Raw genomic sequence first — 62,551 nt, forward strand, 5'->3', positions numbered from 1 at the left:
AGTGTTTGCTAATTTTATGAAGTCTTTGCATGAGGAAGTCAACTTGAGGTTGGAACAACATAATCATAAGGAGAATGCAAATAAGTCTACAAGACATCATGTTTTTGAAGTTGGTAACAAGGTGATGGTTCATTTGACAAGCAGTAGAAAGAGATGAAAAAAGAAACTGGAAATGACAGGGGAATGGGCAGGAAGAAAAGAAGTAAAAGAAGAGTTGGAGATTTAAAAGAAATTCATCAACAGGAGGAATACAAAATTCACATCCTACCTAAAAAGAATTCAAGAGAAGCGCACTGAGAAAAAAGAAGCCCAAATCAAACTAAACGTATACATTATAGATGTTAATAGAGACAAGTCAACAATCAAGCACCAAAATAAAGCAGCGCAAAGATAAATAGCAAAAAAGAATGGTAGATCCAAACCAAATAAAAAAGAGTGTAAAGTGCACTAAGAAGAATGAATATTTACTGGCAAGCTAAAATTGACTATAGAATTAGTATGTGCAACACAAATATAGATTTGTGGTATAAAAGAAAAGACAAAATGGTAGATCACTATCAAATAAAAAATTTGATATATCTTGTAATATAAATTGAAAAAAAAATGCAAAATACAATTATTTTTATTGAGATTACAAAGATAAAGATATATGAAATTTTAGACTTGTTTTAATCTAAAAACATAGAATATAAAATATTGAAGGCTTGCAACAAAAAATTGAAAATGTAGATTAGATTTAATCAAGAGGCTACGAGCACTATCAACTGAATAATGTTAGAAAATTACTTGAAAAAGATATGAATATAAGATTTAGATTGGATTTAATCTTTAAAAAACTATATAAGGCACCAAATAAAATGAATAACTTGCAAGGAAAAAGTTAGAGAAAAGTTTTCACTCTTGTTTTGGTGGTAGGCTTCCCAAACGAGAGGGGAAAAAAGATTGAAAAAAAATAAAGAACTCTTTGGCGATAAGCCTATCAAAGAGGGTTAGAACAAAAATATATATAAAGAAACCTGCAACACAAAGGATTAGAAATGAAGTTTTGTTCTTCCTCTCCTCTTAGCAAAAATCTCCAAGATGGTAGCATTCACACAAACTCAAAAACAAGGATCATCAAGCTTTGATACAATGAATTTATTATAATTTTGATGATTGTTATTGATAGGTTGCGTATCATTTTGCTTTTTAAAACAATCTCTTAAGCTTCAAAAGTTTATGGTGAATATATTTTCATTTCAAACTCTCTTGAATTAGTCCATTATATATCATATTTACTAATTCCTTTCAAAGTGCAACCTTTCATGCCATGCTCTAAGTGCCTATTTCAATCCACACAAAGCCTTTGTTGGAAATGATTGAAAAGAATGATGGAACTAGTAAAGAATGTTTTCAATCATTGTTTTGTCATTGATGTCAAACTTGCTACTTGAAGGAATGACAATTGCTCAAGTGATCCAAATACTATCAATTGTTTGATTGACAAGGAGGAGGCAATCAATAAGATGTAACTAGAGTACCTAGAGAAAGGTTGAAGTTATGATGTTGTAATGAAGTATAAGGATCAGCTAAGCCATTGATGAAATAGTGTATTGATGACATACTCTAAGACATAGAGAATGGACACACTAAGACACATCAAATATGTAAGGTTTAACTAAGTCATTTGTAGAACCTAATTAAGTTCATTTGTGAGTGTTGAGAAAACTAGTTAAAGCTGAGCAAGTTCAACTTTAGTGTGTGTCGAGCAATCCTTCAGGTGCCGAGCATCAGAAAAAGGTAGTGGATGCCGAGAAAATCAAGAATCATTCAAGTACCGAGTGATCCAAAAAATTGTGTAAGTCGAGTAACAGAGATGTTCATATGTCGAGCTATATAGAAGTCAACATGTGCCGAGTAAAGAAAAAACTATAGAAGGTGTCGAGCATCAGTAAACGTAGTAGAAGCCAAGTAACACAGAAGGTGTCGAGCATTAGTAAACCAATGATGTCGAGTTGCTACATTATTAATAAGACAAAAAGATTTGCTAGATCAATAACGATAAGTTTGTTACATTGAATTTTGTGAATTAGTTGGATGATAAGGATGATGAGTAGATGTCACAAAATTTTATTTAAACCATGCAAACCAATTCAAGGCGAATATTGATGGACTTATCATGAAGTTTCTCGAAGAAACAATTTGGAGGGAAAACAATATCGTTCTCTCAAATCAAATCAAATTGATGAGCGGGAAGATTTGAGCGGGAAATGAAGAACAAAACTTCTTTATAAGGAGTTACAGGTTAGAGATAAAAAGTGTGTGTGAGGAAGTTGGTCATAAGTGTGGTCCTGTGAAGAAGCCAAGGGAAGGCTAGTGTGAAGTGTCAAGAAGAGGACACAGTGAGGAGTAAGCACAGAGCATCAAGACTCTGAGTTGATCAAGTGACCATAGAGTGCATTAGCATAACGAGTGGAAGAACTCAAGGAGATAGATCTTGAAGGGTGAACAAGCTGTTAGCATTGCAAGGAAGAAAAGCCAAGCAAAGAAAAGAACTGAAGAGTGATCTAAAAACTGCAAGGTTAGAGTTGCAATCTTTATCAGGTCAAAACCTTTCTAATACTTTCTTACCATTGTATTAGACATTGAAATCCTACATTACTAGGTTAACTTAACAGCTAGGTGGATAAGCCTCAGAAAAAGGATAGATGATCCCCAGGAGAAGGATAAGAGATCCTCAAGAGAAGGATAGGAGATCCTTAGAGAGGGATAAAAGATTCTTTTGAGAAGGTGACTATAAATCCCATGGACTTGGGTGGGCCTAATAGCTCTATGTCAATCCTTTAATAGGGTGACATTCTAAGTTCAATGTTCTTAAGTCCTCTAACAGGGCACACTCCTAACATGGTGTAGAAATCCTTTAACAGGGTCACATCTGACAGTGTGTAAAGCCTTTAACAAGGCAAACCATCAGAAGTGGTTGAAATCTATTGCTCAGTAATTTTGTGGGTGTCATCCCCACCCCAATTTTACCTTCTTATTCCTAGAGGGTTTCTGGGTCAACAAAATCGTTAGTGTTATGTGGTGGTGCATGTTTACTTTTCATGATTGTTTAATGTTTAATTGCATGCATGATAATTTCAATTATATGCCATCAAGAATTTGAAATTTTGTATTGGACATTATTAGACCTTGAATAACTAATTCACCCCCCCTCTCATTTATTGTAAAAGAATTCTAACAATTGGTATTAGAGCCCACTGCTGATTTGTTTCAAGGTACTAGCAGCAGGAAGATCAAGATGTCCAAGAGAGAAGTTCCCAAGCTAAACAAAGACAACTTTGTTGCATGGAAAAGTTTGATGAAGTTGCACCTTGGATCAGTAGGTGACTATGCACAAACCTCAATCACAGTTGATCATGTAGACCCTACAGGACCCCTCACTGTAGAAGACCTGAACAAGAAGAAGGAGCACAATCAAGCGATGTTAGATATTGCTTCAGCACTAAGCTATGCTGAGTATGATGACATCAAAGAATGTGATATTGCACATCATATGTGGAAAACATTATCAAACATCTATAGAGGAGATGATAATGTCAAGATAGCCAAAAGAGAGAGCCTAAGAGGAAAGTTTGATGACATGACAACGGAAGAAGGAGAGAATGTTGCTCAATATGGTGCAAGAATGAAAGAAGTGGTAAGTGCCATAAGAAGCCTAGGAGGATAGTTATCAAAAGAAACAGTATGTAGCAAATACTTGAGAAATTTTCTTCCTATCTATGCTATAAGAGTATCAACCATCCAAAAGCTAAGGTGTGTACTAGGCAACACATTGTCATTTGAAGGAATAATTGGAAGACTCACTACCTTTGAGCTATCCAACTTTGACAACTACAAACCAAAAAACTTTGAATCTACATTCAAAGCCAAGATGATAGTAAAAGAGAACAAGGAGGTGCAAACAAAGAAAAAGAGTGGAAAAGGAAAGTATGTATCTAGTGATCGTAGCACTGATGAAGATGATGTAGACCAATTGGAGGCATTACTAGCAAGAAGATTTCACAGAGGAAGAGGCAAATTCAAAGGTAAGCTGCCAATCATTTGTTTCAACTATAATGAAGTTGGTCACATTGCAGTTAGATGCACACAAAAGAAAAATTACAAGGATGGAGGCAACCTCAAGAACAAGAAAGAGGACAACAAGGACTACAAAGGTAAAGGCAAAAGATGCTACATTGTTGAAGAATACTTTGACGAGAATGATGATGAAGTAGTCTATGTGGCTATGAAAGATGAATTAGATGAAGATGAAGCAACTGCCCTAGTAACCTGCATGAACAAGAATAATAAATGGATTATTGACAGTGGATGCTCTCATCACATGACTGGAGATAAAAGTAAGTTCATTACCTTTATTCAATATGAAGAAAAAAGTGTTAGATTTGGTAACAATGCACCATGTCAGATCAAAGGGAAAGGTAGTATCAAGCTTACTAAAAAGATATCATGTGATAATGCATACTATGTTGAAGGCCTGAATTATAACTTGTTAAGTGTCTCACAGTTAGGCAACATAGGATGCAAGGTTGAATTTGAAAATGGAGTTGCCAAGATCTATGATTCTCAAGGAAGCCTAACAGGAAAAGGTGACCAAATTAGGAGTAATTTGTTCTACCTAGACATGGATGATGCTTCTTGTCTCATTGTTCAAACCGATGATGTATGGTTATGGCACAAGAGGCTATGCCATATAAATTTCGACAATCTAATAAGCATCAGCAAAATGAAGAAAGTCAGAGGTCTACCAAAGTTGAAGAAGTCTGATAACACCATGTGCAAACAATGCCAACTAGGGAAAATGACCAAGTCAACTTTCAAAAGCAAGGCTTATACTTCTAATGAAGTATTAGAGCTAGTCCATACTGACTTGTGTGGTCCTATTGAAGTGCAAAGCTACAAAGGTGACAGATACATAATGTTATTTGTGGATGACTATTTAAGGATGATGGCAGTCATGTTCTTGAAACAAAAATTAGATGCATTCCAAATGTTCAAATGGTACTTGGCTAGAGTTGAGAAAGAGATTGGGAAGAGCCTAAAATGTCTCAGATCTAATAGAGGAGGTGAATTCACATTAAGAGAATTCTACAATGAAAGAGGAATCAAAAGACAAACATCAACACCTAGGACTCCACCTCATAATGGTATAGCAAAAAGAAGGAATAGATCAGTTATTGATTGTGCCAGAACCTTAATGATGGAGAAAAATGTTGCACTCAAGTACTGGAGAGAAGCTGTAAGTACTGTAGTCTACACATTCAATAGAGTTCAAGTCAAGAAAGGTACAAATGTAACACCTTTTGAATTATGGTATGGGCATTCTCCTAATGTAAAACATTTCAAAATATTTGGATGCAAATGTTATATATATAAAGAGTCTAGAAATGGAAAGCTTGATGCAAAGAGTGAGGAAGGCACATTTCTTGGTTATTCTACTAGAAGCAAAGCTTATAAGTGCTTGAATGTTAACAGTAACAAAGTAGTAGAAAGCACAAATGTGAAATTTGAGGAGCTTGCAAAAGTTCAAAGTGTTGAGAACACCAAGAAAGTAGAAGAATATAAGACCTTTGTATATTTTTATGAAGGTATACCTAATGATGGTGAAGTTGCAACTCAGAATGACAATCAGCAACAAAATCCAGTATCTGTCGAGTCACAAACAGTGAATGCCAAGCAGCAAACACCTTAAGAAGCCGAGTTGCAGAATACAGAGAATGTTCATTCAGATTTTGAGAATTGTCAACATGAAGGAAATGAAGAAATATCTGATGAGAATACACATGAAGATTTAGATTCTGAAAGAGACAACATGCAAACAAGGAAAGAACCAGTATTGGCAAAGTATGTAAGAAGACATCATCCTGCAGATCAAATTATTGGAAACAAAGAGGCAGGACCAATGACAAGAAATAGATGTAGAAGTGAGGCATGTCTGCTCAGCAAAACAAAACCAAAAATAGTAAGTGAAGCCATAAAAGATGATGATTGGTACAATGCTATGAAAGAAGAAATAGAACAAATTGAAAAGAACAAGACATGGACCTTAGTCTCAAGATCAACAGACAAGAATGTAATTGGAACCAAGTGGGTGTTTAGAAACAAGTTAGATGAGAATGGTGAAATCACAAGGAACAAGGCAAGACTAGTCTGTAAAGGGTATGCACAAGAAGAAGGACTAGACTATGGAGAAACTTTTGCTCCAGTTGCCAGAATGGAAGGAGTAAGGACCTTACTAGCATATGCAGCCTTCAAAGGATTTAAAGTCTATCAAATGGATGTTAAGTCCATATTTCTGAATGGTATACTTGAAGAGGAAGTCTACATAGAGCAACCAAAAGGATTTGTTGATGAAAATAACAAAATCAAGGTATGCAAATTACATAAGGCTCTATATGGATTAAAGCAGGCCCCTAGAGCTTGGTATGAGAGACTTCACAAGTATCTAGTGCAAATAGGATTTGAAAGAACTGATGATAACAGCAACATGTACATCAAATTAGAAGAAGGTAAGGATATCCTTGTATCTAAAATCTTTATGGATGACATAATTTTTGGAGGAAAGGAAGTGCCTTGCAAAAGTTTTGCTAACAAAATGAAACATGAGTTTGAGATGTCTATGTTTGGAGAAATCAAGCTCTTTGTTGGATTGCAAGTACATCAACTAAAACATGGTATATTCATGACACAATCAAAGTACATCAAAGAGATACTCAAGACATTTGGATTGGAAGACTCCAAACCTGTCAGCACACCAATGGCAACTGGACATAAGCTATCCAAAAATGATGAATTAGCTGAAGTCAATCAAACAATGTACAGATCCATGATTGGAAAACTACAATATGTTGTATATAGCAGACCAGACATAGCATTAGTAGTTGGAATAGTGGCTAGATTAATCCTAGAGAAAATCATCTCATGGCAATAAAAAGGATAATGAGGTATCTCAAAGGAACTGATGATTTTGGCCTATACTACAAAAAGAATGAGAAGTTTGAGCTCAATGCATACATAGACGCAGATTGGGGAGGCAACATTGATGACAGGAAAAGCACAAGTGGAGGAGCATTATTCTTAGGTAAAAGGCTAGTTACTTGGACTAGCAAGAAACAAACATGCACATCTTAGTCCACTGAAGAAGCAGAATATGTGGCAGTAGCAATCAACTGCACAAACATTGTGTGCTCAAACATCTATTGAAAGGAATGAAAGAAGGGGTAACCAAACCTATGATACTATATTGTGATAATACAAGTGCTATAAACATATCCAAGAATCCAGTAATGCATGCAAAAACCAAGAATATTGAAATCAAGTATCACTATGTCAGAGAATTGGGGGAAGACAAACAAGTGAAGATGGAGTACATTCACACAAAGGAACAAATTGCAGATATCTTCACCAAACCATTGCCCAAGGATGCTTATGAATATCTTAGAGGCAAGTTGGTGGTAATGCCCCTAACTCAAGCAGTTTAAAGCAACATAGAAGCTGCCCTGCATCAATAGGAGTAGATCATTGAAATATCAGAATAATGATGCAGAGGATGACTACAAGAGCAGAAACTCCAGATTAGTCACAAGCATGGTGACAGAGGGAGAAAAACATTAAGATGTAAAGCCTCTATTTTGCATGTTAAAGATGCTACATCTTTGGCATTTATGTCAAAGAGGGAGATATATGAGAAATTGATCAATACAAAGTAAGAGGGAGATTGTTGGAAATGATTGAAAAGAATGATGGAACTGGTAAAGAATGTTTTCAATCATTGTTTTGTCATTGATGTCAAACTTGCTACTTGCAAGAATAACAATTTCTTAAGTGATCCAAATACTATCAATTGGTTGATTGACGAGGAGGAGGCAATCAATAAGATGTAACTAGAGCACCTAGATAAAGGTTGAAGTTATGATGTTGTAATGAAGTATAAGGATCAACTAAGCCATTGATAAAATAATGTATTGATGACATAGTCTAAGACACAGGGAATGAACACACTAAGACACATCAAAGATGTAAGGTTTAACTAAGTCATTTGTAGAACCTGACTAAGTTTATTTGTGAGTACCGAGAAAACTAGTTAAAGTCAAGCAAGTTCAACTTTAGTGTGTGCCGAGCAATCCTTCAGGTGCCGAGCATCAGAAAAAGGTAGTGGATGCCGAGCAAATCAAGAATCATTCAGGTACCAAATGATCCAAAAAACTATGTAAGCCGAGTAACATAGATGTTCATATGCCAAGCTATACAAAAGTCAACATGTGCTGAGTAAAGAAGAAACTACAGAAGGTGTCGAGCATCAATAAACGTAGTAGAAGCTGAGTAACACATAAGGTATCGAGCATCAGTGAATTAATGATGCCAAGTTGTTGCATTATTGATAAGACAAAAAGATTCGCCAGATCAATAACGATAAGTTTGTTACATTGAATTTTGTGAATTAGTTGGATGATAAGGATGATGAGTAGATGTCATAGAATTTTATGTAAACCATGCAAACCAATTCAAGGTGAATACTAATGGACTTATCATGAAGTTTCTCGAAGAAATAATTTGGAGGGAAAACAATATCGTTCTCTCAAATCAAATCAAATTGATGAGCGGGAAGATTTGAGTAGGAAATGAAGAACAAAACTTCTTTATAAGGAGTTATAGGTCAAAGATAAAAAGTGTGTGTGAGAAATTTGGTCATAAGTGTGGTCGTGTGAAGAAGCCAAGAGAAGGCTAGTGTGAAGTGTCAAGAAGAGGACACAGTGAGGAGTAAGCATAGAGCATCAAGACTCTAAGTTGATCAAGTGACCATAGAGTGCATTGGCATAACGAGTGGAAGAACTCAAGGAGATAGATCTTGAAGGGTGAACAAGCTGTCAGCACTGCAAGGAAGAAAAGCCAAGCAAAGAAAAGAACTGAAGAGTGATCTGAAATCTGCAAGGTTAGAGTTGCAATCTTTATCAGGTCAAAACCTTTCTAATACTTTCTTACCATTGTATTAGACATTGAAATCCTACATTGCTAGGTTAACTTAATAGCTAGGTGGATAAGCCTCAGGAAAAGGATAGAAGATCCCTAGGAGAAGGATAAGAGATCCTCAGGAGAAGGATAGGAGATCCTTAGAGAGGGATAAAAGATTCTTTTGAGAAGGTGACTATAAATCCCATGGACTTGGGTGGGCCTAAAAGCTCTATGTAAATCCTTTAATAGGGTGACGTTCTAAGTTGAATGTTCTTAAGTCCTCTAGCAGGGCACACTCCTAACAGGGTGTAGAAATCCTTTAACAGGATCACATCTGATGGTGTGTAAAGCCTTTAACAGGGCAAACCATCAGAAGTGGTTGAAATCTATTGCGCAGTAATTTTGTGGGTGTCATTCCCACCCTAGTTTTATCTTCTTATTCCTAGAGGGTTTCTGAGTCACCAAAATCCTTAGTGTTATGTGGTGGTGCATGTTTACTTTTCATGATTGTTTAATGTTTAATTGCATGCATGATAATTTCAATTATATGCCATTAAGGATTTGAAAATTTGTATTGGACATTATTGGACCTTGAATAACTGATTCACCACCCCCCCCCCCCCCCCCCCTCTCAGTTATTCTAAAAGAATTCTAATAGCCTTATGTAATTTTCACACCATGTTATTTCCTTCTAGATTGGCAAACCCTCTAGGTTGTTCAATAAAGGTGTCTTCTTCTAAGATACCATTTAGAAATGTTAACTTGACATCCATCTGATAAACTTCAAAACCTTTGTAAGTAGAAAATGCAAGAAGTATCCTCATCCCTTCAAGTCTAGCCACAAGTGAAAAAAAATTATCCACAGACTAGGCATTATTCTTGTGCATTACCTTTGCAAATTATTCTTACCTTGTTTACGAATACACATAGGTGTTTCATCCATCTTGTTTCTGAAAACCCATTTGGTTCCAATTACACTTATCAATTGGTCTAACACTAATGTCTTGGTTTGGTTTTTTCAATTTATTCCAATTCCTCCTTCATGGCCTTCACCCTATCTTCTTCCTTCAATGCATCTTTTATTATCTTTGGCTCAAATTGAGACAACAAACAAGTCTAGCCTTTCTTATTGTCACTACACCAACATTCTTATCACCAATTACTTGATTTGGGGAGTGATTTAACTTAATATACCTTGAAGTAGTTGTTTTTTATGAGCTTGATTATACAAAAGAAAGAATATGTTTAGTGGTTGTGATTTTAATTGACTATTTGGTTATTTGAATATTACCAATTTTGACTTGGATAACATTGTATTGAGCTCTCTTTTAAAGAGCATGTGTATAAAGCATGAAATGGAATGTGTGAGTACATGCTTGGACACATAAAGGATACATTGGAGTAACTTGATATTTCAAAAATATTCATGGAGGCTCAATAAGGATATTGTAATATTTTCATTATTGAATAATAGATTGGATGTTGATGCTTTTAGAGGTTAGGTTTTTCCCTCTTGAGGTTTTTTTAGGAAATATAATATTTCATTTTGTGTTGTGTCTTTGATCTTTGCATATGGTTATTCTATAAGATTGTGTTCATGATTTCATCTTGTGAGACTACATAGGAAATGTTATGATGAACATGTATGATTTATTAACAAATGCCCTAAGAGTTATACTTTAGTTGTATCAAAGAGTGTGCTAATTTGCATGTGAACAAACATCATACATTATAACTCTTGTTAATTATATTTCTTTGGATAAAATGATTGCACTCACTTCTTTTTTAGATGCGCGTGGAGTTATTTCTAATAACATCTATATGTTTGACACAAGAGTTATCTATTATTGAATGAAAATAAGTACCACCCAACCAAAGGTGGTAAAAGCTTTGTGTTGTTTATTCATAGAGAAAGAAGGATAAATTTGAGGAGTTAAATATTCATGGAGGAAATATGTTGAGTAGAGGCATTGAGATCATTAATTTATAGGAAATAACATATTTTTTATTAAACTCACTTATGTTAAGATCTTTGGTATTAACAAATGATACAAACTATTGGATCCACAAGTTTTCTAGGTCTTGGTTAGATTGATTTAAGGTGAAATGGTAATTTTGCATCTAAGTTCAAGAGGGACATCCCTCTTATTTTGTCTTTATACATTTTGAGGACCAATACCTTTAGTATGAGAGAGGTACAACTCGTAGGTGAGTCTAATTTTATTAGGTTTCATGAAAAAGGTGATGACATTTCTATTATAGGTTTAAGAGAAAGTCTTTAATGATATTAAATTTAGATTAGTGTTTCATAGTCAAGTGCCACAAATAATTTATGCAATTTCAAAAAAAAATTACCTTGTTTAGATAATTAACACAAAATTTGTGGCTTTCATAACAAGGGTAAAAGTTATTGGAAAATAGGCATGTGCCTTGGGTGAAATGGTGGGGCTTCTTTCTTGTAGTGCCTACAACCAAGGTTCAAGTCTCCAGATGGTCACTCTCTATTGTGGTTCTTAATTGAGAGTTATCAACTTTGGCCGTTGGTGAAATAGTGGGCCTTCTTAACCGTAGTGCTTACAACCAAGGGTTAAAATCAAGTTATTGGCTTTGACCTATTACCCCAAATTTTATGGGCCTTGTGCCTTAGGTGAAATAGTGACGGTTCTTTCTTGTAGTGCCTACAACCAAGGTTCAAGTCTCCACAGGGTTACTCTCTACTATGGTTCTTATTTGAGAGTTTTTGACTTTGACTCTTAGTGAAATAATGAGGCTTATTGCCTATAGTGCTTATAACCAAGGGTTAAAGAACATAATTGGTTTCGGCCTATTACCCCAAAAAAAAATTAAAAAATTTGCAAAAATGTGAAATAGGGAAAGAAGATGAGTAGATGGATGGTCTACTATGAAGTGACAAGTTAAATAGTTGGATAATGACATGAACCTTCGCACCTTTTCAATTGCTCAGGGTGATGATGATTCCCATTCTCTCTCAGTGGATAAATATGCAACTCTAAAGGCTACAATTTCCACCTAAAACTCTTTTTCTATGTTGGAATCAGATCATCTTGCTTCAATGAAAGGGGTAAGGGTTCTAGTTGCTATATGGCCAAATGTCATGCTAATCAAATTCAAGATCAATATCCTTCTAAGCAATACAAATTAGGAAATTTCATGAATTCTAACCAGAAAAACACCTCAAATATAAGGCAAGGGTTAGCAAGAAAGAACCTCTAGGTGATTCCCACTTTTATCCCTTTACTAGCTACTGATGCTAACTCCATACTGCTTGGCTATGGGGTTAGTAAGCAATCACCCCCAACTATTCAACATAAGTAGGAGATCATAATCCCTAGGGTGTCAAACCTAAAGAAATATCAAGTGGAACCACATCAAAAATGCCCACAATAGGAAGTTACAAGGACTCCCCCATATGATCTTCAAACCCTGACTATCAACAATGCTCATTTGGATGAGATGTGGGAACTCTATAATTCTCAAGGCATCTTTGTGAAATAGAGTGAAGGTAGTCCTCTCTTGACAAAATTCTTTGTTTGAATGATTTTAGGGTTGGGGAAATCAAGTAAGTATCACTAATTTACTCAATAACATGCTTTTTATTAAATGTAAAAGTGTTGATCTACAAAATAATCTACTACATGGTAATCCATTCTTTTTAGAAGGCCAACATGTTAAGTTCTTTGAATGGAAACCATAATTAACCCTCAAACCTTAAATGATCAAACTATTCTGAAATGGGTATCCTTTAAAAAAAATCATGTTGAGCTTAACAATGAAAAAATACTCCCATAGATTGGGGATCCCCTCTAAGGATTTAGGGATTTAATGGAAAATTGTGTTGCTTCTATAGAGGTCAGTCAAAATATTGGTTGATCTCAAGATTGGAGAGACATCCCTTAAACATATGAGAATTATTACTAATTATTCCATCTGCTACCTCTGTCCTAAAATTTTCTTGGACATTTGTGAAGGATGCCTTCTATGGCTTCCTTATGAGGATCCTAATGCAGTGTTTTAAAAAATTATTTTGTCTGAAACCTACTAAGAAAACATTGGCCACTCAACCCCTATGGAGGAACCCCTTAATAACCATTCCCCCCATCTTAATTTGCAATCTAAACATGTAATTACTAAGGCTCACTTGCTTGGCTCTAAGATCCATGATAAGCCCATGACTGATCAAGAAGTCCCTATTCCTATTTCATTAGTAAAAATTTCTTTCAATTCTAATGTAGGAGGCTTCATTATTTTAGATATTCCATCTTCATCTATAGAGGATATGGTTGCAGGCCTTACACGGGTCATTTCAAAGAACAGGGGTCTAAGTGAGAATCTAGAAACATGAGATATTACTCACTCCATCCCATTTGCAAATAATGGTAGGGATTTAAGGAAATATATCCTCTCTTTTGACATGAGAGGAAATAATCTTTCTGATCTTGCCTCGGACAACCCTTCTATTCTTCTTAATCCTAGCTTGAGCCCTGGAGTCATCTCTTCTCCAAAAATAGAAAAGGAGGATGTTCAATCCTTATATAGTTTAAAGGCTCCTACAGTTCTAGGATGAGTGAGGAGGCAAAAGAACCTTTATGTGCCAAACTTACTGAACAACTTATCAAAACGTATATAGAGGAGGTAGTTCAAGAAGGTCTAACAACTAAGAAAGAAAAATCATCAACTAACTTTTGAAACTTGAGGGTTAAGGCTACACCCATGAAGACTTTCGAAATGATTTAATTAGTCTAGAAAATCAGGATAATATTCATGGTCTGGAACAATCTTTGGATCCAAGGATATCTCCAAATTTGAGTAGGATTCCAAAAAAAAGAGAGAGGGGGGAAATCTTTGAATGAACTTAGGCTTCAAGATGTTGAGGCCTATGATCAAACCAAACTTTTACTACACTATTTGATGCAGGGAAGGGAAAGTACCTTCCCGTGAGAAAATGAATATCATTACATGGAATGTTATGGGATTAAATGCCCCTAACAAGAAACGTGTATTAAAGTGTTGCCTTACTCAATACAAACCAAATATTATTATGATACAAGAGACTAAAATGAATCAAGATGAGCTCAATATCCTTGGCAAGAAACTTGGTTTCAAGAAAATCTTTGGAAGCCCCACCATAGGGGACCCGAGAGGGTTGGTTATAATTTGGAACCCTCAATCTACTATTCTTACACCTCTTAGAGAGGAAATGCATTGGATGTCAGACCATATCAGGATTCAGGATCTTCAGTTTACTCTTCTCAATGTTTATAGCTTAGCTCCTTCAGCTGATAAGAGATCCCTATGGTTAGAGCTTGACCTTTTCTTGCAATCCTCATTTTCCCCATGTATTTTGGGGGGAGATTTCAATGCTATTACATCTTCCTCAAAAAAAAAGAGTGTTAAGTTGTGATGATTGATCAGGAAAGTATTGCACATCATAAATTTAAAAAAAAGATTGGGCCCTATTTTATCAGGATTTTGGGCTGGCATGTAATTATTATATAACCCTAAAGTGGTCAAAATGCTTGTATAGAAGGGCTTAGGGTTAGGGATTTTTTTAATAGGTGATGCAAAAATTGGTTCTTGCTATGGTATTGAGTTGTAAGGGATTACAGATTGTAATCAAGTTGTTATCATAGGATCGTAATAATATTGGATTTGTTATTTGGTGGACGTAGCCCAGGGATTGGGTGAACCACGTTAAATCTTGGTGTCTTGTGTTCTTTTTTGTGTGATCTATTATTTTTTGATATTGTTAGATTTGAATGTAATTGTTATTTTTGTCCATGGTTTAATCTCGAGAAGTGGTATTAGAGCAAGGTTTTTCTTTCAGTTATCCTCTGTAGGAAAGTCTCATGGTTGAGTGGGAGTGATGGCAGACAAGGGTAGGCTAAGAGTTGATAGGTTTAATGGGCAGAACTTTCAATTATACAAGATGCAAATGGAAGACTATCTTTATCAAAAGGATTTATGGAAGCTGTTGGAAGGCAAAACCAAGAATCAAGGGTCTGTCAAATGATGACTGGGATCTTTTGGAAAAAAAGGCACTTAGAAGCATTCGATTATGCCTAGCACCATTGGTGGCATTTAATATTACAAAAGCAAAGACAACAAAAGAGTTGATGCAAACCCTAGCAAAACTGTATGACAAACCCTTCGCTTCAAACAAGGTATTTCTCATGAAGCATTTATTTGATATGAAAATAACAAGTGGATTTAGTGCAGATCATTTAAATGAGTTTAATACTATTACTAGTCAATTATCTTATGTGAGTATCAATTTTGATGAAGAAATTAGGGCTCTCTTGATTTTGTGTTCTTTGCCTGAAAGTTGGAATGGCTATGAGTAATTTTGTTCTTGGATCTAGTACCTTAAAATATGATGATGTGATTGGTGTTATTTTGAGTGAGGAAACTCATAGGAAAAGCTCAAGTGGATCTACATCAGGAAGCACTTTGAATACACAAAGTAGAGGCAAAACAACTAAGAGAGGAAGTAATTCTGGAAATCGTGGGAAATCTAGAGGAAAGTTAAAGGGGAGGAGGTCTCAATCGAGAGGACCAAATGACCATTGGTACTATGGGAAACCAAGGCCTAAAAAGAAAGATTGTTGGACTCAAAAGAAAAATGAAGGAGATAAACCAGATGGAGACAAGGAGGCAAATGTGGTAAGTAACAAATCTGAAGAGGATGCTTTGCTTCTATCTTTAGAAAGTGTTGACGATTCATGGGTTTTAGATTTTGGTGCTTCATTTCATACTACACCTCATAGAGGTTATCTCATTGATTATGTCCAAGGGGATTTTGGACTTGTTTATTTGTGGGATAATGAACCCTGTCAGATTGTTGGAAAAAGAAAAGTTAAGATTAAGTTGTAGAATGAGAATCATTGGCTACTACATGAGGTAAGACATGTTCCAAGGCTGAGTAGGAATTTAATTTTAGTAGGGCAACTCAGTAGTGAGGGTTGTGTAGTTATGTTTAACGATAAAAATTGGAAGGTTTCAAAAGGTTCCCTTGTAATAGAAAAAGGTGTGAAAGTAGGCACCTTATATTTTTGTACAAGTCATATTTTTTCTTCTACTTTAATTGTTTTAGAGAAAAATGAATGTTCAGGAACAGTTGTTGTAATTGAGTAGGGAGAACAAATAGCTACTATAGATTCTGATACATCAATGTGGCACAATAGGCTTGGGCATATGAGTGAGAAAGGTATGAAAGTACTTCATTCAAAGAAAGTTTTACTGGATCTAAAATGTGTTAATATGGATTTCTATGAAAGTTATGTGTATGGAAAACAAACGAGAGTAATTTTTGTGAAGATTGGGAAGAAAAATAAAAAGGAGAAATTAGAGTTTGTGCATACAAATGTATGGGGATCAGCTCAGGTATCTTCCTTTGGTGGCTCTCATTATTATGTTACATTCATTGATGATGCAACTAGAAAAGTATGGGTTTATTTCCTTAGACAGAAATTTAATATATTTCAAACTTTTAAGAAATGGAAATGCTTGGTTGAAAATGAGACTGGTAAGAAATTAAAATGTCTCAGATTTGATAATGGTGGTAAGTATTGCAGTCATGAATTTGAAGATTATTACTCCACTAATGGTATTCATAAACATAAAACTATTCTAAGGACTGCATAGGAAAATGGAGTGGCTGAACGTATGAACAAGACTATAATGGAGCATGCAAGGAGCGTGAGGTTGCATGTTGGGTTTCCCTTATACATGTGGGAAAAGGCTATCAATACTGTTGTATATTTGATTAATAGAGATCCCTCTACTCTTTTGGGTTGTGGTATTCCAAAGGAAGCATGGACTGGTAAGAAGGTGAGTTATTCTTTTCTCAAAACCTTCCATTGTGAAGCATTTGCTCACATAGATTCTAAAAATAGAACCAAGCTGGAAGTTAAGTCAAAGAAATGTGTATTTTTTGGATATGGCATTAATGAATTTCATTATAGGCTTTGGAATTTTGAAAATCACAAATCTGTAAGAAGCAAGGATGTCATATTCAATGAGAAATTGTTGTAGAAAGCTCTGTTGCAACAATATGAAAAGAAAGAAGATGATTATGTAGTGCTGGATGATACTCCAAAAGATGATGTTCCAGCCATTCCTCATGATGTGCAACAACCGCAACAATAAATACCACACACACTAGTGAATGTTAAATGGTCAACTAGGAAAATTAGATCTCTAGAAATATTTTCTCCCTCTTGTATTCTATTTTATTAATCGATGCTGGTGAACCTGAATGTTATGATGAAGCTGTGTAGATGGATACTAAGATTCAGTGGGAGTCTACAAGGAAAGTTGAAATAGAATCTTTGCTAAAAAAATAAGACATGAAACTTATGCAAGTTGTTAAAAGAAGAGGATGGAGGTAAGAAAAGTTTTAAAGCTAGGTTAGTTGTAAAAGGATTTGCATAGAAAAGGGGCATTAATTTTGATGAGATATTTTCTCTTGTTGTTAAGATGACTTCTATTTAGACTGTTTTAAGTATTGTGACTACAAAAGATTTGCATTTAGAGCTTCTTGATGTTAAAATAGCCTTCCTTCATGGGGATTTGGATGAAGAGATATATATGGCTCAGCCATAGGGATTTGAGGTCAAAGGTAAGGAGAACTTAGTGTGCAAATTGAAGAAAAGTTTATATGGCTTGAAGCAAGCACCTCGGTAATGTTATCTAAAATTTGACAGTTTTATGCATGAGCATAGATATAGTAGGTGTCATTCAAATCATTGTGTTTACTTTAAGAGGTTCGATGATGATAGCTACATTATTTTATGTTTATATGTTGATGATATGCTTATAGTTAGGTCTAACATGGATTAGATTAAAGGGTTGAAGCACCAGTTAGCACATGCATTTGCTATGAAGGATTTGGGGGCAACAAAACAAATCCTTGGTATGAAGATTTGCAGATGTAGGAAGAACAGGAAATTGACGCTATCTCAAGTTGATTATGTTGAGAAGGTGTTGCAATGTTTCTCTACGGAGAATGCTAAAGCTGTCAGCACACCTTTACCTAGTCATTTGAAGTTAACTAAGGAGATGTGTCCCAAGACACAAGAAGAGGAGGAGAAAATGTCAAAGGTACCCTATGCTTCAGTTGTAGGAAGCTTGATGTATGATATGGTATGTACAAGGCCAAATATTGCACGTGTAGTAGGAGTTGTTAGTAGGTATATGAGTCATCCAGGAGTTGAGCAGTGGAATGCAGTCAAATGGATTCAGATATTTGAGAGGAACATCTAATAAGTGTTTACACTTTGGGGGCTCTACTATTGATTTACAGGGCTATGTTGACTTAGATTTGGCAGGGAATATTGATACCAGACAGAGTACTGCAAGTTATGTCTTTATTGTTGGTGGGGCATTCGTGAGTTGGGTTTCTAGGTTATAGAAGGTTGATGCTTTATCCACTACAAAGGCAGAGTATGTTGCTACTACAGAGGGAGTGAAGGAGATGATATGGCTTTAGTTCTTCTTGGAAGAATTGGGATGCCCTCAAAAGGATAATTATTTGTTTACAAATAGTCAAAGTGCCATTCATCTTGCAAAGAATTTAGTTCTGCATTCAAAGACCAAACACATACAATTGTGGTATCATTTCATCCAGTTAGTTTTGGATGATGGATAGTTAAAGTTGGACAAGATACATACAAATGATAATCTAGCAGATATGTTTGCAAAGGTAGTAACAAGGGAGAAGTTGAACTCCTCTTCAGCTTCGGTTGATCTTCTAGACTAAACATGAATAAACGAACAACAAAGTCCAGGGTGGTTTGATCCAGTGGGAGCCCCATGTGGTAGTAGTATTGCTATAGGATCAGTCTGCAAGTGGAAGATTGTTGTCGAGTGTGGAGTTTGATTAGTCCCCAAGTGGGAGATTGTTAAGTTGTGGTGACTGATCAGGAAAGTACTGTGCATACTTCATAAATTTAAAAAAAAATTGGGCCCTATTTTATCAGGATTTTGGGTTGACATGTAATTATTATTTATAACCCTAATATGGTAAATATACTTGTAAAAGGGCTTAGGGTTAAGGATTGTTTCATTAGGTGATGAGAAAATTGGTTCTTGCGGCGGTATTGAGTTGTAAGGGATTATTGATTGTAATCAGGTTGTTATCACTGGATCGTAATAATATTAGACTTGTTGTTTGGTGGACATAGCCCAGGGATTTGGTGAACCATGTTAAATATTGGTGTCTTATGTTCTTTTCTGTGTGATCTATTATTTTTTGATATTGTTTAGATTTGCATGTAATTGTTATTTCTATCTGTGGTTTAATCCTAACAAAGAGGGGGCCTCTTAAAATTGTCCCAATCATCACTTGATTTTAACAATTGGTTGCGTAGATCTGCATTGTTAGAAATTAAATCCAATGATAGCTCCTTCACTTAGAATAATAGAAAATAAGGCTTTAGCTAGATAGCAAAAAAACTTGATGGATTCTTGGTCTCGGGAAACTTGCCTAGAGAACCATTTGTCATGATATCAGAAACCTTACCTTTCTTAGGATTGGACCATTACCTGGTCCTCCTTTCAGTAGAAACCAAAGATAACCCAGCTAGAAACCCATTTAAATTTGAATTAATGTGGCTCAAGGATGACACTCTAATTCCAACTCTGGAACATTGGTGGATTAATACCAAAGTTGTAGGGTCAAGATTGTATAAGGTTGTCTAGAAATTAAAAATAATAAAGCAAAACCTTATTTACGGGAACAAAACCAACTTTAGTAAAATCTTTGAAATCAAAAGGGAAATAGAAGCAGACCTAGCCAACACTAACTTAGAAGTTATGAAAAGAGGTATGGATGAGGCTTTATATGTTAAAGAAAGAAACCTAAGGATGAAACAAGATGATATATGGCCAAAGAAGAGATGTACTAGAAACATAAATATCATGAAACATGGTTAAGTGAGGGTGATAGGAACACCAAATTCTTTTAGAATAGTACTAAACAAAGAAGAGTTGTCGACAGAATAACTAAAATTAATAATAAAGACAATAACCCTGTTGATATTGCTAGTGAGGCAATTTCTTACTTTAAAGATATGTTAAATAATTTGGAAGGATCCCCCTTGAATTCTTAAGATGTGCTACTTAATAATAATCCCTAAAATTATCACTAAAGAACATAATACACTATTACTACATAAAATATCAAAGGAGAGGGTAACAAAAGCTCTTTTTAAAATGGTTCTGGATAAATCACCAAGGTCGAATGGTTTCCCTGTATGTTTTTTTCCAAAGATGCTAGCACTTTATGGGTGATGAAATTACCCCTAAAAAGTTTTAGAAACTCTGTTGGCTTCCTTAAAGGGGTTAATCTCACTTATCTTGCTCTGATTCCAAAAAAAGACTCTGTAGAAAACTTCAAGGATTTTCAACCTATTACCCTATGTAATACTTTATATAAGTTACTATCTAAAACTTTAGCCAATCGCTTATCTAAACTCCTACCATGGCTTATTAGTGAAGAACAAATTGGCTTCGTCCTAGGTAGATCTATCTATGATGGAATTGTAATTGCACAAGAAGAAATCCATTCATTTTGCATCGATAAGGCTCCTAGCATGATTATCAAACTTGGCATTAGCAAAGCTTATGATAAAGTTGATTGGAGGTTCCTTTGTAGATGTCTTTAGGCCTTTGGGTTTTCTAAACAATGGGTTAACTTGATTTATGAATGTATATCAACTCCTAAATTTTCAGTCTTGGTGAATGGTTCCCCTAAAGGCTTCTCCCCATCCCATGGATTATGAAAAGGGGACTCTATTTCCCCATCCCTTTTCATTATTATGTCTAAATCTCTGGATAGAGCCTGGAGCAACTTCAAAAATAACCATGTCGTTAAAGATATCCAGATATCCCAAGAGGAAGAGGTTACTACCCATCAACAATTTGTTGATGATACCATGCTTTATGGGGAAGCTGGCACTAAAGAAGCATATGCCTTAAAAAGTGTCATTCATTCTTATATAACAGCCTTAGGCTAGGAAATTAACTTATCCAAGACTAAGATCTTCTTTTTCAACACTTATGTTATCTAGGATCAAGATGTTAGCAAGATCCTAGATATTAAGAAGGGTACCTACCATGCAAGTACCTTGGTGTTTACCTTGAATAGGGCAAGAAAAAGGCATCTAGCTGGGATGCCCTTACTAGAAAGATTAAGACAAGAATTCAGTCATGGAAAGGAAAGTGTTTGTTCTTGGCTGGTAGAATCACTATACTTAAGTCAGTTTTGTCTAGTATGCCAATCTACCAGTTATCGATGCTAGAGTTATAAGCAAAAATAAGAGATGGCCTCAATAAATTTTTAAAAGATATATATGCAAAGGATAAAAAGATAAAAATAAAATTACTCTCCTAGCTTGGGATAAGGTTTTTCGCTCCAAGCAAGAAGGGGGGTTTATTTGAAAGATAAAACTATGGCTTTAGGGGCTAAGCTGATCTGGAGAATGATCTGATGTCCTCACCTAAAATGGGCTAGAATGTTATTCAACAAATATCTACAACCTAATGATACCTTAAGTATCCTTAGAAAAAAATCCCCAAGGGGCTCTAACTTATGGAACTTTATGATAACCTATAGACCAACCATCTCAAATAGGGTCACTTGGAAAACTGGGAAAGGAGATCAAATAAGATTCTGGACAGACTCTTGGGTGGCTATCCAACTATTAGTAAACTTATAGCCATTCATTCTACTATATCTATACTATAAGATAGATTAGGGCCTTTCTGAATCATTTACATAGAGGAGGACAAGGATTCCTCAATTGGATGGAAGTGGAAATCATTCTCTTTCTTTCATATTCCCCCAAAAGAGGAATTAGTTCTTATTAATATTTTAAAAGATAAAAATATTACCTTTATAAGAGTAAAAGATATACTTATTTTGGGACAATTCTAAAAATAGAGAATATAACACTAAGGATGGTTACAACTATTTAACCAATATAAAACACCACCCTAAGGTAGAGCTGCCTTACTCCTTGTGTTGGGACCCCCTATGTTTACCAAAAGTTGGGGCCTTCTCGTGGATGACCCTTTAAAAAAGAATCTTGACTACAGATAGAATTAAAAGGATTGGTTTTGAGGGTCCTTAAAGTTGGCTTCTGTGTAATTCCTCTGAAAAAGATGTGGATCACATCCTTCTTAATTGCCCCTACTCATCTAAAGTCTGGTACTCACTCTGCGGTAAATTAAACTATAAGCTCACTTTTCCTAATTTGATTTTGGCCCTCGTGCTTTCTTGGCCAAAATTATATTTGGAAGCATATTCTATGGTTTGTGAACTATTTCCCCTTCCATAATTCTCTTAGAATTATGGAAGGAACTTAATAGAAGGATCTTTAAAAACACCACTATGTCTTGGGAGTAGCTTACCCTAAAAATAGAGGCTCTTATCATAGAAACCCTCAATAGAAAACTATTAAACCTTAATGGTACATCAAAATCCATGTTGATTTGGGATTACAAAATGAGAAAAAATGGCCAAGTCTAAAACTACCTACTTTTTATGGTAAAGGTGGTGGGGAAAGTAAAATTAGGAGAGCTATTTGCATGTGGAATCCTTCAGCTGAATCTTGGATTAAACGAACTTTGATGGGGTCTCAAGGGGCAACTCGAGAATAGATGGGATAGGATGTATCCATAATCATGATGGTAAAATTCTAGCTCAATGCATGAAACCTATAGGTAAGGCCATCAATAATGAAGCTCAATTTAAGGCCCTCATTGAAGGGTTATGGTTGTGCATTAAAGTGAATATGAACTAGGTTGAAATTGAAGGGGACTCTGCAATTATGGTCAATGCATTTAGGAGTCAGTCTTTACTGATTGGAGATTAAATTCCCTTTTAACTAAGGCTTTATATTTAGCCAAAAAATCCTAAACTTAACTATTAATCACATATATCGAGAGGGCAATGATATGGCTGATGAACTTACCATTGAGGGAGCTTATGGAAAAGAGGAAACTATCCTTTATCTTCATCCTTTTCCACCTTGAGATTTGGTCCCAATTCTTTTATTTAATTTTATTTGGGTTGTTTAGGAAGGTGGTAGGTAATCCCTCTTCCTCCCAAACTTTCTTCCTTCTAGTTATTTTGGCATGCTTTTCCTTTTGGCAGCATGCTTTTGTTATTACTTCCCTAGACATGTACTAGTTTGATTATTTTCAATTTTGTCTTCTTTGGGTGGCGTCACTCCCTAGATTATAGACATGTGATTTGTATTTAATTCTTGGAGTGAATTGTACTTCTCACTCATTGTTTTTCCTCTACCCAAAACATGAACCTTTAATGCATTTATGATGATAGGGTGGCATGTTAGAGTAATAAAGTACTTTCTTATTAATTAAATCATATTGATTTAATTATTAAGTCAATTATTATCTCTAGTTTACTTAAGATGAACTTTGGCCATATAATAATTAATTCTTTTATTAATTATTATCATGCAACCTAGGTTAGTTACCTGTTAGGGTTTTGATCTCCTTTTATAAGGATCGATCTCTTTATAATTTATTCATTCAATTTTGATAATAGCAATTTATCTTTTTGCTCATCAAGAATGTCTTATCTCTAGATCTAGCAATTCTAGCCTCCATAGCCTTTTGCTTCTCTCTTTTAGTGACAGGTGTTTGCATGCAAGTGATTCTTGGGAGCTGTGGGGTTGATCTTTCATCAACTCCGACATGGTATCAGAGCTCCAGATCTTCATGCCCCTATTCTGTTCATGAGAGGCTTGACTTGGCTTTTAGATCTGTGCTTTTTCTTTTAGAGGGTTTCATTTTATAGAATTATTTTGTATTGAATTTGGGGGTCACCATTTTTTAGAGCACTTTGAGCCCAAATAGACATCACCTTTGAGCTCAGAGAGCCCAAAAACCCCTATTTTCATATAAAAATTGTCCAATTTGGACACAATTGGAATTTGAGGCTAAATAATGTTGCTACCAGATTGGGCATGTTTCTCGAGATGATATTTTTTACATTTTACACATTTCTCGAGGCTGTGACTTTTTATTTTTTAATGCAAATCGAGATTTTTTGCTCGAAAATCAAGATTTTGGCATGTTTCTCGAGGCTATACTTTTTTTTGCCTTTTGGCATGTAAACTAAACTTTTTTTTAAATCAAGAATTTAGGCACATTTCTCAATGAGTGATTTTGTGATTTTTGGTGCATGAATTGAGTTTCTTATGTGCAAATCAAGATTTTTGGGCGCATAAATCGAGATAATTTTGATGTTGAATTAACACTCTTCCTGAGGTAATTTTTGGTACTATTGGGCATGCTTTTCAAGACATTTTGGCATGGATCTGAAGGCAATACACAAATTGTTTTGCCCTTCTAGCACTTTTTTGACCTACATGTAATTTTTTCGCCATAACTTGCTCATCCGAACTCTTTTTTTTATTCAAAAGAAGTGTTAGAAAGTTGATTCTGAGCCCATCATGATGGTGTAGTTTAGTTCGATTTTTTATGTTGTCTGGTGGCCTATTTTGGCTATCAAAGTTAGAAGTTATATTTTGCACTCTAAGAGACATATTTTGAGACATTTTATTTTCCAGATTTTTCTCCAAGCACATCTCATTCAGTTTTTTTGCTTTTTTGCATTCTAATGGATATCTTGGTTATTTTAGGTCTAGAGATCAATTTTTTTGTTTCAAATGATTTTTCATGGGTTGTATTATCTATTGTATCGGTCTTATGTCTCTTTTGATCTTTGTTGACATCCTTTTGTAGTATTTTTGCAAACGCACTGAGATAAAGTGTCACTCTATTGCATTTTGGAATCTTGCACATCTTTGTATTTTGTTGTACTAGCACTATATTATAAAGTGCCTTAGGGGGTTTCATGTTGGCCATATTCACCATCTTCCTTTGTCAAGTGAGTGATCCTTCCATGACATTAGCCTCATGATGTGTTGATGACACGTACCATTATAGGTGTTTGTACTTCTTTTACACTCTTGATGTTCCTAATTCTTCTTTCTATAGGAGATATTGCATTCAATTTCAATGTTCATGTCTTACCTCTTAAAATTATAGGGGGTTATGTTGGTTCCATTACTTTCTTGGTTTGATGGAGTGAGCTATGTATTCAATATTTGATCCTATGTATTAGGCGATTCAAGTGGCTGAATACTTATGCATTTCGGTGAGATGGATCATTTACCATATAAACATTCTTTCTTTCCCATTTTTGGAGGCCATGAAGATACCTTTCATCTTTGATTGATCAACTCTTCGGACTTAGTCTTCTCTACCTAGTCATATTCTATACAATGGAGGTTCTTCAGATCAATAGTTTGGTAGTGTTTGCAACTTCATGCTTTAGTGGTGTTCTTCATGATCATCTAGTTGGAATTCTTTAGAATAACTGAGAGGGGGGGTGAATCAATTATCCAAGGTCTAGATACACAAATAAAACTTTTCACAACTTAGTGAACCCATATCCATAAAACATTTTCATCATGCATGCATCCATTGGATCATACAATCACTTAAACTTGTAGGTTATTGTCAAAACAACTTTGTAGAAATGTAAGCATGAACCATAACACATTTGACACAATGATTTAACATGGAAATCCAATTTGGGAAAAACTGCTAGCAACATGCTACTTATTCTCACTCTTTTGAAGTAATGCCTTGTGGAAGGCCAACCTTGTTAAAGGTTACAATGCACATTGTTAAATGTGACCTGGTTAGAGGATTTCAATCACCCTATTAGGAGTGAGCCTTGTTAGAGGACTTTAGATCATTCACTTGGAATGTCACCCAGTTAAAGGATTTACAAATGACTGTTAGGTCAACCTTAATCCAAAGGATTTACCCTAGACTAGTACAATGATTAGAAAGTAACAATAAGGCTTGATTTGATAACAACTTACAACATACTTTGCAAATTATAGATCTCTATTTCAGTCCTCCATTCTGCTTGGCTTTCAAACACTTCAACTTTGATAGCTTGTTCACCCTTCAAGCATCCATATCCTTAAGCCTTCTTGCTTTGCTTGCCAATAGCAGTCTCTTATCTTAGGTCACTGAATGAAGCAATACCTTAGACTCCTTGTCTTCCTTAGGTTCTCGTACATGACAATATTTGCTTATGACTAGCCATCTCTATAAATAGAAAATTAAGATCTTTTGTCGTTCATCCTCCATCGTCCATTTTGGAGTTAGGTTGGACTAGGTAGGATTCAACGAATCTACCCATCATTTCATTTTATTCCCTTCTAGAAACTTCTCCTTCGATCCTCTTTGAATTTGCCTCAAAATGGTTCATCTTGAATTTTGTACCACCAGCTCATCAAGCTTATCTTCCACACGGTTCACACAATCTAAGAAATCAAACTTGTTGGCTCAAATTCATCGAATTCACAATCTTTCTCATAATGCTAACATTTGGCATTAACTTGCTTCTAATGCTCAACACATACTGTGTTGCTCAACATCCACTATCAAAACACTTGGCATGAACTAAAGTTTGCTGGTGGTTGACATCAACTAAACTTTACTTGGCTTACACCGTATCACTCCGCATACATTGAACTTTGACTTTGCTCGACTCCAACTAATTTTCTACTCATCTTACACTAACATTGTATGGCACCTACTATGCAGATTGTTAAGGTTGATAGACATTTTTTGTTTAACTTATTCTTCTAAACTTAATCAATGTATCCATCCTTTGCAACTTTTGTTCCTATCTTCTGGGACATTCCCTAGTTTGGATGCTTCTTTAGTCCTTCACTAGTTCTTTTCAGCATTATTTCCATGTATTTTTGGAGTAGGGTTTTTCCCATGTGGTTTTCTCTATTTCTCCTCTTTACAGAGATTTGGTTGTGCTTGGGTACCTCATCAAGCCTTGTTGTCGGGACCCAATTTCCTTTCAGCAGTAGTTTCTAGGTTTTTAGCTACTCCCTAAGTTTATCTTAAATGGGGGTGTTAGAGTAATAAAGTATTTTCTTATTAATTAAATCATATTGATTTAATTATTATGTCACCTATTATCTCTAGTTTACTTAAGCTAAACTTTGGACATATAATAATTAATTCTTTTACTAATTATTATCATGCAAACTAGGTTATTTACTTGTTAGGGTTTTGATCTCCTTTTATAAGGATTGATCTCTTTGTAATTTTTTCATTCACTTTTGATAATAGAAATTTATCTTTTTGCTCATTAAGAATGTCTCATCTTTGGATCTGGCAATTCCAGCCTCCATAGCCTTTTACTTCTCTCTTTCTGTGACATGTGTTTGCATGCAAGTGATTATTGGGAGTTGTGGAGTTGACATGTCATCAACTTCAACACGGCATTCTTTCCCATCCTTATTTACTTTGGGTGGCTATTGTTTTGGTCATACATCTCACCATGGATACTTTGATTAAGCTCTCATGCCCTTCTCGACTTATGGCTTTTGACAAGCCTATCCAAATTGAGAGAATTATGTAGATAGTCAAAGTTAAGAATAGGGTTATATGGAGAGTCATCTTCCAATGTCTTGGAACGAAATACATAAACTACCCTAACAGATTTTGGTACAACTCGGACATTGTTTCCATGTTTATCACAATGGCTCGTCACTTCTATGTTGATCATGATCTTATTGCTACTCTTTGCCAAGAGTTATTCAATGATGTTTTACTGGGTAACATGGATACCATTCATCAAAATATTAGGGATGACCTTACAATCCCATTAGCATAGAACTATGATATGTTTTATGTAAGAGGGAGCCCATCATCGCATGCCTAGTCATCTTCGTGGAGAACTTGACTAGATTTTAGGTAAAGAGTGTTATTTTCAAGAGAGATTTGTGCTTTCTCATTCATCTCTGTTCTATCTTGGACTCTCTGGAAGAAGATTGCCTAGACTGATATTTCAGTGAAGAAGACATCTTGCAAGATAGGTCCCTTAGGACTGCTATTAAATATCTTTGAGAGGCCTTAAGGGTCAACTAGCGACACTCTCTCTGTTCCTTTCTTTGATTGTCTTTATCTCTAGTGTTTTTTGATGGGTGTCTTCAAAGACTTTTAATGTCATTTTTATCTCCATCTCCCATAAACTTTTTTTTTAACAATTTACAGCTCTAATGATCCTTTAATATTATCACTTGTCTTTATCTCTAAGACTAGCTTCAGTCTTGTTCTTCTTTTTCTTTCTTGCATCATAGATTATAGTTGATGATGAATGTCTTCTCACTCTGGCTGGATTATGATTGCAATTTTTTATTATTCTGGTTCAATTCATTCTTGAATTATTTTCTCTTTTAGGAACTTTATCTCATGATTCTTGGAATTTGTCTTTGCTTCTAGCAAATTTTGAGTTATTAAGTTAATATTGCATCTATCTCCAAGTTATGGCTTCTTGGTGAGTAATTTTTCAGAATGAGTAAATTTGTGCTTACATTTCATTATGTGAGACTACAAGCTCAACTCTGATCTCTTTAATGGGATTTTTCAACCTATGGAAGTAAGTTTGATGGAATATTTCAACATATTTGATTTAGCCTCCTTGTCAATTGTGAATTCAACTCCTGTTTTGTTGAGGCTGGTACTCTTAGTTTAGATAAGTGAGATCTTGCATTGTAATTGTTTTCACCTATTAACAAATTCTTCTTTTTTTAATTGCTCACTCAAAGCTAGGATAGCTTAATTAAACTTTTCATAACAAATGGGCTAAAATGCCACTAGGACAGTAAACAAGGGTGGTTGGAACTATATTTATATGTGTTATTTCTCCTTTAATGAGATATTGATTTAAGTTAGCACCACCATACTACTAGAGGTCTTTGATTCTTAATTTATCAAGAGGTAATCTGTTATAAGATTCTACTTTTTCTGTCAATATATGGATGTTGTGATTTCCTTTCGATTTTGCAAGGGATCTTTTACAAGCTACTCTTTCTATTGCCTAGGTTATCTCTTCAAATCTTCTTCACGACAGAAATGGGATCTATCCATCTTAATGTAAATTAACTCACCAAGTGAGCTCTGGGATTTTATTTTTCATTACTGTAACGTATTCCCTAAACTTTTATAATTGAGGGAATGCCCTCTTAAAATGTTGTAAAAGAGGGAATGACCTCTTCAAGTCTCTCTAAGGTCATTTGTACTATTTAGGACTTCGGTCTTGGGCTATACCTGGGGTTTTCTTAACCCTATTCATTTTTCCCCTGGTGCCTGCACTTGAACGAGGTTTGTAAATATCTTTGATATTAATAAAAATGGGCACTTGCCTCTTATTGATAAAAATAAAATTGTTGGAAGATAAAGACAAGAGCCTACAATGCAACGGTAAATTGTGAGCCTCTCATTAGGGAGATTTTAAGTTCAAATCTGATGCAGGAGCATCTTGCATGGGAAAATTATTGGGGAAAAAAAAAAAATTGTGGAGGAGAGAGAAAGTGACGAAAATTGGAGGAGAAATAATAAAAAAATAAAAAAAGGGGAAAAAGGAGAAAAAAAAAGAAAAGAGGATTTTTATTTTCGAGGTGCATAGGTGGCATAATAGAAAAAAATAAAAATAAATGGTTGTCATTCCATTTATCGAGGTGTGTGGGAAGAATTCTAGAAAGTTATGAATATTGTAGAAAGTTTTGGAAGTTGTAGAAGGTTATGGAAGATGTAGAAGGTTGTGGAAGCTGTAGAAGGTTGTGGAGGAATTCTAGAAGGTTGTGGATAAGTCATGGTAAGTGCCTATTTAAGCAAGGCATATGAGCATTTCTAAATCAAGCTCAAGGAGAAGCTCAAGGGGAAGTTTGAGAAGTAGAAGCTAGAAGGCGTGAAGACTTCAAGGTGTGAAAGCTTTAAAGGTGTAACTCTTCAAGTAAAAATTCTTGGTGGAGCTTGGTGTGAAGACTCTTATTTGGGATTTCTCTTATGTTGAAGAATTTGTAAACTTCTTTTGAAGAAGTCATATCTATGATATCATCTTATGGGTGTTGTAAGAATTTTCAAGTACAATAAAATTGCTTGTGAAGCATTTTTTTTATTTATCTTCGTCTCCATATTGTTGCACTCTTGGTTATGAGTTGGTAGGATGGTGTGGCCCTTTGTCAGTGGTATCAGAGCGTACCTTCATCAAGTGGTATCAGAGCAGGAGATCCTGAGTGTACAAGTAGATCGCCAAAGTGTGAGGCAGTTTGTACCAGGATCTTGGTTGGGCAAAGTTTATCAGAGCTTGTGGATTGCAAATCCGTTGTCCTAGACTTGTGATGTGGTTCCTAATTGTTTGTGCGAGGTGGCAGGTTGCGATCTGACTTGCAAACAATTTGGTTGTCACAAGGAGTGTGGGAAGGATTTGTTACAGAGGGTTTATGAAGATCTTGGAAGATGGCTCCAAGAGGATTGGAACCTAAGATGATTGTGAAAATCCATGATATAGTGGAGAGGAATTTTTCTAAGATGTTTGCTCGGTTGGATGGTAGATTGGCTAATCAAGCTAAGAAGGTCAAGGTGGAAGAGGTTGGTTTTCATGATCAAATGGTTCAGACTAACATGGAGATTGTGGAACACTTGGTCGTGGATGATCCGGTTGTTGGAGGTGAGTTATGTATTGCAGAGCATCTTCTTGTGAGCAATGAGGTTGCTGGTGTTGAGAGTTTGGCATGTGTTGATGGAGATCTACATGTGGTTGTTGATGTGGGGTTTGTTGCTATGGGTATGAATTCACTAGTTGCTGATGTGGATGAGGGTTTGAAGAATTATGTTCAGTTTGTTCCTGGGGGTGAGCATGCTGATTGGATGGTTGAGATTTTGGTGTTTGATAGAGTGATGCAGATGTGGAAGATTTGTATGGTGGTTTTGTTGTCCTTGTTGAGGTGGAAACCTTTGGTGAAGATGAAGATGGTGGTAGATCTTTCTTTCTTTTGGCGTCAAAGTGTGGGACACACTTTTCTATCGACCAGGGGAGTCTGATGTAGGAGCATCTTGCATGGGAAAATTATTGGGGAAAAAAAAATTGTGGAGGAGAGAGAAAGTGACGAAAATTAGAGGAGAAATAATTTTTTAAAAAAGGGGGGGAAAAGGAGAAAAGAAAAGAAAAGAGGATTTTTATTTTCAAGGTGCATAGGTGGCATAATAGAAAAAAATAAAAATAAATGGTTGTCATTCCATTTATCGAGGTGTGTGGGAAGAATTCTAGAAAGTTATGAATACTGTAGAAAGTTTTGGAAGTTGTAGAAGGTTATGGAAGATGTAGAAGGTTGTGGAAGCTGTAGAAGGTTGTGGAGGAATTCTAGAAGGTTGTGGATAAGTCATGGTAAGTGCCTATTTAAGCAAGGCATATGAGCATTTCTAAATCAAGCTCAAGGAGAAGCTCAAGGGGAAGCTTGAGGAGTAGAAGCTCAAGGAGAAGCTTGAGGAGTAGAAGCTCGAGAAGGAGAAACTTGAGAAGTGGAAGCTTTGTAAGGAAAAGCTTGAATGTGTGAAAGTTGGAAGGTGTGAAAGAGAAGGAGAAAGTGAAGAGTGAGTTTTCCTAAGTCTGTGGACAGAGTGCCGAATGTGAGGCAGTTTACAACAGGATTGTGATGAAGTTGTGAATGTGTGAACAAAGTGCCGAATGTGAGGCAGTTTACACTTGGATCTTGGATTAAGTTTGTGAGAAGAGCTAGTGACTGCGGTTTAGAAACAAGGAGGTTGCTTGGTGGCTTGCGAGCACGAGTTGAGATCTCAGAGGTTTCTACTAGAGTGTGGATCTGGACTAGCTTAGGCTTGGATTAGATCTTGAGAGATCTTGGAGAAATGTTATTGTAATTACTATTGGATTTTCAAGTATAATAAAATTGTCTTCATATTGTTGCATTATTGGTTGTGAGTTGGTAAGGGTGGTGTGGCCCTTTGTCAGTGGTATCAGCGCGTATCTTCATCAAAATCTACTCGGGATTAACACATAATAATAATTAATCTTAACAATAAAATTAAATAATATAGGCTTCGACTGATTACTTATATAAAAAAATGATGGAAAACAATCAATTTGCAACTAGTAGGTGGTTGATTTAAAATATTACAAGTTGAAAAGTGATAATATTTACTATACGTGAGAGAAGCATTTTTTGATGTTCCAAAATCTTCATTCCTTTGTCTTTTAGAAACTTCAAGACTCTTCTTAGTGCATGTTAAGCTTATAAACCATTTTAAACATAGATAAAAATTAATTAAAAGGGATTAGAACTAGTTCATGAAGGGACTTGAAGAAATTCCACATAATTTGATAATTCCTTGGTGAACATTTGGTCATTGTTACTTGATATGACTTGTAAGATAGTTGTATTAGAGGCCCTGGGATATGAATTCATTGAGATTCAAGCAAATTTTATGACCAAGTGGCTTAGAACATTTTCTCTATTTCATTTGTAGATTTTAAGCAAGTTGTAACTCATGTTTTATCTGAATGTTTTCCCACACATACATTCCTTCATGAAAAATCTTGTTTTATCTCAATTTTAGGGGAGAGGGCCCTATGGTGGAGTGAGGTCACACAGTAGGTGTATGGTTATTCAAAGTGGACCTTATTCAACATATCTCCAAAAAAGTGCTTAGATTATATCTAAAAATCAACAAATTGTGTGATGTCACATCAACATAATAAAGAAGCACAACCCAGTACATAATTATTTGTTTGACTTTAGCTTTGGACCATTTTGACAACCTCAATGAAAAGCATGTTGCATGGCATCTAAATTTAAGCATGTGGACTAGAGACCAAATTTTATGAACATGTTATATGAAAAGTAAGTTGCTAAACAAATCTGGAAATTTGAAATATCCACATAAAACTTTGAAATATACAAAGTCAAAATATTCCAATATAAGAATTTCTCTCGTATATAATATTCATGATTCAGTTCACTAATTAACTAAACCCAAAACAATTGGTTTCTTTCATCAAATTCATAAACAACTAGATATAATATAAAACACCCAACCCCACATAACAACAAGACATTGATGATCCAAAACATAAACAATGCTAAGTTCATTCTTTCATGCATGCAATTAGATTAGAATAATATATGAAGGATTAATTGGTGAAGTAAGATAAAGATTTTATTGGTTCCTAATTCACCCCTCCCCTCTTAGTAACCTAGCATACCTTATATTTCCAACAACACCATCATACTGCTAGAGGTCTTTGATTCTTAATTTATCAAGAGGTACTATATTATAAGATTCAAAGTTTTTTGTCAATATATGGATGTTGTGATTTCCTTTCGGTTTTGCAGGGGATCTTTTACAAGCCACTCTTTCAATGTCCAGGTTCTCTCTTCAAATCTTCTTCATGATAGAAATGAGATCTATCCATCTCACTGTAAAATAACTCACCAAGTGAGTTCTGGGATTTTATTTTTCATTACTGTAACATATTCCCTAAATTTTTGTAATTGAGGGAATGCCCTCTTAAAATTTTGTAAAAGAGGGAATTCCCTCATCAAGTCTCTCTAAGGGCATTTGTACTCTTTGGTCTTGGGCTATACCGGGGGTTTTCTTAAACCCATTTTTTTTCCCCCTCAGTGCCTGCACTTGAATGAGGTTTGTAAATGTTTTTGATATTAATAAAAATGGGCACTTGCCTCGTATTGATAAAAATAAAATTGTTGGAAAACTAAGGCAAGAGCCTACAATGCAATAGTAAATTGTGAGCCTCTTAGCAAGGAGGTTTTGGGTTTGAATTTACTCGGGATTAACACGTAATAATAATTAATCTTAACAATAAAATTAAATAATATATTCTTCGATTGATTACCTATATAAAAAAAAAGTTGGAAAACAATAAATTTGCAACTAGTAGGTGGTTGATTTGCAATATTACATGTTGAAAATAGATTATATTTACCATACGTGAGAGACATTTTTTGATGTTCCAAATTCTTCATTCCTTTGTCTTTTAGAAACTTCACAACTCTTCTTAGTGCTTGTTAAGCTTATACACCATTTTAAACGCAGATAAACATTAATTGAAAGGGATTGGAACTAGTTCATGAAGGAATTTTAAGAAAGTCCACATAATTTGATAATCCCTCGGTGAACATTTGGTCATTGTTACTTGATTTGACTTGTAAGATAGTTGTATTAGAGGCCTTGAGATATGAATTCACTGAGACTCAAGCAAGTTTTATGACCAGGAGGCATAGGAACATTTTCTCAATTTCATTTGTAGATTTTAAGCAAGTTGTAACTCATATTTTATCCGAATGTCTTCTCACACATGCATTCCTTCATGGCAAATATTGTTTTCTCTCAATTTTAGGGGAGAGGGTCCTATGGTGTTGTGAGGTCATATAATAGGTGTATGGTTATTCAAAGTGGGCCCTTTAGTGAGCTATTCGACGTATCTCCCAAAAAGTGCTTCTTAGATCTAAAAAGCAACTAATTATGCGATGTCGCATCAACATAATAAAAAAGTACGACCTAGTACATAATTATTTGTGTCACTCTATCTTTAGACCATTTTGACAACCTCGACGAAAAGCACGATGTGTGGCATCTAATATAAGCATGTGGACTAGAGACCAAATTTTAAGAACATGTTATATGACAAGTAAGTTGCTAAACAAATTTGGAAATTTGAAATATCTATATACAAAGTCAAAATATTCCAATATAAGAACTTCTCTAATATATAATATTCCTAATTCATTTCACTAATTAACTAAACCCAAACATTTGGTTTCTTTCATCAACTTCATACACAACTAGATATAATATTAAACACCCAACCAAGAAGATATTGATGATCAAGAAACATAAACAATGCTAACTTGAGCACCATGATAGCTAACAAGCCAATGATTACAAAGTAGCTAGGGCAATAACCAACTCAACCCATAAAGCAAGGGGCTGCTTTAAAAAAATGCCTACCTACAAACCTTTAAAAAAAACACCTTCCTTTGATCTATAGCTAGCCTAGGCATCCATTCCCAACACATTTCCCTTATTTGAAAATGAAAAAACAATGACGCCATTCTAACCTCATAGTGTACGCAATCATTCCATACGGTATACGTATTTATCACGCCAAAGGCATCCATACATAATACATGATATTTCGCATGGGCATGATCACGTGTGTCCTGAGGAGAACCAACGTACACAATTTCTCGTACTGGGCCCCACCTCTCCGCTCCATTCATTCCTTTGTCTTTAGCGGCAGGCCGGTTCAAAATCAAACCATGGACATCACCAGCGAGAATAGGAGAAACATACATGCATAATATGATGCCATCCATCATAACTATTGTAAGAGATAATGAATTATGAATTATTATTATTATTAATTAATTACAGCCTAAAAGTGAGGAAAGGGAGCCTGCTGTTTTGTCTGAACGTCTGGTTAAAGTCCAGCAGAATGATAATTGAAAAAATCTAAGGTTAGGTGGGGTTATTATATCAATAGCAATCAAAATTAATTAAATAAGAATTTATAATTAAAAGAAAATGGTAATTACAGTGCTACAACATTTTTTTACACGCTTTTACAAGAATACATTTTTCAATGATAATAATATCATGGCATTTGGGTATGTGTTATGAGTATATTATTTATGTAATTTTTTAATAATATATGTCAAGCAAAGGGCTTCAATCTTAGTGTGTGCATTCAATAGGGGAGACTTTTAAGTCTTGGGTATGCTTTCCAAGGCCTTGGGGTTTGAATTTGAGGTCTAGATTTAAGAAGTGCATTTATATTGTAATTGTGTCCATATCCTTAAGAGGGATTAGTCTCGCCTTGGGTACTCAAGATACGAGTTGTTGGGCGCTCGCCACAAGATACACCGCAGGGAACAAACAAAGTGAACATTAATTAATAAGATAGAAACGGGCCCTATAGATGGAGTTAGTTTCTATTTAAGTCAATTTATGATTTTTTCTGCCTTAAAATCTCTTACATTTCTATAGGAAGTGATGGGTGTATTTTCATTGGGGTGGTGCTATAGATGTGGAAGTTGATTTTGTTGAAATTCAGTATTTATTTAGATAAAAAAATTAGATGCTTTGATTTGTCTTGTTTTTACTTAAATTTGTTGTATGAGTCTAGATTTGATAGTCACCGGTATATATCTAAATTTATGTATAGATTTGTATTATAATTCGTATACTTAATTTAATGGAGTGTGGATCATTAAAATTTGTTTCACCTTTATTTCTATTGCTTGGACATGTATGGGGATCAGTGGTGTTCAAGGATATCTTTGAGGAATTTGTTTTACATCAAGGTCGAAGTTTTCCTTGGTCAGACCCTTTACATACCATTTTTATGGTTATGAGCAAATATTGATAAAATAAAGCAAGTGAACCATGGCACTAATATGGTGTCACAAGCAAATAGATGTGTGCTAAATTACCTTTTTTACGCTTTATGATTCAGATGTTCCATGTGGTCATCCAGGCTAAACATGCATGAGGATTAGTGGTGTTCAAGGATATTTTTGAGAAATTTGCTTGACCTTTGCGTAATAATTTTACTATTATGAGCAAAAGATTAAAAAAATAAAGCAAGTGCACCATGGCTCTAAGATGGTGTCACAATCAAATAGATGTCTATTGGATTACTTTTTAATGTTATATGACTCATATGTTCCATGTAGTCATCAAGGCTAAGGGTTGTATCTTAGGGAAGCTCTACCAAGGATTCCTTCTCTACTCCACTTGCTACTTCCTTTTTCAAAAGCCCATTGTCATTTACTACCTCTCTCTGCTTGCACTATCGATCTTGTTCAAAATTCTCATTTTATGCTTGTTTGACACACAACACTTCCACTGTCAACTCAACTAGAGGCTTAAAATAATCACTTCAAAGCAAAACAATTTGAGGTGTTAAGGATCAGGCTCTTCAAGAAGATTGCAAACCTTCTTGTTATGATTTGAAATCTTTCACTCTTCTCTTTGTGCTCTCTTATTCATCTCGATGATGGATCACAGAGTGTGACATGAAATACTGATGCTAAAAAAATCTCACACAGTTGAAACCAGAAGCAATATCTATAACCACTTAATTGTTGTGCATGGTTTGATATAGTTATCAATTCTGCTATTGTAATCATCCTCTTTTGACATCATGCTCCCAAATGTATTTAATCCTTACAACTAGTAGTTCATTTGATTGGTGCGTAATATAAGTTTGTCAATAATTTACATTTACCACTTTGTTTTCTGTCACTACCATCAAATTGATATTATACTTTTGTGAGTATTGTGTCTAACTACACTCTTGTGCACCAAAAATCACACATCTTCTCTCGTTTTTGCCACTTCAAACTTGTAATGTGCACCCATCCTTACATTGTAATTTCCATTGTCCATGTACACATTCCTCTCTTTGTAATAGACTTCCTTTGCACACCCTCTTCAAGGGCCTTGACTTCAAACACCTATAAATACATGTTCGAGTTTTTGGTAGCTACAAAAATTTAGGTTAATTTTGAGATCACCCTTGCATCATTCTTCTAACATTACAACATGATAGCAAAAGTGTGAATGGATGCTTTCAAATAAAACAACAAAACACATAAATCAATACTGGTGTGGATTAAGTTAATCACACACATTAACACAGGGAAATCAACACTTGATAATATTTAAATTTTAAATTTTAAAAGTTTAGATTTTAAATCTGTAATTACAAAAATGCTTTTGGTCATGTTTGTACTTTTATATTTGATTTAGCACGATGAAAAATAAATCTATTGCTCATGAATGAATTCCAATAATAGTAACGCAGTAAGATACAAAAGTCCTATAATGTGAATTTATATACCATGTGGTGTGTATGTATATTTAATATTACATTTTAAAAATATTATAATTAAATGAATCTAGATAAATGTTACAAAGGAGATTATTCTCCTTACAAATATTAGTGTACGTTGAATGAAATCAACCTTAAACTTTATATTAAACATTATTTTAAATTAATAAAAGTTTAGATTTTAAATTAATTTTCTTAAATTTAAATTTTTTTTAACATAATAGATATATATATATATATATATATATATATATATATATATATATATATATATATATATATATATATATATATATATATATATATATATATATATATATATATATATATATATATATATATATTTGGTACATATATTATTTTGATTGTTAAAAGGTTTATATATTTGTATTAAACATTCAAAGCGCTAGGTCATGGATAGTGGCTTGATCACGTATGGATACAAAATTTAGACCTTATAACACCTTAATGAAAAAAATGATCTCCATTGTCAATTTTCTTCATAAATAGTGCACTTCACAACTATTTATGAAAAAAGATTTATATCCCTTTAATTTTTTTAATGTACTAGCTACAATACGTCCCAAACTATAACCATTAATGACTAGTTTTGCTAGTGCTACGCAATATTTAAAAAAAATCTACGAATCACTCTTGTCTATTCTCATTCTCCTCCCCTTGTTGTTGTTGTTACTCCCAATAATAGACTTTGGTAAATTTATATTATTTATTGTGTTGGTTTTCCCTATCAGAGGCTCTAGCTTGATAAGCTTCTTCCCATTCCTACACATACATTTTTTATGAATTGCCAACCTTGCAGGGCTTGAGCTCCTTTATACCCCTCTCCCTCTGCAACACTGTAAATGAAGAATGTATGTATAGGAAGAGTGAATTAGACCACAAGCAACCACATCCTGTTGTAAGTTTTGAAGCCTTGACCAAGAATGACCACAACTATACATGTATTCATCGTCCAACACCATTCTTCTTCCATATAGAACACAACTTTCCTTGCATCTTCTTTCTCTCCCAATTCAATACATCATGTCAAAATATATTTAAGCCACATATACATTAGCATGTTATTTGAACTTTACATGTATGTAATCCTCCTTAGACAACATCTTGACCATTTAGAGAAATATTGGGTCATCAATTTTGAAAATTTTCTTCAAATGATTGTTAGGAATTTGCTCCCAAAAAGCCAATTTGTTTCTTTGTTCTAAGACTATAATTTTCCTCCATCCTACCTCCATTGTATCTATTGGTTTGCACTGGTTGCCTTGCAACTTCTTCAAACCCCTTGTTACTTTTTGTTGCCTTTAGGAAATGAGTGTCAATTTAACATGATTCCATTATGTCACAACGAAGAGGAATTAAATAACAAATGATTTCCCATATCCTTGCACACTCATCATACCATTAAAACTCCTACCAATTACCTCAAACATCATCGAGGTACATTTCCTCTACACTTTGTAATGCTTTGGATGTCCAATTCACCACTTTGTCTATTGTTGAATCACCCTCCCATATGGTGTAGTTAATTTTAATGTTTTCAAAACTTGACAATCCTTGCCTTATGATTTTATTGATCTCGTTAGTTTTTAATCCTGTGTTACACTATTAATGGTTACATTGATAATGATTTGGGAGTCACAGTCCAAATGCAAATTTTCATTCTTCATTTTGCTTGCCAAGTTTATAGTGAGCAAAGCCACCATTGCCTTGGCCAAATTACTTGATCATTTCCTAGTTTTATACTCCCAATGCCAATACGCCACCATTTTATCTCTCACAACATATCCTACTCCTGATGGGCCCGAATTCCCTATAGAAGCCTCGTCAAAATTTAGTTTTATCCACCTTTTTCTTGATTTGATCTATGTTATATTGTCCCAATGAGAAGAGGAAGGATAAACCCTAAAGGTCCATTAATGTGCAATTATTATTATTATTATATATTTTATCAATTATTAATAGTTTTGTTTATTCAATTTCTAGATCTAACAATGATTTTAGCGACAAGGTTTATGTACGTAGGTTAAATTAAATAGGATCCATGACAAGATGGCTACAAAGCAAGAAGAAAACATATGTAAAGGGAAACATCAATATAGACCAAAGAGAAGGATAGTTACAAATCTAAATAATGTAAAGTGAGGATTAAATACCCACAATCTTTTAAATTTGTAAATAGGGGAATGCCCCTATACTATTTTTCTATAGATTTGTGGACAAGTGTTCCTGGGCAAGACTAGAAGTTTTCTTGACTCTGTTCTTTCACACCAGTGCTTGTTTGAACAGAGGAATGATGCAAAACTTTATTAAATAATTATAAAATATTTGGCACGAGCCTTTTATCGATAAGAAAACAATTTTTTTAATAGTTTTGTATATATTTAGAAGGAGAAATAATATCCTTATATAATACTTCTACAAGAAAAAAAAAATCACTATTTTTTCAAAAATTTTAGAGTTGGATTGGAATAAATATCATATTCATTAAATGTTATATTTTAATTTGATTGAATGTGATGTTTGATTTGAATTTTGATGGTGGAGTTTATTGTACAATGTTTTAGATTGATCTACTAATGTATTGAAATCAACATTTTGGTCATACAATTGTCTCAATTTGTTAGATATAATTGAACTTGAATTTATTAGATGACACAAGCTTACAATCATAATGACGTAATAAGGTTTGAACTTTAGTAATGGAACACCACTTAACCATCACAACAAACCCCATAAATCACTTTTACATACTTAAATCTAATCTAAACTAATTAAAAAAATAAAATCTAAAATTTAAAATTGTTCATTAAAATAAATATTAATTAAATTATAATAAAATAAAACCATAAAATATATCTCACCATATATTAATAATAAACTTATTATAAATTAAAATATTTAAATACATCTAAAATATACAAAATTATTTGAGTAAATATTTTTATTTTGTTTTTTTCAATTAGTAAGAGGCCAGTGTTGTGATTAATTATTATTATTTATTAAGTGGGAGTAGATTTACCACTATATTATAGGCTCTTCCTATTTGAATAAATATTTATTCTTAGATTAATAATAATAAAATTGATCATAATATTAATTAAATAATACAGGTAAGCACAATCAGAGTTAATTTTTTCTCCAAAATTTGATTTGAAAGTTATAGGCAGGACTTTAATAATCAAGTATAAAAAGTAACTTTAATTTAAATATATTATTGAACTATTTTAATTAATATTTTTTTGGAGTGCATAACATTTTAACAAAATATTCTAAATTTATTTGAAATTCTATTGTCTATATTTCTTTGTATTCAATCTACCATCTTGAATATTATGATCATATTTTTAATGCACTTTTTCTATTTTTCAACATATTGACTTTATGTATCAATGATGTTGTTGCTTGTAATTTTTTAAAGTATATAATATTTTCATAAAACTCTAATTTCATTTGGAGCTCTAGGGTTCATATTTCTCTTTACATAGTCTAAGATCTTGAACTATTATTATCATGTTTTTATGCTCTATTTTGTATTTTTCACCACGTTGACTTTCTGGTATCTATGATGCTATTGCTTGTATTTTTTTAACATAATTCAATTAAGAAAATATATTTTGACCATTTAAAAAAAATTATATACACAAATCATGCTAAATCAAAATTTAAATTAAAGAAAAAAAGGAAGTTGTTTGCAAACAAGCAAGAAAATAAGATAATATGATCTAGAAAAGCACTCGAATCCAAAAATAAATGAAAGGAAAAAAGGAAGTTGTTTGCAAACAATAAACAAGAAAACAAGACAATACGATCTACATTATAAATAGAAAAAAACAAATGACATTAGAAAAATAATAGCAATGATCAATCTACATCAAACCACTCAAAAAATAGTACCAAAGGTTACAAATTTCCACTTGAATAGAACAAGAACCATTAATACATGACATTAGAGAAACAATTATAACCATGTGAAACAATTACACAATGACCAATCTTTACGGCATTACTCCAATCAATATAAATCCTTACCATTCTACTCCAATCAATAGATAAGATTAAATAAAAAGAAAAGGAAAAAATAGATAAAGATTAAATTAAATGATCCATCATCAAAATGAAGGTATGATCCGTCATTAGAAATTTCAATTCCTTTGTTCTTCCGCATTCTAATGATGGATCATATAGTATGATCCAAAAGGAAAAGAGAAAATAATTGTCTAATATAGATTGTAGAAATATATTGAACTTTAGATTAAAGTAATACAAAATTTCAATCCATCTTCAAAATTTCAATCCATCTTCAACCAGCATCTTAATAAAGGGGATGCTATAGGCAGCCAGGACCACTTGACCTATATTTTATTTCATTTCAATAAAATAAGGAAACAAATGTTTTACATTGGTCTTCAGCTTTTAAGTTTATCCCGATACTCATGTTTTGGAGTTGGCACCATTTTAATAATCGTTAATTGACAGGTATTTTCTTGTTCAAACTTTTCTGGTACGACAATAATTCATTTACCGAATAAGAAATGGAAACAAATTCGGGGGTTTTGTCCTGACGCTCCAAAATACATTTGCTTTCACCTGTCACGTAAAAGTCCAAAACAGGTCAAATTAATAAAAAAAAATCAAATTCCCTTGGTTTTGACCCCGCCTTTTTAACCAGCTGGGGTAAAAATGTTGGAAAGCTTCTCTCTCTTCACTTTCGGGCGTCATTTATCCACTCAATCAAACCCTTGCTTTGCACTGCAAGCGAGGGTTTGGCGCCACCACGGTTCGATTCCCCGCACCGTTATTTTTTAATACATCACATTAAGAGCATGAACAAGTAAGCCCAGGCAATCATGTAGCAATGGATTTGTGCGGGGCGCGGAGAAAGGAGACATTTTTCTATTCATGGAGGTCTGGCGTTCGAGTTTTGTCGCAGCGCTCGGAAACTGGAGGTGCACGTGTTCCAAGATCCCTTCTTTTCTTCCCATGGCTTGTGCCGTAATCCATTCATTATACAATTCTCTTCATTTTTGTTTTGAACTGAAATGGATCGCATCGTATATAGCTCTGCAAGCTATGCGAGGCTTCAATTTGTGCTCTTTGCTTTTGTTGCTCTGTTTTTTGCCCCGATCTGTGTGCTTCCAAGTGTTTTGAAGGAAGGTACGATCGCCAGTTCTTTGTAGGAATTTTTTCTGATGTATTTTTTTTTTTTTCCATTGATTTTGGCTTCTCAAATTTTATTTGCTAACACATTATGTAATTTTACTGACGTGATTTTTATTAGAATGGACATCCAGATGTGTATTTTAGCTTCAATTTCTTTCTATCTTCACGGGTTTTGTTGCCATTTTTCGTTTTGGTATCTTTAATTTTAGTTTCTCCTTCATTGCATATAGAAGCGAAGTTTTAATTTCTTTCTGTGTACGTTGATTTTTGTGCCATTTTAATATTTGAGTTTCTTTAACTTTTATATTTGATTTTTTCATACTTTCCACTGGCTTGGTGGCCGTTTGTTTTGTATATGTATGACATTTGGAAGTTTTTGTTTAATGTTCTTGGAATTCTGTTTTAAATTTTTGACATTCAGATCGTTTATTTTCAATTTCCTAACGTAAATTTTGTTTTCAATTTTTTTTTTGGACATTAAAAGGTCTAAGACTCAGTTTAGGCTCGTGTTCAGAAAATCTGTTGTCATTTTCAGATTTATTTTATTGACATTCAGAAGCTTTAGCGTTAAACACCTTTTCCACTTTTTACATAACACATCAATTTTATTTTGTTCCAGTTTCATTATAATGTTGTTCCCAGAATATTTGTATGGCTATATTTAGCATCAATTTCCATCTGCATTCCAAGGATTTCCTATTTCTAGTTATAATAGTGTTTCACAGTGGTAAATTCTATCGTCAGTTCTTCCCTTTTCAGATATATGATATTTAAACCCTTAGAATTTTTAGCTTCAATTTTCTCCTGTGTTCTGTTGCTGTAATAGCCATCATTTGTTTTTCTCAGGTATGCAGAAGTTCTACTCCTGTGAAATTCTTGTGTTCCACCTTATGCAATACTTATTTGAGATTATCTCTTTTGATGAAAAATATTGTCGCTTGTTTCTAGGAGTAATATATTTGGTTGTTTTTCTACTTGGTTCTCATTTCAAATTTTAAATGGCACCCAAGTTCATTATAGTTTTTTCCTGATATTATGTTCAGATGCTTTTAGCTTCATTCATCCTTTAATATATTGTCAATTTTTTTTAATTGTCATTCAGGAGTTTTAGCTTCAGTTTTTGTGACACTGTCAAGATTTTGTTGCTACTTTGGCTTTAATTTATTTCTTGTCAGCTTCAGAATAGTAATTTCAACTCATTTCTTTGGTTTGTGTATGTTGTCATATTTAGCATTAGTTCCTTAAGGTATTTGTTATTAATCTATTTTAATTTTTTTTTTTAGTCAGAAGTTGTTAGTGTCAATTTCTTCCTTCCCTTGGATGTTTTTTGTCATATTCTTGTCTCATATTTGTGTATTTGACCTCAGATAAGAGGTCATTTTGCATAGTGCTTTGCAAGTACATTTTTCTTTTTGCATTGTTTTTTGTTCCCAAATTAACGGACAAGTTCATTGTAATATTGTGCATTTTTTTAAAATTCAGAAATTTCTACCTTCAGTTTTTTTTTTTCATATTCAATTTTTTTAACCTCTCATATTCTTCCAGGTATTTTTGTTGCGTTGGTAGCTATTGTTGTCATTTCAACTTCAATTTTTCCTTATATTCTGTTTCCATTTTTAATTTAGTTTTTGACCGTCCAGAAATTTAGCTTTAGTTTGCTCCTGCATGGTATGGATTTTATTGTCATTTTTCTTTAGACATTTATTTATTTTTTAGCTTGAGTGTGAAACAAAGTAGTATTGTTATATTTTTGTGCTTTTGGTTGATTTATTTACATATGGTTAGACTTGACCTGTTTTGTTTCTTCTTCACATAAACCTCTTTGATAAGTACAACTGAACCAGAAAAAAGTCTGATGATTCATGTATTTTTATGAACTGCATGCAAAGCTACCTTGCAGATCATATTGATTTGTGTGTAAATTCTATTCACTAGAATTAGTAAGTTAGATTGGTTTGCATTTTTCTGGCAGTCATGAATTCTACTCTTGTCTAACTGTCCATCAGCATTCTAAAAAAATTGGAGATTTTGATTAGCTATGACTTTCTCAGTATTTATAATGAAATTGCTTGTTTATATTTTGAGGGATTGTAAGTATTCTTAATGCATGATATCTTGTAGGTGCTTATTTGATGCTTGCTGGAGCTGTAGGGCTAGTTTTTAACTACATTACATTTTTCTCTTGTTTATTGAATAACATGTGCTTAGTACGTCATTTTCTCTGTGTGACATTTTAATAGATTGGATGCATTTGATGTGTTTACATGAAAAATGTTCATCTTCTTCACTTTAGGGTACCAAATTAAACATCACTAATTTTATAACTTGTTTTTGAACGATTGCACAGAATTCTTTGTGAGTTATATAATTGAATGGGAAATAATATTTAATTGATGACCTTGGGAGACATTGTTAGCCCTGCGTGTTTCAGTAAGTTACAAAAGAATTTACATTTCATGTATAATTATATAATTGCTGTAAGTAGCCCAACTTCCTCTTGTACAGGAAACCTATCTTAGATGAGATATTTGTCTGACCCAATAATAATTATCTAATGATCAGTGTAAAGTGGAAACCGTAAAGTTCTTTTCTTGGAGGATATGGGAGTCTCCTAATATTTACATGTGATGGATTGGTTATAAATTTGTTAGATCGAGAGGCATGATTCATAGATTACCTCCATTTCATTCATGGAAGCTATTTCCATCAATCACTAAATTTAATGGTTTAATCTTTAGAATTTTTCCGCTGTGACACCTGTTTCCATGATACAGCAAAGTTTTGAAAGCCTTTATTTTTGTCTGGTAGTAATTATCTGTACTCTAAAACAACTGTTGAGCATGATTGTGAAAACATTTTTAATCCAATACATAATGATCAAGTTGCTTTTTGAATTTTTTCCAAGATGTTTGATATTGCTAGATTAATTCACGTTTGCATCTCTTGTTTTTTATTGCTAATTTATGACAGATTGTGATTGTAAATATCTCTGGCTTATTGTATTTTCTCAGAGATTCTTGTGCAAGATGATCTGTATGTTTATGTAGAGCTGTACAGGTCTGACTTTGTTATTGTGGACTTGAAAAACAGGTAGGCTAGAGATTTTGCTCTTATGTTCATGACAAAGGAGTTCAAGAGCAAAAAGGAATCTTGTGCACAGGGGGAAGGCTTTGGTTTACTGTATGGATAATGTATTTGTTGAGTGGATTGCACGAGTATGGACATTGTTGGGAGGAACAAACTGAAAATATTTCTAACTCGTTTGCTAAACTTCACCCACTTTTAATTATAAATGTGGAGCATGGGCTAAGAAATTCTGAGGTAGTAATTGCCCTTGCTATTAAAGGGAGATTATACTTAGATTCACGGAATGCCTTTTGATGATGGATGCATTAGTGTTTTAAATTTTAATGAAGAGTTCAGCTGCAAAGGAGATGATGGAACAGAAGAGGTCTCCTCCAATTTACGTGTCCTCAATCTCATCGTCATTTTTTTCAGAAGAAGCTTGTTTTCCTGTTGAGGTATGTATTCTGTGAACTTGATTATGGGCACTGTGTAAATATAATTGTTGTTAATGCTAGAAAATTACAATTGGTACCAATAGCACAATACCCGAGGGAGCTGCCTTATATGTCTTTGCACGATTTTTAAGGGTTTTTGATATTTTTACCAAGTTAGAAGATTTCAGTAATATACAACTGGTTTTTAAAAAAAAATTGCATCTGATTTTCCCCATTTCTTTTCCCTTGAGCTTCATTTTAGGTTTTTGATATTTCTCTCACAATTTCAGTCAGTCAAATAATAAATTTGCTCTCTGCTATTGAGGTGTCGACTCTAACTCCAGGCTGTATGATTTTGTTGGAGGCATGGCTGTCTGTCATCCTTTTTATGTTTAGCTATTATTTTACTTGGTGGTTTTGTCTAAATTCACCTGTTTAATAGTCTGGTTGTATTGTTATTGCAGAGAAAAGTGGGCTTTTGGAAGAAGGAAGCTGTTTCCAATGGCCATGGTTAGTTCTAAGTCAAAAAGTGTTAATTCTTCTTTTAGTTTTGGTTTTTAACTTCTAAACATAGTTTTTATTTTTCTTTTCTGCTTAAGCTATTCTAATTCATTTGACTTGGTTGCAAACATTTGTTTCCCATTTTAGAACTGGCAAAGATTAGTCTGTAGATTTTACAGTAAATGCAGTCTTCAGATTGATGGTTTATGTCATGACTTTTCTGACATTGCATTGCTTCAAACAAAGTGGCTTGAAAAATCTAAAGTAAGGATATGCTTTTGTTGTTTACAGTGGTATCTTATATGAAGGCAGATTCTAGGTACATATGTTCCAGAATTATTGTGCAGCTAGTAAAATAGTTTCATGGATGATGTATGAGATCTAACCATGTAGTGCATGCATCATTTTAAAATTTAAATAGACATCGAAAGTAATTTTCAAGCCAATCTTATTTAGGTGTGAAAGTGGTGATAAAATTCAAATGAACTAGAGCTGGGTAGGTTTCTAGCCTTTCCAGTTGCTCTTTATAAAACTGACACATCAATTAAGAAATTTTATTCAAACAAGCAAGGAAATTGGAATATTGAAGAAGATATTCGTGACAGAAAAATTTCTAAACGGAATTAAAGGTACTTAAGAAAGAGAAGAAAATGCTTCTCTAGTAGACCATTCTAAGGTATGACACGGTTGGGGATAATGCAGCAGGTTTTGCTAGCATACTCATTCAAAATGAAGAAACATTTTTTCTGGAAACTGCCAGATTTCTTAACTTTGAACTTTTTTTCTCAATTTAATATTCTTTAGAATAACAAATGTGTATTGAGAAAGTATGTGAATGATATGCTTGGACAAGATGATTCTGATAATGGAGCTTGTACGTACAAATTTCAATCCCAGCATCTTTGTTTATGTATTTCTAGTGATTGCAAACCATCTTTCAAACATCTCCTTTGCTAATGGTGTCTGGGAGTTCCTCACTAGTGTTGTTAGCTCTATTTGATATGTTGCTTTCGATTTGCTTATTAGTTTAATCAGTTTTACTTATGTTGCTTTAGAGACATTTTCTAGGGTGCAATTCACATTGTAAATATAACCTTATGAAAGCTCATACTCTTAATATTTAGGTGTGGCATGCAAACTGCTCAGATAATATTTGATAGTCTCATCTCTGGAGAAAAAAAAAACTTGTGTTTCAGATGTTCTTGATATTCTGAGATTACAAAAAAACACCTAATTGGTGAGAAAAAGTAATCACTTTTGTATCCTGCATAATTATCACATTTCTAGCAATTGGAGAGTTTAGAACAAATATTTCCTGTGTGAATTAATGGATGAAAAAAGTGACCGACCAATCTCAGATATTGGTTGCATAAGAATCAAATTAAATAATTTATGAAAATCTTGTTACAAGCTAGGGTTGCTGTTACACCAAAAGATTGACCTGTCAATGTCTGATATAACCACTAGACTTGTAGAACACAGGAGGGTGTTAAGCCATGTATCCTGAAGGAGAATGTTGGCAGTTAGTCTAACAATCCCCCCTCAGCGTTACCTGAGGAGATTCAAACTTGTGACAAAGCTCTGATACCATTTGTTACAAGTGACCTGTCAATGCCTGATACAACCATATGAGGCGGTTAAGCTATGTTGTGAATGCCGAAGGGGAATGTTGGCGGTTAGTCCAACAGATCTATCCTGACTTTGCAATAATAGGGAAACTGAGATCAAAGGAGCCAAATTTTGAGATACAAAGTGACCTACCAGTGTTACTTTGTATCATTGGTAATATGCTGATAGGCTGTAATCCCTATTAAATTTAAATGCCAAGAAGTGCAGTAACACAGAGAACAGAGATAACAGCTTCAAACTTTTCAGGAGGAAACTTGTTGACTTCAAGTCAGATAGATTAGGAGTTTGAATGTGCTCTATTTTCTATGTAGGTAAATTTACTTCACTATCTATTTGAGGTTTCCCTCCATACTGCCAAGTATTTTATTGTTCAGCCCAAATCATAATCTTTGCAAATATGCATAACAATATGTCTGAATTCTGGAAAGATGTAGTGTAGAATTTTGTATCTAAAATCTGAATTTTTGCACTGCAATCTTAATTTGAACCCTGCAATCTGCTAATAGTAGGAAATATATTTCATATATTTGCTGATTGTAAGGTTCATACATTAGCCAAAGAGAACCATTGTTTCATTGAAGATTGTAAATCTGGCTCCTTATTCTCTCTTGTTTAAGCAATCTACCTCATCTCAAAGACATTTGGATGGCTGGCTCTGGGGTGCATCTGCATTGCACTTACCAAGTCTAGCCAAGTTGGCTTGGTCCTGTATCCTACTGTTCTTCATATCACTGCCGTGTGGACTGGATCAACGATCATCATCTCCCTAACTGTTTCAATGTCAAGATAGGAACTGAAGTACTGGGATCTTGTCTGTGGTTTGGGGCACTTCCCAGAAAAATCCCTCATCCTGGGGTTGCAGATGTCTCACGAGTCATAATCATATACTTGTGACAAAAATATCTCTTTAAAATAGTGAGACTGCTTGTGGAGTTCTTATAAATGTTAGATAAATTGGATAGGTTTATCCTTCGGTGGTAATAACTTGAATAATGAGTTTTAAAATATGCATGTATCTTTCTTTTCTTTGCATAAAATTTATGGCATTTACGTTTTCTCTTTTGTCCTACTATCCGGTTGAAGAGACTGGTAAAGTCTGATGAAACATGTGCTGATTTTTGTCCCTTGACCATTTACTCGTTCTGCCAGCTATCTATGGCAGATTGGGTCTCCTCTTTTGTAAGTTTAGCAGTCCTCTATGTATTTGGTTTCTTTGTGTGCTGTTGTGTTTGGTTTAACATCGCAGCTTATTCTAGGCCCTAGGGAATTCTATGGACCTCTGGTGTAGTTTAGGTAACCAAATCCTGAAGTTTCTACCCTTTCATCAGTTGTTCCAAAAGTAGATATTTTGCTGGCGCCAAGGTTGATGGTGGTGATTTTAGTGGTGAAGGGCCGAACGCATAAGTTTTACATTGTTGGTTTTGGTGTTAGATTCTAGGCAGATACTGCCAAGCCAATTTGTTTATCTTTATGTCATACTTTTTACTACTTTTTGCCTCAAAAGAATAACTGAGGTTCGAATTGAGTTTCTGTTGTTTCTAACTGATAGGTTTTTTTCTTTGATCCAAAGTCGAAATCCATTGCAGTTTATGGAGCAGTAGGATAAACTTCAGATACTTACAGATAATTATTAGTTTTCAAAGAATGGTAATAAAATTCAGATCACTTGGAAATAAAAATCTGCTACTTCAATAATCTATCAAATTATTTGTTTCATTTTAGCATTTTGCATGGAGTAGCAGCCCTGCACTTGTAAGAACTCTTTGTGTTACATTGGAAATTCACATGGACACATAATAAATTTTTCTATTTCCTTTTTCAGGGCTAGATTCTCATGCAACAATGTCAGTTGAGGCAGGTAGCAGGCCAAATATATCATCTTCTCTAGATAAGTTTGGGAAACAAACAAATGCGTTTCAGATAAAACCTTCAGCAATTCCTATGGATTGTTTTTGGGAACCTCCAAGAGCAAAGGCTTCTTTTGATTCGAGGTTTGTTGGGCCTTACCAAAAAGCAGGCTTGTCTCCTGTCACGTGGAGCAATGCTGACCGGGCATTAGGAACAGGAGAAAAGAACTATATGCAATTTACATCTCTAATTAAAGAGAGTGTTGACAAATTAGATTCTAACAAGATTAATAGCGGAAATAGCCAGTTTTCAAGCTCATTTTCTGAAATGTTTGAGAAAAAATGTAAGTAATTTTTTTCGTTAAATAGCTTATCTATCACTTCTTAAAGTTTCTAGTTTTAGGTGTAATCATGCATTTTCCAGTACTTTTAGGGTCAGTAGATTACTGTGAATTTTGTCTTATGTCTCCATTCGAAAAATGTCACTACTGTTTTGAAGCTAAATGATATTTACACTGCTTCTAATATGACCAATCTCCTTTCTGTGGCCTCGGAATTAATATCTCTACAACCACAGCTTTTGCTGATTTTATTTTTAATTTGTGCATTTTATGTTATTGGCTTTCTTTATTGAGACAGAATGCATAAATTTTTGCAATTGATTTACTGTAAATTTGATTTTTGCTGCAGTAAAGTTATCGTCTCACAATTCTGTTCCTGATCATTTTGTTGATACTTCTCTAACTCAACTGGATGAGGATGAGCTTTTTGAATCACTTGAGGAGTTGGAGTCACATACCATAGGGAACCTACTTCCTGATGATGACGAATTATTGTCTGGTGTTGTCGATGAGGTTGATTACATTTCCCAACCTAACAATGGAGAGGAAAATGAAGATTTTGATTTGTTTAGCAGTGTGGGTGGCATGGAGCTAGAAGCAGACATCCTTGATGGCTCCACTGGCTATTCAAATAATAAAAATGCAGATGCATTTGTTGGGGTCTCTTCTTCTCAGCAAGGAGGACCAAATGGTGCTGCTGCTGGGGAGCATCCTTATGGGGAACACCCTTCAAGAACACTTTTTGTAAGAAATATTAACAGCAATGTGGAGGATAGTGAACTGCGGGACCTTTTTGAAGTACATATCTGTTATCCATAACATGATTTTGTTGAATTGCTTTTAAAGATACATAATTCTCAGTAGTGGTCTACTTTATATATTGGAAAATAAAATTGTTTTCTTGAGACTAGAAATTTTCTTGAGACTAGAACAGTTTGGATGCTCATGTAAACACTTATTTTGTGCTTTACTGCTGTTCAAAATTTGGTTTATAAATTGATAATAGTAGGTCTCATTATTATGAAAAATGTGATAATGTACTGAAATGATTTATTTTAATTGTTTGTCTAATTGTGTTTGTTTGCTTGTATCTTCTTTAGCAATATGGAGCCATACGTACACTTTATACTGCTTGCAAACACCGTGGATTTGTGATGATATCCTATTATGACATAAGGTCAGCACGCAGTGCTATGAGAGCACTACAGAACAAACCATTGCGGCGAAGGAAATTAGACATACACTTTTCAATCCCTAAGGTATGAGAGATGTATCATATTTTTTGCATATGTTTTGGATTATCAATTTACTGTTTTTATAGGGTGTGACCTGGGCTTTCCTATTGTCAAAGATTGTTTATTGGCTATTTGCTTTCTCCTGCCAGTGTACTCTTTGATTGATTCGTCGCATTTTGTTTAAGATTGGCACCATTATATGGGTGGTTGAGAAGTGTTAAGCTTGAAGTATTGCCTTTTGCCATAATGGTATTGTACTAGTTATGCCATGTATTATAGATTACCCTGGAGGCTGCACAACCTGTTTTTCCTTTCCCAAGATCTAGATGATCTCCTTTATCTAGTTCAAGTTCTTTAAGATTCAAATTGAATTCATTTCATTTAGTCTCAGCTCTCCACCTCTGGATATATGGTTGCTTAAATAGAACATGTTACATTTATTTAACTGGCTTGATGAAACAAGTTTTTTGACTTTTGAAACCAAAGAATATGAGAAAGGAAAATTAAAATATCTAGCTAATCAATACATTAGTGTTTGCTATGTGTCGTTTGCATTTTTTTATGGTTAAATATTGTTCATTGCCATGCTATTTTCTCTGGCTCATGTTCTTTTGAATTTTATTGATTCCTCACATTGTGTTTCAGATTTACCTCCTCTGTATGAGTGGGTCAGAAATGCAAAATTGATGTATTCCTTTTTGCTCTATTTGCTATGGTTAACTTGTGTTATGTACTCTAGGTTACAAGCTGCTTTTTCATACTCAAGCACTTAATTGTTTGTCTCCTATATAGTTCACATGCTTCATATTTATATTCATTACACACAGTCTCCATTAACCCCCCGTACGTAGTTGCTTAGATGCAAACAATTACATTAATATTAATTGGTTTAATGAAAAAAACTATTTGAGAGCAGAACTGTAGAATTTGAGAAAGGAACTTAAGGTATCCAATTTTTAGGATTTCAAAAGACCAATTTCATTGAATGCCCAGTTCTGTTTAGATGGCTTAGTTGAACTTTTCATCAAATGGTAGTGTGTTACAATTACTGGGAATAATAGTATGTGTTTCATGATTCATGTCCATTCTTTTTAAAATCATATTGTGTAGCATTCCGATTGATCTTGCCTTGACAGGTTTAATTGAAGTGAGTGTATTTATGCATTGCATTTTTAAAGAAAATTTTGGAGTAATTATCTTTACTTATATTAACACTGTTTGACTGGATTTCGGCTGCATTTTTTTTAACAGGATAACCCATCAGACAAAGATATAAATCAAGGTACACTTGTGGTTTTCAATCTTGATCCTTCTGTTTCGAATGACGATCTCCGACAAATATTTGGTGTTTATGGTGAAGTCAAAGAGGTGAGGTGGCCAAGATGCTCAGAGCAGAACCATTAATCACCAGATTTCTATTGATAATTTTTAATGGCGTATAATACATTTGTCTACAAACTAAATTAGTAGTAAGAGATGAATATGTATTTGCTGGTGGATTGTCAGTAAATGATAATATTCAAAAGCTTCATGTTTCTTTACTGACTAATTGGAGATGCTTTTAACAGATCCGAGAAACTCCACACAAGCGTCACCATAAATTTATAGAGTTCTATGATGTTAGGGCAGCAGAAGCTGCCTTACGCGCTTTGAATAGGAGTGATATTGCTGGCAAGAGAATAAAGCTAGAACCAAGTCGTCCTGGTGGTGCTAGACGGTAGTATTATCAGAACAATCGTCACTTCTTACATAGAAACTGTTTTTTGAATTTTTCTGTTCTTTTATTCGTGTATTATGATCTACAAGGATTCTCTTTTTGATTTTATGCCAAAACTTTCCAGCTTTCAAATTGTTTTTGGTGTGATGTCTAATTTCAAAAAAAAGGCCACAGGCAGTGATGGACCCTGAATATTGTATTTGGAAGTAAGTCATGAGGTGAATCTGGACAAAAAGTTTTGCTATCTTTGATCTTCTTTGTTAAACTCTTTAACAGGTTAACATTTGAAATAAAAGCACAAACTCTTGAATGAGATGCATTCTGTATCTGGAGTATAACTTACGCATTGCTAACATCAACATGTTATAGAATTGCTTTTATGTGTCAGATATAATAAGGATTAAGGGGTGTCTTGTTTTTTTTTAGTGAATCAGCTTCTATATACTAAAGAAAAGAGTTAGAAATATGGCAGTATATCAACTCTCTTAATACACATTATAGCTCAAGAGCAGGCATTATAATATATTGGTTTCTATTTTCAGGCCTTGTTATAAACATCTGTTTTAATAAAAAATTGTGCTGGTGGAGTACAAGCTTTTGCTTCCTTGCAACTTTCAGGCTGCTTAAAGCATGACATTTCTTTTCTACCTAAACTTAATGGCGCTTGAAACTATCTTACAGTACATAAGTACATTAGTTTTCCAGGGAAACAGGAGCATGCATTTTTTAGTTGCCCCTGTAGAAGTGAACGGACAGTGAATTTACCTTTCCATTTAGAATTGTTGGATTTTACGTTTATGTGATAAAAAGAGTCCATGTATGCTTACCACTGTACCTGTCTGCAGTGATTTCATATGTCAGTTGTTCACTGGCTTTACCCTGAAACAAACATGCCATTTTATCATCTGACTGTGACATGCTTTGATTGGACCCGTGAAAATTCCATATAAAAGTGCAAGAAAAAATATAAGCATTTTCCAGATAAATGACAAATTTATGTTTACTTTTCTCTGATATTTGTGAATTCAGTTTCTTCATCAAAGAATGTCCTGGAAGAATTATCCAAGCTTTTTCTTTCCTTTAGAAAATTGTTCCATTTAATTTGTCTAAGGACATCATTACTCAGATCTTATGAATGCTTGAAATTTGAAATTTTTACTACAGAATTTTTAATATTAAGAAGACTCAATCGGATTCAGTTGCCAGAGAAAATTGATCCTGGATTAAAATTTCCTTTCTGTTATTACTAACTGAATGCACACATTTTTCATATTTTGTTTTTTACCTATAGAAAGATGCAGATAATATATACTATATAACAGTATCAAAGCTAGCTAAGTATTTAAAATTATTAAACACTCAATGCCAATGAGTGTCTGTGTTAGAAGATATATTGAACTCTGTATTAGATTTTGATGCAAGCCATTCAAATGGACCAAGCCTAAACCAATGCCGAATGGACAAGATTATGAAAAACTTAGCAAAACAATGAAGGAGATGGGCTTAAAGGCATTGTAATCCTTCCACCTCTCCATCAACATAGAAGATTCAAAAAGAAAATTTACAAACTGTCATATCAAGTTTGATTCAATTTTTTTTGAAGAAAAATCACACAAACAACTTTCAAATTTGTGGAAAGAATAATATTTCAACAGTTATTGTACTCCCCAGGGAATTATCTCTTAAATTGTATGATATTGTATATACCAGAGGTGAGGTTAATAATTGCCCACATATGCTTGAACGAAACAAAAAAAATGCTATGGAAGGCCCCTTCATTATGAATTCAAATTGTAATCACACTTTAGAAGCCCGAGATGATAGTTAGCACATTGTGAGCTGACAAATCTATATCTGGACAATAGGAAATTCAGTTGGGAAGTTTCTGAACCTATCAGCGAAGTATCTAATACTCGTTGATGAATAAGATCTACAGCCTTACATTTAATAACTTTTGTTCCCAAAAAAACTCAAAGATTTGGAGAATGTCATTTGCTTTCAAAATGGTGAATTCCAAATGACACCTCAATAAACAAAGTGAGACTTTAACAATGATGGCCATATGGAGAATATGTAGCTTGTATTTAGCAAGGAGGAGAATTGAGAGAAAAACAAATAACCAAAAAAAGAAAAAGAAAAAGAGGCGAAATACACCAGTTGCAGAGGTCTTTTCATGAGGGGATGTGGAATAAGAAACAAGAATGGAATCAATTAAAGATATCAGGTTTCCAATAAAGATTATTTGTCAAGTTTCTACGTAGATTGTGTAAGAATTTTTTTCATCAACATTTCGGATCACACTTCGCGATCCATCATCAGGATAGTAGAGAGCATAAGGAGATCATAAAATTATGCTCTTTGCTATCATCCTGATGATGGATCACAGAGTGTGATCCAAAACCTTGATGAAAAATAATTCTTACACAATCTACCCGGAACTTGACAAATAAAGAACAGAATCAACTCAACCAAACTAAATGGTAGTTTGCAAAGTTAAGAGTAACCAATCCTCAAAAGTTAGTTGGTTCTTGATAGAGGAACTGTTCAGGAGCTTTTGACCTGAGAACTAAGATCTTGTCAGCCAAAGCAACAAGCTTACAAAGTTTAAGCTTGGAAACACCCAAGATAATCATTAGGATACAGGCAGCTAATTTAAAATAAAAATCTAATTGTCATTAGGAACCTACTGCCATTAAACAGACATTCTAGGAACTGTGTCCTTTAATTTCATTAGGTAGAGAGCTTTATTTTTATGCTTGCAACCTCTTAAAACAGCTAGTATTAAAAATTCGAAAAACTTGAATTAAAGAACAGACCAACTCTTAAGCCATACAAAAGCATGAAAGAAAAGAATAGACGAATAATACTGAGGCATAGAACCTTATTAATTTGTGTTTGCTGCAACAGCTTTTTTCCCTTTCTGAGAAGATTGGCACAATGAGGCTAATACTTTTAAGGTTATCCTTTAAAGTGATGCTCTCGTAGGTGCCATTGAGGAAACCTGTGTGTAAATCTATGAATTATCTCCATTTTAGAATTCTCTGAGAACAACTTTCATTAATGTTAAATGCCTAGAAACATCGTATCGTTTTATGTAATAGATTGAACTGTTTTGGTTCAAAGTTCATATTGTGCAAAACTGAGTTGAGGCATAAGGTTTGCTGGAGTGTTGCATTTGGCAATGCAGCTGTCATTTATTGGAATGGGGCCCACTCAGTTGTATGAATAGTTAAGGTTCAAACTCTTATCCTGCTATATATAGAGATTTCCTCATTCTTTGTATAATCTATTTTTAATATTATTACTTTCACCTTTTGGAGAAGTTAGTTCTCTATAATTGCTCTGTATGTGTAGGCATCTCCAATCGTCCAATGTTTTTAGAATTAGAATTAGTTGTCATCCATGGGTCATTTGTTAAGGTTTGAAATGTTTTTTCTCATGATGCTAATTCTGAACAAGTTCTATATTTTTCTCAACAGTTTGATGCAGCAATTGTGTCAAGAGTTGGAGCAAGAAGAAGCTCTTCCACAGCGGCAGCAGGGAGCTACCTCCTTGAACAATTCACCATCAGGTTTTTAACTGATTAGTTCCAAAGACGCTAGTTCTTCACAATTTACAAAAAGCTGTATTGTTTGTTGAATTAGTGAGAAGAATCACCAAATTTAGATATTTATTCTTCAATATTGTTGTAGGGCCAAATCCTCATTGGGGTATGTCGAGCTGTTCTGTTGATAGTGGAGCCACACAGACTTTGCAATCTAACAATCGTGTCTCCCTAAGTTTATTCATGGAGAATTCATTACATGGGGCACCGTCAAGTATTCCCCACAATTTGTCTTCTCCCATTAGAGTTGCAGCTATAGGGAACCATACAGGCCAAGTTGTGCAAGGAGAGCCTGTTCATTCATTGGGTAATATTAGTCTTGGAATACATCGATTGCCAACTTATCATCACCAGTCACTTCCTGAATACAGTAATGGTGTTGTCAGTGGTCTTCCTTACAGTCCATCTGGTTCAGTCTCCACAGTGTCAGCAGGCATGGCATCAAGACCTGAAACGATTGAAGGCAGGCATCTGCAGAGAGTTGCTTCAAATAATATGAATAACATGCCTTTTGATCATAGCGATGGTGGTGAGTACAGCATTGAATACCTGGCTTGTTCACTCAAGTTAAATACAATTTTGAGTTAAAACAGGGCTTTGGCTTGTTCACTCAAGCTAAATACAAATTTGAGTTAAAGCAGAGGCTCTCTTATTTGCTTCATTTCTTGTTGATATTGATTAATTTGACAATCTGCTGGCAGTTTTTGGAGTAGCAGCAAACGGTTCTTTTCTAAATGCACATTCAAGCCCAAGTGGAAGCAGTCCTTTACCTGGTCACCAATTTGTTTGGGGGAATTCTAATTCTTACCATCATCATCCACACAGTTCAATTGTGTGGTCAGCTTCATCTTCATTTGCACCTGGACTGCCTGTAAGGCCACAACCACAGCCACAAGCACATGGTTTTCCTGGTAGTCAGGGTCATCTAATCAATGCAGTGTTACCCTCACATCATCACCATGTTGGTTCGGCTCCTATTACTGATTTTTCATTACTAGACAGACGACATGGATATATTGGAGATTCTCAAGATACTTCTCTTTTCCGTCCTGGGTCGCTTGGAGCTGTTGGATTGTCCGGTGCACATGGTTTGCATCCTCTACAACTTGGTGCTCACACTCTCATGTCTCAGATGGCTGCCAACAGTGTTGTAGATCCTGGCGTTTCTTCACCAAACTTGGGAGCAATGCCTTCTCAGCAAAGATGCCACCTATTTCCTAGTAATGGCTCATTAATGTCTTTACCTGGATCCTTAGAAAATGGCAATGATCGTGGAAGGAACCGCAGGACTGATAGCAATGCCAATCAAATTGATAATAAAAAACAATATCAACTTGACATTGATCGCATATTGCGTGGAGAAGACACCAGGACAACGCTAATGATCAAGAACATTCCTAATAAGTAAGTCACATATTAATGTCATAAGTATTAGAAGGTAGTTTTTATAGGTTTTTGAGAAGCAACTCTTGGAGAATCTTCATTTTGGGTAAACTAAGAAATGGTGAGAACTTATCTACAGGTACACATCAAAGATGCTGTTAGCTGCTATAGATGAACATCATCGGGGAACATATGATTTCATTTACTTACCCATTGACTTCAAGGTAAGACTTTAAGATCAATTTCTTTTGTCTGGTTTAAATGCTCTTAGCTTGTGTCATTAGAGTCTTTTATCATTTGTTATTCGTAGTAGTTCGAGATGCTGATGATGGGTGCTTTATGTTATCATTGGATGTGCCTGATTACTCACACTTGGAAATTTTACAGAACAAGTGTAATGTTGGCTACTCATTTATCAACATGATCAGTCCATCACAGATTGTACCATTCTTTCAGGTTGCTATCTCCTTTATTTTTCCTAAAAGTCTTTTTGTTTTCAAACGCCTTTCTAGTTCTGCAAATTTTGCTAGATAGGCCATAGTGAAGTGTGATCTTTATGCAAATGAGCACGGCCACATTCATTGCGGTGCTTTCAGAGATGTTCATACATGTATTGCTGGATAAAGGGGAGCTGCAAAGTTTAGCTTTGCAAACTAAATATGTCATTTTGTAGGTATTGATGCTGATATTTGGTATTCTGCAGGCTTTTAATGGTAAGAAGTGGGAAAAATTCAATAGTGAAAAAGTTGCATCTCTTGCATATGCTCGAATACAGGGGAAAGCTGCTCTCATAGCACATTTCCAGAATTCAAGCTTGATGAATGAGGACAAACGTTGTCGCCCTATTCTTTTCCATTCAGATGGTCCAAATGTAGGTGACCAGGTAAGCTTATCATTCAAGTGCTAAATGAACATTTTGATAGTGGCACCAAATTGAACGTTGATGTGGTTAGGATCACACCTGTGCTGTGTGTTTATGATTTTTGGTTTGATGATTGCTGACCTTGGATTCTGGTCATTCTAGGAACCATTTCCTATCGGAGTCAATGTACGTACAAGGCCTGGTAAAAATCGAACGAACAATTGTGGGAGTCCTCAAGGTAGCCCTACCAATAGTGGGAATGGCGATGAGTGCACTCATGGAGTTGAATCATCGCAAAGTTATTTTGAAAAGGATGGAGAATGATCAGTCTGGTTTTATGGTTACCCATTATCTGAATTTGATGCTTACAGGAGTGACACTATCAGTAATGGACCAGTCATTTATTTAAGCAGTACAAACATCTGTTACATCAGAAGGGGTCGGACTCAGTAATAATTCTTGTTGCTGACCGTTGGGTGCAGCCCCAAACATTTTGTTTCCTTTTTGTCCTATAGGAACCTAAAATAGTCATTTTTGGAGTATTTACTTTCTTGACGCTATCTAAGTGCAAAGCCAAATTTGCTTCTGCGGTGGTCTGTAAAAAGTGTTTTTTGAGTGTAGTTATTTGCTTTACAAGCAAAGAGTAATCCAGGCTAGTTAACAGTTGAAAGATGATGAGGCTGTTCTTTTAGCTGACTAAGCCTGTGGCGCATAATGAAATGTACAGGAGAGCTGAGTTTGAACAGTTCATTTTGATTCCCAAGGATGTTGTCATTGAGAGAGGCTATAATCTGTAGCTCATTCTAAGCGTGTACTGAGCTTGGAATTCCCATTTTGGTTGAGAGCAACATTTGAGTTGTATTATGCAGGCTCATTTATCAGAACTTTGTATTGTTGAAATTATTGGGTTTAAATTGCATGGGACTAGGGAGAAAATATTTTAATTTGGAGAGATTGGAGAATACTCCGTCCTCAGTTGTTTGTGTTGGCAAGTATTAAATGGTTCACTTGTCTTCATTTTGTTGAACTTGAAACTGTTCCATAGTTTTCATTTGTTTTGGGTATTGTTTTTTAAACTTTTTTTAAGCACCAAGATCTTGAGTATCATTGATTTTAGATGATTTAGCTAACATGCTTTAGTCCTCTCCAAGGGCACTAGTTTCGTGATATTATTGAAACCCTTATGAAATTAAGCAATTTTATTGGGCTGGTAACAGTTTTTCTTGAACTATCATGTAGTCTATTTGAAGCTGTGTATACTATCTGGTTTAATAAGCAATATTTCATTTTCTGTGAGTGACCAAGATAATGTGAAAAGAGGTATGCTTGTGGCCCTGGTTTGACCTTTGGAGGTGGACTAATTTTACAATGTTAATTTGTTGGATTCTCGAGTATTGATTGTATCTTGTTTGTGCCTCAGCGGGAATGTTGAAACAGCTGGTTAAATGTTCTAGTTTTCTTGCAACCTTCATATGTATCCCTAGCTTGACTTGGGTCTTTGAGGAAGGAGATGTAATCAATTTTAATTGGAGTGTAGGCTACCTTCGAAAATTGAGATCAAAGTCAATTATGGAGCACCATAATAAGCCACCATTAGCTGCCCATTTTATGGATGCTCTCTCTTGTTATCTCGGCATTTCTCGTTGAATTTTCTTAGTGTTAACCCTTACTCAGTATCTTGCCAAGCATCAAAGTCAACATCAGGTAATTGTTGGTGCTGGTGTTCACTGGCTACAAATATAAAGGGAAATCTTGGTGCGTTAATTGTTTCATTGCCTGCTCTTGGATAAGTGCTTATTGTTGCTGACTAGCAATTGCTTATTTGGATAGAGGAGGAACTTTATTATGATTCTATTACTGCTTTTTGGGTGAATGCGGTGTTGTATTGACGTTAGCAACTGCTTAGTGCGATAGAGGACCTTAATTGCATTCTTCATACTTGATTCTGAATGTGGTGTAATTGCAATCCAATCTGGGGTGAGTCATTTACAGGAGGAAATTCTGGCATGAATCACCTTGAAAGATCTGTAATACCTATCTAAAGTTGCAACCAATGCTATTTCATTATGAGCCACAGACATAACTGTTAGCCCGAATTCCTGAGCCGAAAACATGATAAAGAAAAGGCATCTCTATATTGACACATGAACATCTTGTGCATGTTGAACATGTATTTGATGATCCCTGCCTACTATCTCTTTTTGGAGGAAGAATTATCCCATGTAATACTGCAACGTGCAGACGCATTGTAGATTGTCAATTCTGGAGGTTGTTTATTTTGGTGGCGCATTCTTTTGGGAAGAAAATGAGCTATGGATTGTCAATGGTACCTGTAAATAGAATGGTACCTGTAAATAGAAGATGTGAATGAACGAAAGTAGGAAAAAAATAGAAAAATCTTGCTGAGGCTAGCAACTTTATTAAAGGCTCCCTTGCCAAATTTGATTAGATGATAATAAAGCTATTCTCGGAGTTGTTTTCACCAAGTTGCAACAGCCCACCTGCACTTTCACCACCTAACCATCGGCCGGGGAAGGTGAATAATACTTCGAGTGGGCTTTGCGTTAGTTCAAAGAATCTCGAATGTTGCACACGATCTTCGAACTCCAATAAAAAGGTCATAAAATTTATTGGCCTCCACGTGTAGAACGAATGGAATAGATTGATATCAGGAGAGTGGGACACAATGGAATGTCCTTGAGACCAGTGAAAAGTAATCTGAAATATTCCAATATTCACAATTTGAACCTGAAAACAGGGGGCTAATTTAGAAGGTCAAAAGTGAGCAATTTGAACGTGAAAACAGGGCGCTAATTTAAAAAGTCAAAAGTGAGTTTTTGCCAGTGAGAAGTAATACTAAAATTTGATGCCGCCTTAAGAGGAAATCATATAGCTGCACATAAGGGGAATCTTGTTCATGTATTTGTTTTGGATAATATGAAGATTA

The 62,551-nt window shown here is 34.5% G+C and overlaps 1 protein-coding gene across 1 annotated transcript; it reads left to right on the forward strand.

Moving 5' to 3' along the window:
- The first annotated feature begins 42,436 nt into the window (after positions 1–42,436).
- LOC149539808 (protein MEI2-like 4) lies at positions 42,437–60,631 on the forward strand. Its single transcript, XM_089801004.1, has 15 exons — positions 42,437–42,771; positions 46,076–46,506; positions 46,950–46,995; positions 50,438–50,806; positions 51,153–51,601; positions 51,904–52,062; positions 53,290–53,406; positions 53,607–53,755; positions 57,235–57,326; positions 57,448–57,888; positions 58,061–58,763; positions 58,882–58,966; positions 59,130–59,198; positions 59,446–59,625; positions 59,767–60,631. The coding sequence occupies exons 2-15, from the start codon at positions 46,396–46,398 to the stop codon at positions 59,926–59,928; spliced, it is 3,132 nt and encodes a 1,043-aa protein (XP_089657130.1). The 5' UTR covers positions 42,437–42,771; positions 46,076–46,395; the 3' UTR covers positions 59,929–60,631.
- Positions 60,632–62,551: the final 1,920 nt, after the last annotated feature.

This window comes from Cupressus sempervirens, chromosome 9, assembly GCF_028749045.1.
Source record: "Cupressus sempervirens isolate cs-2001-9-10 chromosome 9, ASM2874904v1, whole genome shotgun sequence".
NCBI classification, from domain to species: Eukaryota; Viridiplantae; Streptophyta; class Pinopsida; order Cupressales; family Cupressaceae; genus Cupressus; species Cupressus sempervirens.

Coding starts and splice junctions, on each gene's coding strand:
- LOC149539808 (XM_089801004.1), top strand. CDS start 46,396: ATGAAGAGTTCAGCTGCAAAGGAGATGATGGAACAGAAGAGGTCTCCT. Junction 51,602..51,903: donor AACTGCGGGACCTTTTTGAA/GTACATATCTGT, acceptor TATCTTCTTTAG/CAATATGGAGCCATACGTAC. Junction 57,889..58,060: donor TTTTGATCATAGCGATGGTG/GTGAGTACAGCA, acceptor ATCTGCTGGCAG/TTTTTGGAGTAGCAGCAAAC.